At 38.2% G+C, this 62,258-nt stretch overlaps 2 protein-coding genes across 2 annotated transcripts; both read right to left on the minus strand.

Annotated features, from left to right (window-relative positions):
- Positions 1-7,320: 7,320 nt before the first annotated feature.
- Positions 7,321-40,658, minus strand: LOC127421003 (neuronal acetylcholine receptor subunit alpha-7-like). Its single transcript, XM_051663700.1, has 10 exons — positions 40,608-40,658; positions 29,925-30,064; positions 29,790-29,834; positions 29,447-29,556; positions 25,518-25,597; positions 19,217-19,384; positions 17,236-17,430; positions 12,276-12,362; positions 11,300-11,409; positions 7,321-8,414 (listed from the first exon to the last, which is right to left on the minus strand). The coding sequence occupies exons 2-10, from the start codon at positions 30,000-30,002 to the stop codon at positions 7,632-7,634; spliced, it is 1,656 nt and encodes a 551-aa protein (XP_051519660.1). The 5' UTR covers positions 30,003-30,064; positions 40,608-40,658; the 3' UTR covers positions 7,321-7,631.
- A 9,240-nt stretch (positions 40,659-49,898) lies between these two features.
- On the minus strand, positions 49,899-55,342 carry LOC127421023 (40S ribosomal protein S27). Its single transcript, XM_051663738.1, has 4 exons — positions 55,284-55,342; positions 54,589-54,697; positions 53,572-53,682; positions 49,899-50,105 (listed from the first exon to the last, which is right to left on the minus strand). The coding sequence occupies exons 1-4, from the start codon at positions 55,287-55,289 to the stop codon at positions 50,077-50,079; spliced, it is 255 nt and encodes an 84-aa protein (XP_051519698.1). The 5' UTR covers positions 55,290-55,342; the 3' UTR covers positions 49,899-50,076.
- Positions 55,343-62,258: the final 6,916 nt, after the last annotated feature.

Here is a 62,258-nt window from a genome sequence, read left to right on the forward strand (position 1 = left end):
TGGATGTAATGCAAGGAAGTCCTGACATTTTATCAAATATAATAAAGGGTCGGAATCATCTGATGGTCTTCCAAAAGTAGGGAATGTTAACTTGAGGTGATCACTCTTAATACCAGCAGCCTTTTTCCCCAGTTACCCTGTACCTAAGCGGTAAGCTGTCCAATTTCTCTTGCAGGCATTGGAACAGTTCCTGGCAAATCATACTGGGCTACTGAAGTTAATGGGGAAACGTTAGCTGCAGCATCCACTGGAGATGGAGTGCATAATTGCATGTGGTTCTGGTTATGATTCCATACAAGTGCTTGAACAGGAATGCTATCAGTAATGTTTGACAGACTGAAATGTACATTTGTTCTTGTTGTTCTTGGTGGGGGAGGGGGTATAGGGGTAAGTAGGCTGACGAGCTTGTGGAACAGGTGTCCAGACTGGAGTGGCTACATCTGAAACTTCAATATCCACAGTCAAGAGTTGACTGTGACTGTATCATGTCTGCCATGATCTACTGAAGTCAAAAAGAGTAGTGGGTGGAATAAATGGCTGTCAGTTTGTGTAAACAGGGAAAATGCAACAATAAATGTCTTTCAATTACCCCTGGAAACACTTCGTACTTCAACTTAAACTTAAACACAAATATACACACCTTGACCATAAGTTTGATGCACCGGTCAAAGTTAGAGTCACAGTTAATTCTGTAATTGAAGTATTTTTGTATCCACACCTACATGAACTTTAAAGCAAGGATGCAAAAATGACCAACCGGTATATATACACTTCACAGTTAATACACAGATACTTCTGTAATGGTTCAATCACAAGTGTTTCCACGTTTTAATGTTCAAGTCCCTGTTTGGGCGCCATTTCTGTAACAGTGGTGTTTCAAAATGAATATTATGGTTAGTAGATCACCAGATTTTTCCCACATAGCTTTTACCACAGTTACAAAATGTTTTTTTTTTAAATATTGGAACAAGAACATTTTTCACACACCGTATGATCAGAAATAAAGACTTTTACTCAGTTCTTGTTTAATGAGATGAGTTTCACATATGTACATTCATTTTGTGAAAATTTTGTAGGCATACAAAGTAAGAAAATATGAAAACAAAGAATATCTAAACAAATGCAAGTTTTTTCAAAAAGAACCCAACTATATTCTTGGTTTCAATGAGAGAAAGAAAACAAACAAACAAACAAAACAATGCAAGTCCTTTAGTCCTTTAGAAGTGTTACACTATAATCTGTGCAACAACCCCTATTTAGATCCCATGATTTAATAGTCCATAGTAATCAAATCAAATCACTTTTATTGTCACACAACCATATACACAAGTGCAATAGTGTGTGAAATTCTTGGGTGCAGTTCCGAGCAACATAGCAGTCGTGACAGTGATGAGACATATACCAATCTACAATAAACATCAAATTACACAGCACAATTTAAAATCTAATATACACATAATTACACACAACACAATATACAAATAATAACATACAATGTACATTATACAATACACACAATATAGAATACACATTATACAATTAAAAAATAGTATATATAGTATATATAAAATGTACAGTAGGTTGTATTGTACTGTATTGACATTCAGGCTGTCGGTTGATAGTCAGTTGCCAGTGTGTTGTTAAGAGAGAATATAATTTATGACAGTCCAGTGTGAGATAATAAGATTAATAAAGTGCAGTGCTGATGTATATTGATTGTGAGAGATCAAGAGTTCAAAAGTCTGATTGCTTGGGGGAAGAAGCTGTCATGAAGTCGGCTGGTGCGGGTCCTGATGCTGCGATACCGCCTGCCTGATGGTAGCAGTGAGAGCAACCCATGGCTCGGGTGGCTGGAGTATCTGATGATCCTCCGAGCTTTTTTCACACACCACCTGGTGTATATGTCCTGGAGGGAGGGAAGCTCACCTCCGGTGATGTGTCTGGCAGTTCGCACCACCCTTTGCAGGGCTTTGCGGCTGTGGGTGGTGCTATTGCAGTACCAGGCGGAGATGCAGCCAGTCAGGATGCTCTCTACAGTGCTGGTGTAGAACCGTGTGAAGATGTGGCGGTTCATTCCAAATGAGTAGATGTTACTGCCCATTCTAACCACCTGGCGTCTGCTTGACAGGAAGTCCAGGATCCAGCTGCACAGCGAGCTGTTTAAGCCCAGAGCCCGGAGTTTCTCATCAAGCTTGGAGGGCACTATGGTGTTGAATGCTGAGCTGTAGTCTACAAACAGCATTCTCACATAAGTGTTCCTTTTTTCCAGATGGGAGAGAGCAGTGTGTATTGTAGATGCAATGGCATCATCAGTGGAGCGGTTGTTGCGGTAAGCAAACTGCAATGGGTCCAGTGATGGAGGCAGCACAGAGCGCACGTAATCTCTGATTAGTCTCTCAAAGCATTTGCTGATGATGGGGGTCAGAGCAACAGGACGCCAGTCATTTAAGCAAGTGATTTTGGATTACTTCGGTACAGGCACAATGGTGGACGTTTTAAAGCATGTGAGGACTACAGACAAAGGGAGGGAAAAGTTGAAAATGTCCGTAAAAACACCAGCCAGTTGGTTTGCGCACGCTCTGATGATGCCGCCCGGAATGCCGTCTGGACCCGCAGCTTTACGGATATTCACCCGTCGGAAGGATCGGGTTACATCCGCTACAGAGACAGAGAGTGAACTAACCCCTGTAGGTTTGGCTGCGAGAGCTCTCTCTGAGAGGGCTGTGTTATTTCCCTTGAACCGTGCATAAAAAGTATTTAGCTCATACGGGAGAGAGGCAGCGGTGTTCACGGCAGAGTTTTTATTCCCATTAAAGTCCGTGAAAATCCTGCTGGTTTATAATCCCATACAGTTCCTTGAGTGCCCGGTCTGTGTCGGCTTGTGGCGGGATGTACACAGCTGTGATAATGAATTCCCTCGGTAGCCAGAATGGTCGACACAGAAGCATGAGAAATTCCAGATCAGGAGAGCAGAAAGACTTGATAGAATGTACGTTCCTCTGATCACACCAGGATTTGTTGATCATAAAACATACACCACCACCTCTGCTTTTACCTGAGAGGTCTTTCACTCTGTCCGCTCGGTGCACGGAGAACCCCACGGGTTCGATGGCTGAGTCTGGAATCTCCGCAGACATCCAAGTCTCTGTAAGGCAGCTAATGCAGCAGTCCCTCGTCTCTCGTTGGAAAGAGATCTGCGCTTTCAGCTCGCAGAGCTTGTTGTCCAGACACTGAACATTTGCCAGTAGAATACTGGGTAGCGGGGGTCGATTTGTGCGACGTCTTACTCTGATGAGAACGCCGGCTCTGTTTCCCCTTTTCCTTCTGCGTTTTCGCAGCTGGGCTGCCCAGACAAAGGGCTCCGCAGGCGTGTTTGTAAACAGCGGGTCGGCATTGAGGAATTTGAAGTCTGGTTTACGGTGTGTAATTACAGAACCAATGTCCAAAAGTGTTTGTCTGTCGTAGACAATAAGGCAGACAACATCCAAGACAAAAAACATAAGAATTGTAAACAAAACAAACGAAAAACTACAATGTTGTTTCGGAGCTTGCAACGCAGCAGCCATACTCGCCGCCATCTTGAGTCCAAGAATTACAAAATAATTCAAACCTTTCAAATAACCATTATTATCTCACAAACCACACAATTGAAAAGGTTGGACTGTGTAAATGTGTATTTGTGTGTGTGATACGGTTGTGGGCGCTAAATGATTGTCCATGTGGGTTTGTACCACACCACACTAATCCGTTGAGATGGGTTACAGTTCTCCAAGTCAGTATTAGCATGGTTGACTATGAATGAGTTTGTAGAGGCAAAAAGAAATGATATCGGGCTCATACCTGTAGTCAGATGTACACAGTCACAGTCAGTCTCTCTGTGGCCAGCAACAGACGACACTCTCACCTTCGGCGTTTCGTAGCCCCACATCCAGGCTAGGAATTGGTGTCACCCAAGCTTCGTAGCAATGTAGTCAGCCAGCTATGATCCAGGTGAGTTTCTCAACTAAGAATTCATTCCGTTTGCAGCGAGGTGTGACTTTCCACAATATGGCACATAACTTTAGCTCAGTGTCTTTATCTCCCTCCCGCCTTTCTTCTTCTCATCAGTACAACTGGTTTGCAGTAGGACCCGCAGATGTACATTCTCAACGCACTACCTTATCACACCTGTCTTGTTCTCATCATGATCATCTTCATCATATATGTCATACTCCTCCTTTCTCTTTACTCCCTTTTATATGATTTCCCCTCACATATTCCCGCCACTTCCGACTACTCCTAATTACCGCATTGCATTATGGTAATTGTAGTCTTTTTTAAAGTTATCAATACTTTTGCTTTCGCTGCAATATTTTATATATAATTCACATTATAGAGCTATGTCATTTACCATTACAGTTATACAGCCTATGTGCTATGAATGTAACATTTGCCTTCATGCATTTTCAACTTAATTTGATCAGATTATGAATTTATTATATTAGCTCTCCTAATGTCTGCTAAAATGTTTTCTGAACAAATGAGAAAAATTCCAAAAGTGTTACAATTATCCCTCCTTCCCCCTACATGCAGTAAGGACCAAAACTGTTTAAAAGGGGCAAAAATGTGCTGTCACCAAAAATTATTAGCAGGAACACAAAGAAAGCTCCCATCCAAAAACTGTATTTTTTGTAAAAAATAAAAGAAAAAAAAATTAAAAACAAATTCACCTGAAGACTAAGACGCCCTAAAGGCAGATTTGGAACAGTATTTGCAGTCCATTCAGAGCAAAAAGGACAATATACTTCAGTCTGACTTGTCATTAACCTTCACTGTAAATCGTTCATCTTCAAATGTAATTCTTTTTTTCTGTAAATTGTCAGGACCCCAATTCATCAACATAATAACCACTTTTTCTATCAAACTCAACTTCTTTCCACTCAACCTTCAAAGAAACAGTCCAGGTTATTTACAATTTGAGCTTTATTGAGAGCATCTGTGGCATATTGTCGATTACCACAGAAATAATTGAGTTTTTTCCCCAAGTTTGTTAAAACTAAGAAAATCGCATTTACTGTAGAGTACTGAACTCACAAATGAAACCTAGTAGGCAAGTTAGCCAGAGGGTTTCATTGAAGAAATGTGAAGCTTGTATTTTTGTTAGAGCACTTCGAGTTTGGTATATCGCAGAAGTTCCTAGGTGAAATGACGAAAAGATCTAAAAGTGAGTTACATTTTCTCCCAAACAGATGAGGTTTTTAAGGCTATCAAGTTGTAAATCCTACCCTAAAACATAAGCCTAAACCTAACAGATAGTGTCATAAAAAGCAAATGTAACATGAACACCGCAATTAATAAAGCAATCACTTCATTTTGCGATGCTTCTATGACACTTTCGTTGCACCTCTAGTGTTCATTTCACCAGGAAACTGCCACGATATGTACAACAAGTCATTTTGAAAAATGTTGGAACAGTAACGTGATTCTATGAGATCAGGTTGGAGCATACTTCTGTAAAAATGTTTTTACAGAAAAAAGTTAAGTTTCCTAGTCAGTTCTATTGAGGTGGAACTGCTTTTCTAGGTGGACATGCATTACTAATGTAATTGCTGTGAGTGGAACTTGCTCCATGTCAACAGTAAGGAATAATTGACAGACTGTTGAATTATTAAAAAATTAAATCACACCCGAGGTGTAATAGCCAGTCCACTTTACATTGTCGCATTACCTCCTCAGGTGTGAATTAGTGATCGACCGATATGGTTTTTTTTAATGCCTGATGCCAATATCCAGAGTGCAGGATGTCCGATAAAATGACGATATCACACAATTTAATATAGCAAATAACATAAAAAATTAATAAACTCTTATTTAGCATTATATTTACTCAATTTCACACAAAACTTTAACTTTGAAAAAAGAATCAAAAAAAGATATTGTATTTTAAATGGTTGAAAGCAGTTTCTTCTGATTTCTGTTTAGTCATCTAATTTTAGTAATGTATTTACACATGAAGAAATTGTTAATATGTTAGGAACAAGTAACCATGGATAGGCATGTAGTCCAGTAACCATGGATGGCATGTCCACGTTAGCAATCGCATTTACTCAAAAAATACAGAATCCAACGATTTGTACATACAGTACAATAACCCAGTATATTGCTTTAAAAGAAAAAGCTAATTAGTGATGAACTTACCAATTACTAATTTAGATAACTAAAGCTGCTTTAAAAAAGATTGACTGCTAGAGAATCTGTGCACAGGTTTTTGCACTGTTGCTATTTATATATTCTGAAGATCATCTCTCCTTTCTAAAAAAACATCTAACTTTTTCTGACATTTTACAGTGTTGGTGGGCAAGGGAGGGGAAATATTAAATTTTATCCATGTCTTTGCTGACTGTCTTTGTGCCATTTCTCCAGTATTTCTCAGGGGAATTATCTCTATATCTCTTTCTCCCCTCACACTCTCCCACATCCTATCTGAAATGTGTTTATCTTTTCTCTTTGTCTGTTTTGTGACTGCTTTTGTGAGACATGATGCACTATTTCTCTCCAACAGCAAAGCCGTTTCTCCTCTTGCCATTAATGTTGCTGAGTCTCACTTACCCCCAACTGCCTTATCCATATGTCTCTGTCCATCCTGCTGTAATCCCCCTATCACTCCTTAATTTTCTTATCCAGTTGTCTGATCCAGTTCTACAGCCCATCCTTCTTTCATTTTGTGCTGACTGTGTCTCTTTTTCTAATACCCTCCTTCTGCTTCATTTTGTCTTTCAATACACTTGTTTTACTCTTGCCTCTTCTTCCCGTGATGCCCAGATCTCTGCATCGGTCTCTATCTCTGCCCATGTCAGGGGTATTCCATCTTTCAATTCTACTGTGTCTCTTCATGATCTTAACCTCTTAAACCCTGCAGCCAGTACTGGTGTTGTTCTTCTACTCTTCTCTATGTGGTGCCTGTCCCTGCAACAAAACCTTTCAATATATATATATTTTTTTAGATTAGGGGGTTTAATTTGGGTTAATATCAGCCACTGACATCATGTCTGCCATCCTTGTTAATATTTCTTCCTTATCATATGTTCCTCCCCTCCCTCATTGCTCGTCTTTCTTATTAAGTGCCACCTACTCATTGATGAACATACCAAAATATAGTTTGACATCTTAGAGAAGTTGAAAATTGTTGGACTGACAAAGTCACTAAATGTTGAGAACAACGTCTGCCCATTACCCAGAGGTTCATGTCAGGTTATGAAACAGCTGAAAGGTCATTATCATTTTCGCATTTTAATGTTTTGTTTTTCATTTATTTCATATCTGAACTTAAGTCTAGAACATCTTACCATACCGAACCAAACATCCTCTTCATTTATAAACACCTTGTGGTGAAGGTCTTTAGCATTCCACAAACATCATAGTTCATTGAGTTCATTGAGATGTTTAAAAGGGCCTTAAATGTCCAGAGTACAAGGCCATCAGCCAATCAGAAGCTTTTTCTTTCCAGACCTCAAGATCCTACATTATTCCAATCACAGTTTAAAAAAATAAAAATAAAATAAAGATGAGTCATTGTTTTAGGGAGTTGGATATATCCCATTTACGGTCAAACCCATGCTTCCCAAATGCAAGTTCTCTTCAAACAAGTCAAATCAGATGAAATCCTTGGAAACTGCCTCCACAAAGTTAGGTGCGGCCATAAGAATGGAGATGGTGCAGATGATGTTGAAAACACTGAATGCTACCAGACAAAGTCGATCGATTACAGCTGCAGCAAACTTCCATTGTTCAGCCACACTCTCATTCTCATCCTGTCCACGGAATCTATCGGCGACGTAACGCACCTCATCTAAAATCGCCTGAAGCTGTGGGTCTCCTCCACCGCTGGTTCCCGAACAAGAGCAGCCACCTCCACCACCAGACACCGTGCTCGGACATCCCGTGGCCTCCAGAATGGGCGTTGGAGGTGGCGGGGGGCTGCCGAACTGTGAGGGTAGGTGAGGTGGTGGGCTGGAGCCAACCACTGGGGATGACACTACGGCAGGACGTGGACCGCCTGACATGCTGTTTCTTTGCACCGATTCAGTCAGCAAGGACGGTGGTGAGGCCTCGTCCAGACTGGAAAATCCGATGTAGAGTAGATTGCCATTGTTGTTGGCGCTGTTGGTCTGGGTGTGGAGATGGTGGGTGTGTCCAGCTGCGGCTGCAGCTTGAAGGAGGCTTTGGGGATGAAGTGGATGGAGCGTAGAAGACATGTGGTGGTGATGGAGGTCTGCAGAAGCAGAACCGGGTGCATTTGGAAGGCTGCCGCTCTGGGAACCCGAAGAACAACGGCGTAAGTGAGGGGCGCAAGGAGGACGCTCAGGGTCTTCACCCTCACCGGGACGCTTCATGCGCAAAAACCAGGCCACCCACTGGAGCAAGACTAGCTGAACCTAAGAGAAGGTAGATGGAGAGGGAGAAATCTGTATAAGAGAAGGTAAACCTTCAATGAGGGTTTGGAAAATATACAGATTTTCTCAGTAAACAACATTAGCTTTTAATAGTAAAAGTGGAATACCTTTAAACAAAGTGTTAGCTTATGCTTGGTGAACAAGGAAGCATGCATTTTACAGTAGTACCTCAAGCTGTTTTGGACCGCATATTGCTTATGCTCTACACATACTGTCAAAACAAATGGTTAGATTAACTCTAGATCTGGAACTAGATCTGCACAGGAAATAAATGCTAGCAAATATGAGATATTATTTTCCAAGCACTAGCTAGCATCTGCTGAGTCAAGAGAACAGAAGTTTTAGGAAAGGAGTTGTAAAACAGCGTAATATGACAGAAATGACCATGATGCTGTGAGAGATAAAGAGGTGACCAGATGGAATTATTCAGTTGCACTGCCAAGTCCTGGCCAAGGCAACACATAAAGCATGGCAAAATCTACGACTAGTGGGGTTGGCACTGCTATCAACCACAGAAAAACTTGGTCCATCTTTACACTTAATTTTGGTGTATTACAGTTCAGTCTATCACAATGACAAATTGATGTATGCATGCAGCATAAACAAAATGTGTGTCCTCTTTGTACACTTATACAGGGACAGTCCCCCAGGAACAATATGAGGTTAAGTGCCTTACTTAAAATCAAACTATAGTAGCTCATGGCTTGCTTCTTATAGGGCTCGAACTTCCAGGGCTCAAACTTTTAGACAGTATCCCCTTTGTTATGTTTTTGGATACCTATTATCTATAAGAGATTTCTTCTCTCAACTTGTTATTGAACTGCACCTCTTTTAGTTCTTTTTTTATACTGCTGTTAGATAAGCTTTGCACTTTCAAGTTGTTCAGTGGAAAAGAGTTTCATTTTGAGTTCCTTTGAGTCCTGGTTCTGGTGTACATACAGGTATATTGGGTGTAAATGTTCCTAAAAGCAGGTTGATCCATGGATATAAGTTGTGTTAGTGTTGCTTGCAAAGACTAGCATCACAATTGCTCATACTTTAGGTTGGAATTTGAACAACCCATAAACTCTAAGGCCAGAAACATACATTACGCAAGTACGAGTACACAGATGCGAGCGCTTGGCCAACGCACAGTCCGGTTAACATACATAAATGTGCATTCTTGCGTTACCGTGGCCGTAACAAACCTCATTATTCAAGGGGGCGATATAGTTACCTTCAAAATGATGTGCCATTAAACTGTATTTGCTATCATTCTGGTAAGTAGCTATAAATATATTGACTTTACATTACTTGCTCAGCAAAATTCTTTTCTGTAGCTAAATCAATATGCTTCACCATGACAGTAATTGACCAGGGGCAGGTTTACAATTTCTGATGCCCCAAGTAACCGACCAACCTGGGGCCCCATTTCGAAATTATTTGCTTAAAAATGACATAAAATTTATTTTAAATAATGATTTAAAATTCATTCATCAGCCACTGTAGCCAAGTACATTCAAAATATTTAATGAAATAAAAATCTAGTTAAAGATAATTAATACATGTTTTCCAGTTTTTCCACAATACAGTGATAAAAAAAAGCAATATTTACCTACATATATTTTTACAAAACATTTTTTTATTTTTTAATGAACAGGGTGTGCAAAACCTACTACTTCACTCACTAACATTTTGGAAATTGGTTATTTATTATTATTATAACCCAACAATTATTTATTGTTGTCCAGTTTGTCATTATAATATGATACAGTATTATTATTATTACTTTGAAGATTTGTTATATACAATAGTAATATATTTCTGTCTTATTTACTTCACTTTCACCTGGAGGCTGCAGTGTATTTTTCAGCATGTTGCAAAAGGCAGTATTTTTTCTTCGAGCACTGACAACAGCGTATATTTGCCCGTGTACCCAGAACAACATGTCACCCTTTTTTTTGCGGAGCTTTCCTACTGGGGCACCAGATGAGGATTATTGATAAGGAATAAAAAAATGAGGGGGGGGGATATCGGCAACTATCGGCACAGAATTTTTGCCAATAACCGATAGTGCCAAAAGCAACAGTTGGCACCAATGAACCGATATATCGGTCTACCTCTTCTAACAACTACACAGAACACTTGAATGGAGGTGGGCTCCAATGACTTGGACCCTTGTTCCCCAGACAAATCTTGGCACTATAAGGACATAGACACATTAGAAATATTGGTAAAATTGTCAGGCCAAATGCAACTCCAATTTTCTGCAAAAACAAAAACAAAAATAAAAATCTAGATGTGCTGTGTCGTGAAATTGATATAGTCTTCCAGAGAAAATATACCTGTCAGTGTCCTCTCGTTCTTGGGATTGGGAATGAATGGGATTCGATCAGCAGGACTGGGGCACATCAGCTGAGCTGCTAACTGGCTTACAGAATGCTGAAATACGGTCATTCATCAGCATGGACAGATTGCAGATCTATATCCATCTACATCCCATTTACTCATTTAGTTCCCTTCTGTATTATCACCGAAACAGTAAATTACTGCTTTCAGTGCTACCGACAAAATGGGTAAATGATAAAAATGTGCTTTAGGACAGATGAAGGCATTTGTACATTTAGGCACACCATGGGACATTTAGGCTTTGTTCACACTGCAAACAAATACGATTTGGCTTTCAAATCCATTCTTAAGGGCTGACTGTCTACATTATCATTTATCAAATGATGAAATCTGATCCATTTGTTCAGACAGAGTAGTCAGTATCAGGTGTATTAGTTGTAATAGTAATGTAAGTACAGCCTAAAAACACCAAATGGATTTAAGTCAAAACAAAACCTAAGTCTGAGTATGTGTGTGTGTATGTGTGTGTGTAGACATACCCATTTGGGCATGGTCCCTCCGTTGGGATCATGATGATGGTACTGCAGCACAACCACCGTTGCAATAACTGACATTCCAACAATGATCATTATACTGGCAAAGTACTGCCCTGAGACACACAGAGAGGAATAGAAAGAGAATATGGTATGTATAAACCTTCAAATTATTACTCAGTAGAATAGCTCCTTTTTATGACCCAGCCACGTCGGTACAAACCAGGGTAAAATGTAACAAAGGCGCATTGATTATAAAAGAGTGATGCAAGAAAGGAACGAAGGAAGAAAGGGAGAATGAGGAACAGAAGAGTGAACCAAAAACCTCATCATAAAGTAGAGAGAGAAACAGACAGCAGAGACAAAGCGCTCTGGATGAACACTTCCTACAAACGCATTTCTGCAGATTACATCTTTGTAGTATCTGTGGGCCTATAAACCAGACTGTGGACTGCAAAAGATAATGTGGGATGGCTTTTATTTCTCCAGAGGATTGTCTCTCATGTATCTGGTCAGTTCATTTTTATTTTTCTCCAGCTTCGTCTGTCCTACCCTGCCCATTATTTCCAGTTAACATGCTTTTACGATTCATGCTGCAAATTACTATGAGAGGCTGAGATTGCGGTTGCCAAGACCAGCACTTTTGGCCATGATACAAAACGGTGGACAATTTATTCTGTAGTACACTGTTTGTGGATCAGGGCACATTCAAAGCTACATCCACACTCGCCACATTTTACAACTCAAAAAAACAAAAAAAAAACAAAAACAAAATCAAAGTCTTAAATACAAACTATTATATTAAAAGAGCCATGTGCCATTATGTATGCCATTATGTATGTCTGGACTTTGCAAATTAACTGTGTGAGGCTGAATCATGCTCCTTTAATTACTTAAAGATATTGTATAATACACACAGAAAAGCATATACATGCATATAAATGTGTTTCAAATGGCACAAGCATGGCAAAGTATGCTTTACCTATTAGCGGGATGGAGTCTGAGGTTGCTGGCATGATCTCTGCCACCAATAACATGAAGACTGTTAACGAGAGTAGCACAGTAATACCTGTGAATGGGTATAAAACAAAAGAAATGCATGAGACTGCATGATGTAAACATGAAACTGTGGATAAATTATGACAAATTAGTGACTAAACCAATAAATTAGCCCAGTGTTTCCCAACCAATTATCAGAAAATTATCAAATTCCACAAAATAAATCAGGGCTCTGGACTGATACTAATTTTTCAACCATTTTTCCTAACAGTGCAATTAAACTTTGCAAGAGGTCGCATTGGTGCGCCTACAAATTTGGCTGACTCTCTGATTGTGCTCTGTCGTTTTTTTGTTCCGTATGAGAAATATCAAACGGCAAACGTTCCAAACGCGAAAGGAAACATCTTTACCCGGATCAGTCAGCGCTGCTCAATGGACAGATCAGCGCAGAGACGGGCATTTACACGTGTACCGGTCTCGAGCGCTCAGGAGCGCAGATCATCATAAACAGAGCTCCGAGAAGCACAGGCTGGGTCACGAATTCGGCATTGATTATTTGTTTAAAACCTCTATGAAAGCCCATAATGCGTCGATGATTAAACCAGTTTAAAATTGTATTAAACGGCCCCAACATTCTAAATAGCACTGAAAAGGTATAAAGGAGAAATCTGCACAATGAACAGACAGAAATTGTAAGGTTTCAATCCACACATCACAGATATTAAAAAAAATATTTACCATGAACTTATATCAATATAGTAGTGAGAAAATACAATTTAATTTCTGGATGTGTTTTTCTTTCGAAAAATGCCATAATTTGTTTTATGGTTGCTGCTAATCATGGTTTTACTTATACTTTTGGTTACTATGATCTTATTGCAAATGCCACAGTTAAAACTATGGATACAATGGAACTTGCCTTCTGTGTAAAATCTTTTCTAGTGCCCTCTGATTGTAGAAAAAGGCTTTGTTTGTCTTCAGATGACTGTATTTTAATCATCAAGATCCTGAAAATACAAGAAAAAGAAACCGTGAAAGAAAACGTATTTTCTTTCAGTTGGACCGGTGCGACCAACACAAATGCTGGTGCGACCATTTGTAGAATTTAACACCGGTGCTACCACTCTTAAATGTTAGTCTGGAGCCATATAAATAAATAGATAAATAAAAAAATTATTTGCTGTGGCATTGCAAGAATTAATTTGCAAGAACAAATCTAAAAATAAGAAAAGATGCAAATTTGTTGCTTTATTCATTACCCAATTAGCACTCTTGCCACCTGTGATTTCATTATACACCGTACCTACATGACTTGCGTTTTTTGTATAGCCGAATTTCAAACATTACGAGTAAACACGCAACTAAAGTGGACAGAAAACATGGAAGTTCTTGAAAAGGAAAACTATCAACGATGGTTATGTGGAACAGTGGGATAGAGGTGTGCCATGGGATTTATTTAATTGTAAAAAGTGTGCTGTGGCAGAAAAAAGGTTAGGAAACACTGAATTAGCCAGGCAAATCAATTACCTGATATTTGGCTTATCCACAATGACCAATAACATGCCCACACTTCCAATTAACAAAATGATTAGTTCAAAAATCTTCTGATAGCTTTGCAAATGGATAATGTACATTTTCTGAATATTTAAAGTGAACAAAATGAATAAAGGAAAGAAAATAGCAATTAAAAATAGCCATTCTATTTTGTTATTATCATATTGTAATGTATACAGCATATTGACCATCAAACCCCATGTCGGTCAATCACTAAAATAAATGCACAGTATAATACAGCATTGCTATTTACATAAGGCATTGGCACTGTCTATGTACAGCCAGCATAAGATACCCAAACACAGCTTCTGATTGGATGTAACTCATCTTGACAGAATTTGATTGGATCTAATTGGACAGCAGTGCTGGGCTTGATAAAGCGATACATAAAGTGAATTACATCAGGCCATTTCTCTTCCTCAATTGCTCTTTGGTTCAGTTCAAGTCATCTCCCTCCCTCTCCTGCTGCTATTCATCTATACACCAACCCCCCCCCCCCCCCCCCCCACACACACACACAAACACAAACACACAAAATCCATCCATCTCTATCTGCTGTTTAAATCTGCTTCCACTCACTCTACCTCCTTCCTCTTTCATATATTTTGCTCAGATTTATAAGTGCTATCTTTGCATAATAGATACTAAAATTATTGTCACAAATAGAGAGCCAATTGATCTTGACTGAATTCATCATTTGGATACATTCTAAAAACACTCTTGGCTGTAAATAAATGTGTTTATTTTTTAAGCACCAACAATGGCACCTCCCATCAATGTGCAATAGGTAACATCTCTTTTCTTAGGCCACATCCACACTAATATTTATTTATTTATTTATTTTTACAGTTTTCAGTGTCCTTATTTCATTGTTTCCAAAGTATGCAGTAATAGAGAGTGTTTTCTAAATGTGTGAAAAACTTAACTCAAGATAAGCTCAATCAACTGCATTTGCTGCATAATGTTGATTACCAAAAAAAAAAAAAAAAAAATAATAAAAGTAAAAATGTAGGTTACAGTGAGGCAATGGTACTACAATGGTAGTGAAGGAGGGTTTAAAGCAGAGGTGGGGAATGTCCGGCCTCAGGACCGTATAAGGCCCTCGAGACCATTTTACCCGGTCTGTGAGGCCATTTGTGAAATAATTTGAATAGCAAAAACATTGCCTTGATTCTATTTACTGCAACCACAAATATGATAAATAACAGCGTAAAAATTTGTATAATAGAAAGACCTTTTTAACTTTCTTTCTTGGTGCGTAAGCACGTAATGGAATGCTTATGTTAATTTCAACCCACAATCAGAAATTGCAAGCAATTGTATGCCCCGCAAATAATTTTGTAAATACTCAAATGGCCCTTAATAGGAAAAAGGTTCCCCACCCTAGTTTAAAGGCAGAAATGTAAAGCTTATAATTTTATAAAAGCACTTGCATTAAATCTTCTGATAAAACTTGTGTATTATTTTAGCTGTAAAGTTGTTTAAATCATCATGTACTAGGGTAACAGGGCAGTTCTCATGGCAACAACGTTGTAAAATTTGATATAACTTTACAAAGAAAAGGTTTGTAAGTGATTTTATTGCACTAAAATCATGTTTACATGCATGATGTTTACGTGGCAGATAGGGAGAAAACAGTAATTATCTTTTGGTGATGCTAGTAGTGCAAAAATTAAACACTTCTCCTTAAACGTCTTAACATCTTTTTTTTTTTTTTTTTTTTTGCTTTAACTATTCAATAATAAGGCCCTAATATTTTGTCCGTCAATAACGTTTCAATATTGCAGCTCTGGTTCCTGGAAAGTGCAATGCATTATCTCTCGCTCTTACACACATTGACTCATCCCTGCTTAAATGACATCAATAGATTAATTGCCCATATGAGTGTACAGCAAAACACTTCCCTTCACCATGGTTACAGTGATATGCACCCCTGAACAGAGGAAATTTACTTTTTCTTTCTCTTTAGTTGTTCTAAGACATTCTGGGTTTTTTTCTCCTCTCAAAAAAACACTGAGTTCACTTCATCCCCATTGATATTGTCATTTCCGTTTGCATTTCCCTGCACTTTGTTTTAGTGTCTAGACCTTGAAAAGTAGAGCTGCAGAATTCTATTTTCACTTCTAAAATAGCACTGAACGTGAAAGATGCAGGAAACACAATGAAACGTGAAGTTATTCCTTTCAAATCTAGTCTAGATGACATTTATGTATTTGGCAGATGCTTTTACCCAAAGTGACTTACCAACATAGTCTCGTGACAATCTGTAATAATTTCGTACGATATGACTAAACCATAAAATATCGTACGACTTGACTCACACGAAAAGGTGCGAAAATTATTCCCATAGAGACCAGCGAATCAACAAACAGAATTTTAAATTGATGTATTACAGGCATACATTTTTGGCTAGCCTACTATCTAACACTTTATTTTAAGAAAATAAACGTGATGGAAGAATGATTTCTTTCTTTCGTAGTACAAAATCATTACTTTCCTTTTACTATCATGGTAACATTTAGGTTAGGCGTTAAACTTCGGAAAAATTGTGAGAACGCTCATTCAAAAACCCTGATCCATGGTACACAACTGTCATTTTCCTATTAAAATCATGGTTAGGATTAAGGTTTGGGTTAAGGGTTAAACTTAGGAAAAATCTTAATAACATTGTTCATTGGTTCATTTATTTTTTCTATGGAAGTCATGCTTTTTTGGATGCTTTTTATGATTTTGCCATTTTGTACTATTATTTTGACTTCACATGAGACCAGATCGAAATGGCTCTTTATTGAGTAAAATCTCTAATGATTTTTCTTTTAATCTCTATAAAAATTACCATAAATGACCAACTCCAACCAGCCAGAAACCATGAAGAACCAGCTACCATGAGAAGTTTTAGCTGGATTTTCCAGCAGGTTTGTAATGTTCAAAATTATTTATTAACTTTAATATATGATTAATTTGTCATTAATAGCATTTCTATTAAAAAAAAATTGGGGGGAAATTTCCATAGTGAATAAAAAGTGTTCTATTTATGCTCAGCTCTAAAACATTATAGTGGCTAGAAATCTCTCTTTGCAATTTAAATTTCCTAAAATTATTTAAAAAAATCCTTTTCCAGTAATCATAAACAACTGGAGATCATGGAAAATCATTGGTCAAAAGGTGTGGGAACCCTGCCTGGGAATCAAATCCATAACCTTGATTTTGCAAGCTACAAAAACTTTGTTAAAACTACTGTTCTCTTCACTTTTGACACATAACATAACCTAAATCCAAAGACTGACGAAATCTTAGTACCAGTTCTACTTTTTCTTCTCTCGAAAAAGTTGTCAATCCATTCCTGAAAAAATGTCCTTTTCACTTTCTCTATTTTTCTTTTGGAATACCTAGTGAGATCTTCTCTCCAGAGTCAGCAGGCAGCAGGAAGATAAGCAGGGTCATGGATGAGAGGAGAACGCAAGGAATGAGTAGATTCAAGGCATAGTAGAGTGTCCGTCTGCGGATGGTCACCACAAATGTTACATCTGGATACGGCTCCTTACAACAGTCATAGTACAGCTCATTTCTCATCCCTGGAACACCTGATTAGGAACAGCACGAGAAGAAAATAATGAGGTATGATGATACATCTATACTTGTTTCTGTGGAGTGGTGGTCTCATAGAAGAGATGCTCTTGTCCACAAGAGCAGCCAGTGTTGCTCTTCCATCTTTGATCTACTTCCAAAAAAAAAAAAAAATAATTAAAATAAATAAAAGTTAAACATTTTTTTCCTAATCAGCAATTGCAAGTCAGAGGCAAGCTCTTCCCCAGCATCATGCTTTTGTCTGAAAATCATTAGAGATATTTCCCAAAGTCTTTTTTTTCTCTCTTTCCTCAACATCTTCTAAATAACTTTTTTTGTTTGTTTTAATTAGAGAAATAATATTTAGTCATATCAGCCCTTTATTGTAAAGTAAACCAGTTCAAGCTGTGTCTTGGATCATGGTTAACCAGCTCAACTAGGTCCCCAAAGGTGGTCTACCAGCACTAACTAGCTCTGGCCTTTGTAAACCAGCTTGAACAAACACCTAATCAAACTTGGACCTGAAAATGACCATAAATTACCAACTACACTGCACACAAAAAAAACAAAAAAAAAACATGTATTTATTTATTAATTAAAAACGTACTTATTACAAATATATAAACATCCTTAAAAGAATATACAAGATACTTTTTTAATTATCCCATTTTATCCCAATTTGGAATGCCCAATTCCCAATACTTAGTAGGTCCTCGTGGTGGCACGGTTACTCACCTCAGTCCGGGTGGCGGAGGACAAGTCTCAGTTGCCTCCGCTTCTGTGACAGTCAATCCGCACATCCTATCACGTGGCTCGCTGTGCATGACACCGCGGAGACTCACAGCATGTGGAGGCTCATGCTACTCTCCATGATCCACGCACAACTTACCACCCGCCCCATTGAGAGTTAGAACGCCTAATCACGACCACAAGGAGGTTACCCCATGTGACTCTACCCTCCCTAGCAACCGGGCCAATTTGGTTGCTTAGGAGACCTGGCTGGAGTCACTCAGTACGCCCTGGATTCGAACTCATGACTCCAGGGGTGGTAGTCAGTGTCAATACTCGCTGATCTACCCAGGCCACCCTAAATGTAGGATATCTTAAAGATGTTTAGATATTTTTAGTGTAAAGCAAGACAAAAATACTAACTAAGAAAATGATTTTTTTTGCAGTGAGGAAACCAGTTTTAGCTGGATGCTTTAGTAGTATTGTAATTTTCAAACAAAAAATAAATGCAATCTTTTAAATTGCAAGTGAGCAGGTTTAACAATTTAAAAAATGTTTAAGAAAAGAGTGTGACTGGCATGATATTGCAGACGTGCACAACAAGACAGGAATAAACCGGAGGATTATGCAAAAGGAAGTAGATCAGAAAAGGGTCAGAAATGTGCAGCACAAGACGTTTTTCCAGTCCACTTCCACTTATCCATTCAATTTAATTAAATGTAATTTGAATACTAACAGGCTCATCGGATGGAGTATGAATGAATATGAATGGACATGACCCTAACAAGATAGGCTGGATATTCTCCTTTCCCTTTCCTGTTGCACTCTATGTAGTAGGTAAAAGTGATTCGCAGGACTTTGATGCAGATAAAAAGTGCTTTTTAAACTATGCTGTGTACATTCTTTAGCTATTTAAAATTTACTTTTGCCAAGCTGACCTCTCATGGAGTAACTTAGTAACTAATCATTGCCAGCTACTGCAGCAACACAAAGCACATATCATATTCTGCCTGTGGCCGATATGGTTGATGAATCATTATAAGCTTACAGGAGGTGTTGTCTGCACTCACTCACCCACAAGGTCCCACTCTCCATTGGGCATGTAGCCAGATATATCAGCCTCATTCATCTGGAGATCCAGCAACCATCCGTCAAACGTCCATGAGCCGAATTTAAGCTCGCACTTCTGGATGTCAAACGGAAACCAGCGAACATCCACATTACAGGTACTCATGAAGATACCTGGATACAGAGAGGAAGAGGGGAACAAATGAGAGTCACCATTCTCTTAAATATGGTGTCTATGTCATAATTGTTGCATATATTCATAAAAATGTGTATGATCACAATATCACATTTCCACAAGCATGTATGCGCGTTCTTTTCATTGAGGAAAAATCCTATTCAGAGTCAACTTTAAAACTGCCTGTTTTCAAGCTCCCTGACAAATGTACTGCCTCAAAATGCCACACTGCTTCTTCATCAGTGCCGTATTGCTGCAGTCAACTCCAAATTGAATCCAATTGACCTTTTCACTGGAGCGAAACCAGACAGTCAAAAGATTCACATTCAGAGCCCTAGGAAACACCATTACATAAAGATCTTAATGCACTGTACGTGGATACACTGACTAATGCTCAGTTACAATTACACACACATAAACACCTGCTAACTTACTCAAATCTGTGACTAAATGGACTCCATGAAGAAAAATGCTGCAAAATAAACAGATATAGTTTTTTTTTTTCAAACGGCTTGCAAATAGGCACTTTTGAACCCTGAAAATGAGAATTATGATTGAGAATGATAATAATGTAATTTGCAGTTTAGTTTTATACAGCACATCAGTCAAACCACAACCTCAAAAACCTTCCTTATCTTTGACTTACATATTTATTGGAAATTTACACTTGAAATGGAATAGAAAAGTATGAAATGCAACTTGATGGGGCTTGTGTTGCAACTGAACACTGATTCAACAATCCAACAACTTTCCTCATAAAACCATGTCAAGAGCCTTTCACAGTCTGTTCTGTAGAACTGTCAGTTGAATCTCAAGCAGCACACATAAGAACCCAATCACCACATAAGTCAAGCAGTATTTCTGCCTAAATGGGATTGTTGAAGAAAAACCAACAACCTGCTGGCTGTGGCACTTACACTTTTCAATTATAACTTCTATATTAATATTTGACATGGAAGAAGTAGACAATAGTATATATATGTTTATGTGTTTGACTGTCACATTTAGAGTAAATCACATTTGATCAAATGTATCTGCTATAATGGTAAGAAACTACAAGAGATTATTACATTTTAAAAAATGTGAGTGGTGCTTGCCTGTGAAAAGCTCTTTGTCATAATGCTACTGTACTCTGGGTGGTTGCTAGGGTTGTTTAGGTGTTCTGAGTGGTTGCAAGTTAGGTATTATGTGGTTGCTTTTTTTTTTTTTTTTTTGTGGTTGCTAGAGTGTTCTGGGTGATTTCTAGAGCATAGGCCCAGATTAAATCTTTTCACATTTCCTGTGCTGGTTTTGTGGTAAAATCTGTAGAATTCTATAGAATTCTAATAATTCTAATAGAATGATATAAACAAAGTAAAATGTGTTAAATGAAGCAGATAGTACTATAATCATATTGGTAGCTGAAAGCATACCCAAATTAGCCAAAATATTTAATAAACAAACATTCAACGGGTGATGAATGAGTAGAACATTTGTAAATTACAGAGGCTGCAACTATGCTGAGCTTTCTGTAGCATTCTAAAGATGATGCGTTTGAAAGGTTATGTTTCAGCTCCAAAAAATGTAGGACTGTTGTAGGATTCCACACCAAAAAGAACAGTGATCTCGAAGGAGAATAATTTTCAGGTTATAAGTGATGATCTCCTGTACTGACCCTTTCTACAAATCTCTTCAAACTGTTCTAGACTGCTTCAGAAGATTTCTAAATAATTCACCTCTGTACTGGGCTTCTGATACCTCCACTGCTATGAGGCACTAGTTCCCCTTTAATCTCAAACCAAAAAAGTCTTCTGAACCCTGGTTCCAGGACCTCCAATCCCAGTTTGGGAGGGAAAAAATGAAACACTTTGAAGATACTTGGCCGATCAAGACCAGATGGTGAGATCATAACACCCAACCTTCTTCAAATACATATGTTGGTGTTTGCTTGCATATTTTCCCTGTAAAATACATAACTACGTTTCTTATTGGCACCACAATCCTAGGTTGCTGTGTAAAGTTGGGGGCATTGCTCTGCAATTGACAAAACAAAGTGTTTTAAAAAAAAATGTTGTGCATTGCTATGCAGTTGCTAGGATGGTCTCGGTGGTTGCGAGGGTGTTCACTGGTTGGTTGCTTACTGGCCCAAGCCAAAAGAGCCAAACTCCAAGTTTCTATGATATTCTGTTCCCTAGATTTGGCTTGGGTTCCTCCTTGAATGTAAATTTATAAGATTTTTTTCACCCATTTTATCATCCATCAAGTGTAAATTATAAATCTGATTGCTTAGAAAAGTAATAGCCCACCCCTCTTCAACAAGCTCCATAATTTCAGATATCATTCATGTTGGTAGCACAAACGATGCAGGATAAACTATATGCCTAATTTTAATACTTAGAGTCAGAGATTTGTTCAAATCCCTAATCGTAAATACAGTATGAGTAATAGTGATAATGCCTTAGCAAGCATCACTAAATACATTTAGACTGACTTATGGAACTGGGGGTCTGCCTTGTGGTCAAGATCCAATGGAAGTCTTAATGCATTTGCAAGAAGATTATTTTTCTTTCAGAAAAATGGTGTCGTAGGCACAAACTAAAAGATTATGTCTGTTTGCTGACAGTGAAACTGCTGCTAGTAAGCAGCTAATGCATGACTCACATATAAAAATCAGCCAGTAGTGCAGTTCCAAAGGTTTCCCAACCACAATCTGCTTGTGTCTTTGTTGGATGAAATGAAGGCATGAATGACCTTCTCAAAATCATTAAAACAAAACAAAACCAAAAAAAAGACTTGACTTTGGCCAAAAGTCTTAAATGGAAAAAGCTAGATTTGACAGAGTTTATTTGCTTATCAAATTTAAGAGCACTGTCAAATAATACACCCAGATTCTTCATGACTGCTTTACTATGGGGAGCCAAGGTTAGAATTAAGAGAGGTAAGATTGTCATTTGGCCTGAAAATAATGATCTCGTATTGCCTACATAGGTAGGGTCCCTTCATGGGGGGTGCCATGTTAGAATCACATGACCAGTCGAACTCTATACTCGCTTAATCTCAGTAACCATCCTGTTATTTGAATCTTTCACTCTTGAATAAATTAACCACGGCTAACTGTGAATAGAGAAATTTCTACAATGGCATTGGTTTCTGAGAACTGATGTGATTGAATGATGCTGCATCTACGCCCCTAGTTGTACTCCAAGATGACATAAACACAAAAATTACTGTGTGCACCTTTAATGGTCTTTCATTTTCTTAATGCAAAACCTTATTTTCTTGTTTTTCTTTTGATTTTGGGGTGAAATGTGACCTGGGCATGTTTTTTAAATTATTGTTGATCTAAATGGTTGCATAGGTTATAGGTGTCAAAAGTACCTGTCATTCGGTACCAAGTCGATACTAAAAAAAGATATATCGATACTAGTGTTTCTGCCTTAGCGGTAGTACTGTGCACTGACTTAATTCAGTCCTTACGAGTTGTCTGACTGACAGACAGCTACTTTTAAATGCTCACACGCTTATGTGTGCGTGCCGCTCCTTCTTTTACATTGAAATTGACAATTAATCAAATTAAAATAGTGATATGTCCTTGTGTGATTATTTAACCATGTGATAATTAAACCGGCGATTAAATAAAACAGTCTGCATGTGCTGCGCGCTTCAGCACAGATGTGAATGTGTGAAGCCATCACGTGCTGTGCTTGTTGCAGTAGATGACAGAAGAGAGCACACATTTACCATGAAGCACGCAGCACATGCAGGCTAAATACATAATTAAATCACATAATTTTGTGCTTAACCGTCTTAAAGGTTCACTCATTCATTTTTTTTTTTTTCCTCATTTAAAAAGTTTTACTTCTAAAGAAGTGAATAGTAATATTGAAATATATGTAGGAAATCATGACCTCTCAAGTGAGATGAAGAGTTCAGTCATACCAGTAACCTTATAAAAGCTCTTTTGTTCTACATGGGGTGGGGGAACCCTCATGAGGGCAGCCATGTTAGCTGAATACTACTCGCTTAATCTCAATAACTGCTCTGTTTTTGGACACTTTCATTCATGGAATTAATCCTGGCTTACTGTGCATAGTGAATTTCTTCAATGGCATTGGTAACTAAAAACTACTGTGTTTGAATGATGCAGCATCCAGGCCACTAGGTGTCAGTTTAAGTCAATGTAAGTAACTTCAACATACTTTACTTACTGAGTGCTCCTTTAACCGGAGATGTGTCAAAAATATGACCAGTTTTGCATTTTGGATTATGCTGTGAGGATCTTTACTGAATAGTATGTTAAAGTAGTTGTTCTATTTTCATTTGATTAATGTATTATTAATTCATTTGATTACACACTATTTTGATGATGAAATTGACTAAACTTTAAAATGGCAAACAAAATTTGAGGGAAAAGGAAATTTAGAAAAAACAAATAAAACTGATTTCATAGGGTCCTATTTAAAGAAAAAACTTTAAGCGATGTTCACTTAACTGAGAAACTCTTTAAGGAAACATGCAATTGTTTTAATTCATTTTTTACATTGATATATTTAACTTTGTTAAATAGGCAAAATGAGTGTGTTCAAAACCATAGTACCTTTTTTTCTTTCAAAACTGGTATCAAGAATCATTCAATTTTACTGGTATTGGTACCGACTACTGACATTTTGGTGTCATGACAACACTAGATATGGATAATTAAATGCACAGGCAAATATGAAAGCTTTACCGATTCAGATGTTGGACCAGACAACTGCAGTAAATAGTAAATAAAATAAAGCTTTATTTTTGGATCAGACTGTGTGTGTCCTTGGCATCTGCCGAGACCACTGGATTACTAAAATCTGTTTACACCCCACGGTCCACTAATGAATAAACATAATTTCTGAAAACAAGATATGAGGATTTCTCTCTCTCTTCTCTCTCTCTCTCTCTATCTCTCTCTCACTTGCTTTCTCTTTGTGTGTGTGTGTCTGTTTGCACCCTCCCTCATTCTCTTCTCTCCTCTCTGCTTGACTTCAAAAAGGCATTTGATTGCTGTTTGGTACTGAGGGATCTGGTACTGGGGGATGACTTTAATATGAGGGAGAGAGAAGCAGCGTTAAAATGCGATGAAATCAGCATGAGCTCTAAATATGAGCCATCGGGGCGAGATCTGTTCACGACAGTGATTGTGTTTGTTTGCATCTGCTGTGACTCTAGAGGGTTATTTAAAGACTAATTGTTTCAGTGATGAGCAAGTTGTTGTGTATATAAAAAATGTGTGAAAGAGAGAGAATTTATTTTAAGATGTTTTCCTTTATAGACCCGAGCTGAAGGATCAATGAGGATTGCGACTGGAGAAACCATGTGATTGCTCCAACAAATCCTTTTCTTGATTATTTCCCAAGAAATAATTGTGATATGCATTTACTGGAGAAACCATGTAATTGCCTCAACAAATTTAGAACATGTATGGCTGCATTTTAATATGCAAAGAATACGTATTCATCTAATGGAAGATGATCGAATATTTTTTCTCTATTTTGTACAGAAACAACAGTGATATGCATTCATTGGAGAAAGCACTAACTAAAGTAGAACATGCATGGCTGTATTAACACATGCAAAGAATACATACACATCAAATGGGACATGCTTGAATTCCATATTCTATATTTTCCCCAATAATAAATGTTATATGCTTTTGCAGTGCATCTGTTTTAAAGCACTATTGCCCCTAAAACAACTGAAACATTATTCATGAACTCCCTATTTCCCTGTTTCGATGGTGTAAATCTATAAAATGATGACTGTGGAACATGTTGGATGTGTCTCTGCTTTCCACACTCTTTAATTCTGTAATATTTAAATAGAGCACTTTAATACTTAAAAAAAAAAAAAAAAAATCTGCATGATTGCTCTTTTATTGACAATTTTCATATTGCACTCCCCCCTAAACCAGAGTTGACTTTTTCATAGTTCCTTTCTTTGTTTTAGCTCTGTGTAAAATCTATCTTCATTTTAAAGCTTAAGGTTTTAGCTTTAAACTCCACTAGTATTTTTGTGTTATGAACCACAGTGTTCAGTTAACCTACTGTTGCTTTTATCACTCTATGTACCATATCTTATTTCAGCGCACCGTTAACCTTAAGCATAAGCATTTACACTAACCTGGAGGCAGGTAGTTGCAGTAGCCACTGGAGTTCACCACCACATTTGACTTATAGGTGGAGTCAAACTCATCATCTGCACTACAATGGAGAGAGAGAGAATATATTAGTAGGGCTGGGTACTGACACAGATTCTGATTCATAAGCTCTTATATTGCGTACATAATATTTTGTTACATGTTTATTTAAACTGATTTGTTGAACGTGGTAAAAAAACTGTAAGGTTATCAAAAGAGACAATTCAATGACAAATGGATTGCGTGGATCTCATCTTTGGACACACACAAAACGAGTCAAACCACTCTCAACATGTGCTGAACTTCTTCCCCACTATACAACACAATAACTGGTAATTGCAATCTTAAAATTTCAGACTGATCTCACAGTGAGATTGGAAAGAGTAGGTCGACTATTCTTTAGCTGGAGTAAAAATGTAATGTTAGAGGTGAAAATGCAATTTCCGAATCGTCACTGATTCTGCAATCGCAAGTACTCCGTGGTCTCGATGGGATCCGAACCCTAGTCTCCCCCACTGCTGACGTGACGTGCTTCCAGAACTTGAGCCGATGCAAACATATCTGATAAGAGATGACGGTGGTCCGTGAGTAGACATAATGTCGCCAATCCTAGCGTACCGGAACTATTGGAAACAACATGCCGGCCTCCCGTGTGATCATGTTGAACATTTACAAGCCAGTGGTTAATCACAGACATTTTAGTCGCATAGTGCAACATTTTCTTCAAATGCGAGTGATTTCCTCTCATTGTAGTAAGTAGAGGGTTGTGCATAAAATTTAAGAATTGATATCGAGATTGTTCAAATGAAGATCACGATGCATCGGAATATCTATATTTTTACCCAGTCCAATATATTAGTCTTTTTCTGCTTTTATTTATCCAGATAGGTACTAGAGAGAAAACAGGAAATAATGGGGGAGGGGGCTTGGGAAATGTTGCAAGCTAGATTCAAACTCACATGCTTGCTTGCATGAACATCACTAGCTCATTGTTAACATTCAATAACCACTAAGCCACAGCAAGAACATTTTTAAAGCAAAATACATAACAGCTAGAAACCAAGGTTAATATGTTTAATTTAGTTTTATGTCTATTTTATTTTCAAGTTGTCCTTGAAATTTAGTTTCATTAGTTTTCACTCTATGATTGTTAGTTTTGGTTTAGTTTTATATACTTTATATACTTTTAATTTGATATACTTTCACTTCTAAAATAGCTCTAAAATAGATCAGTATATTTGAAGTTAATGGGTAAACTGATGTTTAAATATGTGCAAGTTGCTCTCAGTCATGTCAAAATGTTTTGTGTACAAAGTTCATAATATATGATAGAATTTTGTTAAAGATAATTAATTTTAATACATCATTTGAAAAGTTATTTAAACAAAGTTAAAGAATATATACACACAATATATATAATTTATAAATATAAACTTGGCCCCCAAGCAATGTCGCTTGGTCCAATCAGGCCCGCGACCCAAAATGAGTTGGTAAAACTTTACAATAAGTTTCCATTTGTTAACATTAGTTATCAACATTAGTTAACATGAACTAACAATTAACAATACTTATTAAGCATTTATTAATCTTAGTTAATGTTAATTAAAACATATACATTTTTAACATTAAAAGTGGTATTAGTTAACATTTGTTATGCACTATGAACTAACATTGAACAACTGTATTTTTATTAACTAACATTAACTAATATTAACAAATGCAGCAAAAAAATATATTGTTAATTGTTTGTTCATGATACCTAATGTATTAACTAATGTTAATGAATGGAACCTTATTGTAAAGTGTTACCAATGAGTTTGACACCCCTGCTTTACAATAAGGTTCTATATGACAACATTAGTTAATGCATTAGGTAACTTGAACTAAGAATGAACAATGAATTTTCACAGCATTTAGTAATCTTGGTTAATGTTCATTTAAAAAAAAATACAATTGTTCATTGTTTGTTCATGTTAGTACATATTGCATTAATGTTAATGTATACAACTTTTAATGAAAAATATGGATTAGTATTTGAAAAATCAACTGTACCTACAGTATGATTAATAAATGCTGTAAAAGTATTGCTCAGTGTTAACAATACAACCTTATTGTAAAGTGTTACCATTTTCATTTTAGATAATAACACTGCTAGCACTGCTAGCTGGTGTATGATAAATAACAGTTGCCTGTCAAGGACAAAATTACGATGAAACTTGGACTTCAAAAGGTTTTGTGCATTTTAACAACCCAACTGTGGGTCAGATTTAGGGCTTTGATTAACTTTATGTAGATGAAGTGAAAGCTAAATATGGCATATGAGCTTCTTTCGGCTCATAAGGTTATAATTTAATGTAAATGAATAATTTCCCTTTCAAAAATTAGCTCAAAGCCATAATTAAATTTAATGTATAACTAAGCAGTAAGCTCCCATGGGCATCAGCTCCAAACAAAATGTTTAAAATGTATGGTGTAGGCTGTTAATAGGCTGTTTGGACACCGGCTCATCGACTAAACGATCTGCTTTTGCCCAAGGACCACATTTTTAGTTCATTGATCTGTAGTTGCTCCACTGTTTAGCCCCACAGTTTGAATTATGGCTTTGATACGGCAATTCTGAATCACATGCAGGCAAACGAAGGTCTGCTGATTCCCAAGAATTCTTTACTGCCTCACCCGAGCACACATGGGTGGACCATTTTTGTTATGTTGCAGTTAAAAGTATATATTCTAGCTGGAGGATTTTCTGAAGTATTTGCCTGTGATCACTGTAATTATAGGGTTTCAGATCAGTCATTAATGTCCTGTTAAGGGATGTAGATTTACATGTTTACATTCAGCAAATGCTTTTATCCAAAGCAATGAGGAATGCTACATTTCAGATGTTCCTTGAAGATATACTGCAGATGATGGAAATATATCACAGTATGTTGGTAGATTTTGTGGGGGAGAAAAAGAAAAGCAAAGCCTGACAGAACCACCTTGTTGGGGACTTCCTGAAAAAATGTATATGCAACATAGTCTCATGACAACTCGTAATAATTTGTACAAGGTGGCAAAAACATCTGATATCGCATGACTGGGCTTGTATGAAAAGGTGCAACTTTTATTCCCATAGAGACCAATCAATAAACAAACAGAATTTCAAATCGATACAATGAAGAATCAAATTTTAGCTAGCCTCCTATCCAACACTTTATTTTGAGAAAGGAAACGTCTGTGAACAAATTTGGTTACTCAGTCCATATTTATTTATGCAACACGATTGACTGATGTATGTCAATAAACTGTAATATACGTCCCATGCATTTTACCAAACCTGATGTTATCTTTCTTTCATGGTACACAAAAGTTGTTTTCTTATTAAAATTATGGTTAGGTTTAGGATTTGGGTAAGGGGTTAAACCTAGGAAAAATAATCATAATATTGTTCAATGGCTCGTTTATTTTTCCTCTATGAAAGTAAAAGTCTTCATTACAATTCCGCCATCTCGTACTATTATTTAGACTTGTCATGGAATGGATGTGTACAGGTATACTGGCTTGAATGCTCTTTCGATAAAAGCTTCTGCCAAGTGAATAAGGGTAACAGTATATTAAGAACAGTACATGTGTGTGATGAAGAGGAGGGCAGGGCCGGGCCGTGACTATGCACGCCCGGCCCCAATCGGGCTAATCAGCTGAGGAGGGGGATAAGTGCAGCGGAATGCGGCAGTTCGAGAGAGAGAGAGCCACATGCAGCTGCACTTATCCCTCTCCTCGGCTGATTAGCCCGATTGGGGGCCGGACGAGCGTAGTCACGGCCTGACCCGGCCCCGCCCTCCTCCTCGTCACAATGTGAAAGCAAAAAGTCTCCAAAATGATTGCAAGAATACAAAAGTGTGAGTGAATAGGGGAGATTTAGATAACCTACCTATTGTAGAGCAGAATATCTGGGGTCCATATTTGGTCTGTGGTGAAACGAAGGTTTTTGACACCTGGATACTCAGACTGGTTCCATTGCAGATAATGATCATACCAGCGCTGAGGAACATACACGGAAAGAGCTGTTTAGTTTCAATGCACTTACAAGTAGGCTGTTAAACTAACATGCTTTATAATACCAGATTTAATTGCAATGTAACTATTTACATAAAATGGGCATCAGCATATACACTTGGAGAAATATTTGTATATGCCTAACATTTAATTTATGTCATTTTTGAATCATTATCTAGTTACACAGGGGAAAAAAAGTTTACTTATATTTGGCTTACCATGTTAACCCAGATATTGGAGGTCAGTACTTGATTTTTCTCATCCTGTACATGCAAGAAAGAAGGAGATTTTTTTAAATCAATTGTGACAATTCTGAGCTCATTATTGCAGACCAATACAAAGAACACACTTACCACATCCATGATCTGCACCAAGCTCAATGAGAGAATGACAGTGATGGGTAAAGAGTCATTGGCAACAGGCCTCTCCATGGGGTTATAGTCCTTCAAAAGGTTCTTCAACAGGGTCCTCTGGTACGGGCCTTGCACCGACACTGACAGAAACACATGAATGTACTGAACTGCTCAGAATATTCAGATCAAGACTTCAGTACACTAAGCCAAGATAAGGCTGAAATAATACATACAGAGAGACATTTAGGAGGACATAGAAACAAATGAATGGACAGAAGATCACCTGCTGAAAAGACAAGCATAGCTGGCCACCAGCATATTACTGTATATGTTTCTTCTTACTAGCTTAACCAGCAAGACTTTCAGCCATCTAGCTAAGCTTTCCTGGTGAACAGCAAGTTTATAATGGTCCACCAGTTTTACCAGCATCAGACCACCATGGAAATTCATGCTGATCTAATGCCGCTTTCAAGTTTTAAAGCTTGGATGCCGTAATAATGATACGATGTGCCTTCGTATTATTTTGGTGGGGAAAAAATTAGACACATTGGGTGATACATTTCATACTTTTTCTCTCTTTTTTTTCACTTACTGAGGATGCATTTTTAGCGACAAGCTTGTGCAACAAAACTACATTTCCCATCATTCTCTTGCTGCCATAGTAAAACGTAACTGGTGCAGCTGGCTAATGACCATTATGGTCTTTCATTGTTTTTGCTGGTAAAGCTAGTTAAAAAGCTTGATCGGCACACCAGCATCACTTGATGGTGACCCAATGTTGGGTACGTTTCTCAAAAAAGTAATCTACTACAAATAACTAATTACTTCTTTAAAACTTGCATTCAGATTACAATTACTTCCTTACTGATTACTTAATTGCTAACTGCTAATTACTTTTAAGTTACTCTCTAAAACACATTTCACAGGAAAATAAAAAATTGTTGTCTTCTCAATGAATTCAAAATAATGTTTCGATACAACAGCAAGGATAATTGTGGTCGGTGTAACGTTCATTAATGCTGGACAAAGCCAAACTACAATCGCATTGTCTAGGTCTGTTAGTCTGACTTCGCAAAAATCTGAATTTAAAATGTAATGTGTTACACTACTTTTTGTACTAAAGGTAATAAGACTACAACCAACACTGCTGTGACCAGCACCCAAAACAACATATGGTGGTCACAAGCTATGTTTTTTTAAGCAGGCAATGCACTTTTAAGAGACTTAATATAAAATAATCTGTAATAGAGGAAATAATGGACTAAACGGTAAAAGAAAGTACTTTCAGGACCAATCATAGAGGTGTGAGGGGGTGATAAAATGATGGGCCTCACACACAGTCTTAGCCTATTGTTAAATGGTGTAAGAAGCTTTTAGCTTGAGTTTTGCTGTTGTAAATTCTCAAGTAATACATCAAATTTTTGAAGGATAAAAAAAAGAATTCCTACTAAAAGTCCCAGAAAAGAAGTTTAAAAGCAGCATGAAGTGCATGCTATGCACAGACAAGGTATGACTAAATGGAAGAAAATTAATTCAGCATGCACTGAGCTGACATTTAAAAGCAAGATTCGGCCCACTATTGAATTTATTACTGTGACGAGGAGGAAGGCGTGGTGCCGGAGACGCCAGTTCGAGAGAGACACGCGGCTCTGTCTGTCTGTCTGTCTCTCTGTCTGTCTGTCTGTCTGTCTGTGTGAGAAACCTGTGTCAGCCTCAAGACATACAGCATGTTTAACATTGTTCTTTTTCATTCAGGTTACCAAACACCAGGCAGTTCTGAAGTTGTTTTCACAACATCTAGGTACGAATGGCCAGCAAATTCCCTCTGGCATTCTGACCTGACTAGGAAAATATACAGACCTTACATCATTACTGAGCTCATACAAACACTTCAGGGCAATTCTGATTTGTGCAAGTAAAATATCAAGCACTGTTTTTCAGGCAACATGCTATCCCCTAAAGCAGGGGTGTCAAACTCGGTTCCTGGAGGGCCACAGTCCAGCAGAGTTTAGCTCCAACCCTAATTAAACACACCTGAAGCAGCTAATCAAGGTCTTCAGGAGTGCTTGAAGATTACAAGGAGGCATTTTGGAGCAGAGCTGGAACTAAACTCTGCAGGGATGCGGCCCTCCAGGAACTGAGTTTGACACCCCTGCCCTAAAGTATCAGCAAGCCAAGATTAATGCAACTTTATAGGTCTCTCATTTGCACAGACTTCAATAATATCTAAACTTTAGGTGAAGGATCAGACCTGAAACTTAACCATGTTTGGTTCTATTGAAACATCTGTTTCACGAGTCACATATTCTGATTCACATCTGAAGGTGAGATTGGGATCCTAGCTGAAAAAATAAATAAATACGAAGACCAGCCTAAGCTTGTTTGCTGGTTTAAGATGGTCTAGCTGGCCTCCAGCTCAACAGACCAGCCTAAGATGTTATGCTGGTCTAGGGCCAGTCCTTACATTTTGGGGGCCCTAAGCAGATTTTCAATATGGGACCACCCATCGACTGGTACAGCTAACCCAACACACCCAGCATCAATAATTAAGCAAGCTTAAAATGTGGAAATAAACAAGTAAATTTTTTCAAAGGTATAAAGCTTAAAAACTCATCAACTATAGTTTATTAGCACAGGCATAACTGCTTTAGAAGTGCAAAATTTAAATAATGTGATTTTTCAACTAATCAAACAAAGAAATCACATTAATAATTAAACACAAATTAATAATTACATTTCATTAAATTCCAAGACTGTGTAAACAAATAAGAAATAATTAAATGACTAAATCAGTATAGAAGATGCTACTTACACTTATTGTAAATAGTGGCAAATGCTAGTTGCAGCCTTGTGTAAACTGTGGCAGATACGATTTGCACAGCAGTATAATACAGTATTTTCTAAAACAGTATATCATTAAAAGCATTCAGTGTGTGTAGTATAAGTATTGTGTGTGAACTTAAATACACTGCTGATAGCGGGAGGAAATGCACCTGATTTGTCATGTAATGGTGCCTCGTCACTGCTGCCTTTAAATGCAGAGCAGCTCTAAAGACTATATGTCTATACGTCTTCTTTAATAATATTATATGTTTCCTAGTTTTGACAGGTTCCATCGTACTACTGGCATGCATATTGCTGGGCTGTGTGGTCAGTTCTATTTACACTAAGAACAAATAATTATTTGTCTATACTGAACCCATGATAGGGGTCCTCTGGTGGTCGTGGGGGCCAGACGCAGCCACTTATGTCGTTTAATAGGCAGGGCCAACACTGTGCTGGTCTTAGCTGGTTTAATATGGTTTAGCTGGCCTCCAGCTAGCCAGAGCACCTCACCTCGCCTTTCTCGCCTATATGGCACCAGAATCACCACACGATTTTAAGGTTCCCCCACCTCCAAAATTTTAATTTTACCCCTGGTTATAGCTGGTTTAAACTAGCTCAAGCTGGGCTTCAACTGGTTTAGTTGGTCATCCACCTGGTCTCCCAGACTAACCAGCTGCCAAGTGCCCAAAACCCTTTTAACCAGACCAGCCTGACAAGGGAGACTAGCAAAGACCAGCAAACAAGTTTAGTCTAGTTTAAGATGTTTGTTTTTCAGCAGGAAAGCAGGTATTTGGTTTACTGTTTAAGAATTTTTGCTGGCAACGAAGGTCATGTCTTTACCAATAGTTAGGGACTTGATCAAGTATATTTATATTCATGGATAATAAATGTAATTAAATGTTAAAATGCTCCCTCACCAATGTTCAAAGCAAAACGATGTCCTTGCTTATGGGCAACCCCTGTTTCTGGGAAGGGGGACATCGATGACCAGAACAATCAGCCATGGACTCTTTTTTTTTTTTTTTTTTTTTTTCAATTCCTCATCCCAGCACTACTTTTAAATGTAATTAACTGTCAATTCCAGAATGTGTTAATTGCTTTCGATGTTTTGGGGTTTTGGGGTTTATAACAACTCTGTCTCTTGAACTTAACAATCAGATTATCAGGTTGTGCTTACAAGCACAGAGTCATCTTACAAAGTGCATTGATTTCTTGTTGAAGGATGTACATTCCTCAGAGTAAGGAATGAGAAAGAGAAAGAATGAAAGTCAAAATGTCTTTTAATGAATGAAAGTTTTCGTTTTAACTCAGAAGCAGAGCTGAATTCAGACAATAAACAGCATTCTTTGCTCTCTCTTGGGAGCATTCTTAAAAGAGTGAGTTTTTTTTTTTTTTTTTTTTTTTGTATTGGATCAGCCAAGAATTATAGGAACATACAGAAAACATTTCACATATTCAGAGAGGTTAATCATTAATTCTACCACCAAATGTGATGTTTTGGCCCTAGCTATGGCACATTTTATTTTGTCAATACTGACTCCTTGTAGCCACTCTAAGAATTCTACCAAATTTATCAGTGTAGTAGCCATTTTGTCTCATTGTGGAAGAGCTCAGATGTGTATTCACGTCCATCCTGCTTGTTTTTGCCCTTGAGAAAGCATAATCTGTAAATTTAAATGCTTTAATCATACGATTATCTGAGATTATGTGAATTTTGACAAGTTTTGTTTTAAGAACTGTTTCCAAGTTACATGTTGAACATTCAATTTGAGGAATATAATATTGATGCTAGATTATCAAAGCTTAATGTGTCTTAACATAGCCATATTCTAAATTGTGTAAAGGTAATTTAAATACATTGTTTTAAGTGCATCTTACGCTTAACTGCATCTTACACTGTTTTCTTTTTTTAGCTTTGTGTTGTGTGCACTAATTCTATAACTCTGTAAGAGACAAGATCTTTACAATATCTTTATTAATTTAAATTAAAGTTTCACAAAATGGTCTTCAGTAAAGACAGTTTGAACCTGAATCTTGCCTATGACCTTTACTGGAGCCTTGTTTAGCTCTCTGCCAAAGCATTGTACAAAAACACAGGCTGAGGGCAGAAGAGTGAAAAGATTGACTTTGTGTCAAGAGCATTATTGTGGACTACATACACTCTTTGAGGAGCTTCTAGATATCATGCTCTTCACAACACAGCCAAGCTTCCAGCCTAGAGGCCAGGACAGAGGTTAGATCTTCGTCATCCAAGTCATCATCCTTACACCGCTCCACTAAGTCCAATGCAAGCCAAGCTGCAGCCCAGGCATGTGCAAAGGCAGATCCGCATGGAGATTGAAAAGGCCAAAATTGAGGCAACACTGAATGCTCTTAAAGAGGAAGGTGTGGTTGAAGTAACTCTAGCAGCTGGAACCAGCTGAACTTGGTTCAAATGATGAGACTGAAGTGGCCAGCTCCATCGCCACAGCAGAACGCACTGGCGAATACATAATGCACTTCTCGCATAACCAAAACATGAAAAAAGAAGAGGAAGACCTAGCAAGCACTGAGTTTGAAGACATTCCTAACATTAGACTGATCACCCCCCAAACTGTAAATACGTTGAGCAGACATGACCAGACATGGTATCAAAACACAAGGCAAACAAATTGCTCTTACACACACATGAACAGCAGATCTGACAACGCCTGCTCACAAAGAATACCAACACCTGGATTTACTGGTGTCTGACATTGCTGTGTTTCTTGCACATCATGACCTAACAGCTGGTTTCAAAGTGTTTGACAATAAGCCAGAGAATTACATACCCTGGAAAACAACATTCCTAAATGCCATTTATGGACTGAACCGTAAAGTCAACGAAGAGCTCGACTTACTTACCAATTGGTTTGAAGGTGAGACTCTCCAGCATGCTCTTAGGATAAGAGCAGCCCATGCTCATAACCCAGAAGCAGGACTTAGACATTTATGGCAATGCCTTGACAAGAAATATGGTTCCCAGAGGTCACTGAAGCATCTTTATTCAAGCATTTAGAGAGCTTCCCAAAGATTTCTCACAAAGTCTTTAACCAATTACAAGAGCTTGCGAATCTGCTTCTTGAATTACAAGCAGCAAAGGAGGAAGATTATCTACCTGCCCTTGGATTTCTTGACACTTCCAAGGGAATAAACTCAATTGTGGACAACACGCTTGAAGCGTGGATCGTTAAGGGAACAAAATACAAAAGAGAATATTTCTTTCACTATCCCCTCTTTTCATACTTTGTTGAGTTTGTCAATGATCATGCCAAAATGAGAACAGATCCCAGCTTCTCTTTTTAATGTTCTGGCACATTGCCTTTTAAAGCTGAAAAGATACCAATGAAGCAGTCAAAATTCAGAGCTTCTATTTCTGCCAGTAAAAAAGTTGAGTCAAATGTGTCTGTTAGTTCCAATACCACTTTAATTGACCCAGAAAGACAGTGTCCCTTCCATAAGAAGAGCCACTCATTAGCAAAATGCAGAGGTTTCTGAATGAAGTCCTTGGCTGAGAGAAAGACATTTCTCAAAGAGAACTCTATCTGCTAAATTGCTGCATTTCCACAGATCACAGGGCCAAAGACTGCAAAGCAAGATGAACCAGCTTCCACAGTGACAACATCGATCTGTACAGAGATATGTGAAAAAGAGCTGCAAGGAAAATCATGCTCAAACATCTGCCTAGTCAACGTGTATCCCAACGGTCGTCCTGAAGAGAAGAAGCAAGTGTACATCATGTTGGATGATCAGAGAAACCTCTCTCTAGCAAGGTCAGCTTTTTTTCTTATGTTCAGTATTCAAGGTGAAGTCTTCTCTTACACAATGAGAACATGCTCAGGCACAACTGATACTAGTGGAAGGAGAACCAAAGACTTTGCTGTCGAGGCCTTAGATGGCAAAGTATCCATGGTGCTTCCGACACTTATAGACTGAAATTCAATCCCTGACAACAGAATGGAGATTCCCACTCCTGAAGTGGCTGCATACCATCCCCATCTCCAAGCCATTGCATCCAAGATACCTCCACTGGACCCAGTAGCTGATATTCTCACTGCGAAACTTGTGTGCACAGGTGATCTTACCTGTGCACACAAGGTTTGCAGTCAGTGCAATGGGATGTCTTTGGTCCATGGCCAGTCATAGTCAGAAAAACACGAGTCTGTCAAGCAGAGGCTAAGAGAAGTGCAGTCATATTTGTTTGTATGTCCACACATGCAATCCACCTGGAATTTCTTGACTCAATGAGTGCTTCCTGTTTCATTAATACTTTGTGATATTTTGTTTTGTTTTTTGCCATCAGAGGCCCTCCCAAGCTCCTGAGGTCTGATTGTGGGACCAACTTTGTGAGAGCCTGCAAAGAGCTACAAATAGACAAGAAGGATGTCACAACACAGAGATTGGCACTTACCTTTCAGATAATGAATGTTGCTGGCAGTTCAATCCTCCACACGCTTCACATATGGCAGGGTCCTGGGAGCATATGATTGGAGTTGCCCGAAGTATCCTCAATGCCATGCTTCTGCACATAGCCCTATGAGGCTCACATGTGAAGTTTTGGTAACATTCATGGCTGAAATGAGTGCAATTGTGAACTCTAGGCCTTTAACAGCAATCTCCACTGATCCAGAACAACATGTGTTACTCACCCCAGTTATGTTGCTCACTCAAATGATTGGAACACCACTAGTTCCACCTGGGAAATTTGAAGACCATGACCTCTGCAGAACACAGTGGCACCGTGTTCAGGATTTAGCCAATGTTTTTTAGGTATCTGCTAAAAGTGCTGCATTCCCACAAATCACAGGGCCACAGACTGCAGAGCAACAATCCAGTGCTCAGAATGTAATAGCCATAGCCATATCTTTGCTCTCCATGATGGTCCAGCTCTATGGGCTGAGAAAGGGCCCACCATACCTACAGAGGGCCAAGGCGGGGAGCAAGATGAACCAGCTTCCACAGTGACAACATCAATCTGCACAGAGATATGTGGAAAAGAGCTGCAAGGAAAATCATGCTCAAAATTCTGCCTAGTCAACATGTATCCCAACGGTCATCCTGAAGAGAAGAAGCGAGTGTACATCATGTTGGATCATCAGAGTAACCTCTCTCTAGCAAGGTCAGCCTTCTTTCTTATGTTCAATATTCAAGGTGAAGTCTTCTCTTACACAATGAGAACATGCTCAGGCACAACTGATACCAGTGGAAGAAGAGCCAAAGACTTTGCTGTTGAGAGCTGGCAAAGTATCCATTGTGCTTCCGACACTCATAGACTGCAATTCAATCACTGACAACAGAATGGAGATTCCCACTCCTGTAGTAGCTGCATACCATCCCAATCTCGAAGCCACTGCATCCAAGATACCTCCACTGGACCCAGCAGCTGATATTCTCATTCTCATAGGAAGATATCTTACCTGTGCACACAAGGTTCACAGTCAGTGCAATGGGATATCTTTGGTCCATGGCCAGTCACAGTCAGAAAAACACGAGTCTGTCAAGCAGAGGCTAAGAGATGTGTGGTCATATTTCTTTGTATGTCCACACGTGCAATCCACCTGGAACTTCTTGACTCAATGAGTGCTTCCTGTTTCATTAATGCTCTGTGGCGTTTTTCTTTTTTTTATTATTATTTTTATTTGCATCCATCAGAGGCCCTGCCAAGCTCCTGAGGTCTGACTGTGGGAACAACTTTGTGAGAGCCTGCAAAGAGCTACAAATAGACAAGAAAGGATGTCACAACTTACCTTTCAGATAATGAATGTTGCTGGCAGTTCAATCCTCCACATGCTTCACATATGGCAGGGTCCTGGGAGCATATTATTGGAGTTGCCCGATGTATCCTCAATGTCATGCTTCTGCAACATAGCCCTATGAGGCTCACACGTGAAGTTTTGGTAACATTCAATGGCTGAAATAAGTGCAATTGTGAACTCGAGGCCTTTAACAGCAGTCTCCACTGATCCAAAACAACCTGTGATACTCACCCCTGCCATGTTGCTCACTCAAAAGATTGGAACATCACCAGTTACATCTGGGCAATTTGAAGACCATGACATCTGCAGAACAGAGTGGTGCCGCGTTCAGGATTTAGCCAATGTTTTCTGGGGGAGATGGAAGTGAAAATATTTGAGTGGACTTCAAGGACGTTGCAAGTGGCACACAGTTAAGCCCAACCTGAAGAATGGAAATGTTGTGCTTCTGAAGGATGGCCAAGAGAAAAGAAATGGCTGGCCAGTTGGGCTTGTAACTAATGCCTACCCAAGTGATGACATCAAAGTTAGAAAGGTTGAAGTAATGATCATAAAGAAAGGTGAACGGAAGTTCTTCCTAAGACCATTCACAGAGGTTGTCCTTCTGGGTCCTAAGGATACAAATTAAGGTGGTAACCTGACAAGTTTAACTCTCCCACATCTGTTATTGCTGTCCGTTAGGTTTGGTGTGACATCGCTTTATGTCAGGAGGGGAGAGTTCTGGCCCTAGCTATGGCACAATTTATTTTGTCAATACTGACTTCTAGTGGCCACTCTAAGAATTCTACCACATTTATCAGTGTAGTAGCCATTTTGTCTGTCAGAGCAAATTGTGGAAGAGCTCAGATGTGTATTCAGGTCCATCCTGCTTGTTTTTGCCCATAAAAAGCATAATCTGTAAATTGAAATGCTTTATTCATACGATTATCTGAGATTATATGAATTTTGACAAGTTATGTTTTTGTTTTAAGAACTGTTTCCAAGTTACATTTTGAACATACAATTTGAGGAATGTAATCTTGATGCTAGATTATCAAAGCTTAATGTATCGTAACATAGCCATATTCTAAATTGTGTAAAGGTAATTCAAATACATTGTTTTAAGTGCATCTTACACTGTTTTTTGAGCTTTGTTTTGTATGCACTAATTCTATAACTCTGTAAGAGACAAGATCTTTACGTTATCATTATTAATTTATGTTAAAGTTTCACAAAATGGTCTTCAGTAAAGAGAGTTTGAACCTGAATCTTGCCTACGACCTTTACTAGAGCCTTGTTTAGCTCTCTGCAAAAGCACTGTATGAAAACGCAGGCTGAGGGCGGAAGACGTGACCTCTGCAACCATAAAAACATGAAGACTAGGAATATTTTGTGAAATTCCATAAAGTGACACAAATAGCAGCATGATAAAGATAATTGGTTATTAGTTATCATGAGAATGTACATGAAACAAACCCAGATGGCATGAAACTGACAACCAAGATAAAAGTTCTCTACTGCATGACAGACAGGTGAAGAGAGAGATTTAAAGAAAAAAAAATGAAAGAGAGGCAGGCTTTCCATGGCAACACACTTCCTCTTTCCCTTTCTACTCAACTGCAGCAATATTCCATAACAGCACCGGAGAACTGGATCTACAAATGCATTCTGTACCTCCATCACCCCCATACAGTCTGTTTACTCATGGATTCTAAGGAATGAACAGAGGAGACAGACCGAGGAGAGATGGGAGGGGGAGAGAGGGTGCAATTTATGATTGCAGCTTCTAATTCTTTATGGCAAAGCAATTTGTTCCCTTTTCCTATGTCTTTTTCTCTGATTCAGTCTGCTTTTTCCTCAGATTTCCTTTCTGTATCTCTCTTGACTGCAGTAGCCATAAAAAAATAAAAAATAAAAACATCTGAAGACCCAAGGTAGCCCACAGGCAAACAGGTTTGCTGATCGCACACAAGAAAGAGACAAAAACAAAAAACAACAAAAATAATTTTTTTTGTTGCTCCTTCTCAAATGTTCACCTGCATTCAATATCATTCCACTTAAATAATCTGGAATATTCACACACATGTAAACATACTGAGGAACCTACCATGGATCAAAGTGGAGATCCCACACAGAGTGAAAGCCAGAGAGTGCCACATTCCAGGAGATATAAGGATAAGCAGGGGAGAAAAAGCAGAATGTGCTCGGAAATAAAGAGTGCTGGAGTAAAAATCCTGGTGGAGAGAAGGAGAGGAGAGGAAAGCTGCCTGGATGCAAGCAGTGGACGGAATAAATGTGGATGGGAGAGATAGAGAAAGTGAGAGACCCGGTGCTGTTGGCAAATCACAGTGAGAGAAGGGGAAAAAAAGACCTGATTGATTTGAGACACACGAGTCAGCTCTCTCTCTCTCTCTCTCTCTCTCTCTCTAGTAAAATCTCAGAGATTTCCAAAGAAGTACGGATAAATGGGTAGGTGGAGTGGGAATACAAAAGGGAAGGGATCAAGGACATAAAAATAAGGGGAAAATGGGAAAACGGCTGCCTGTCTACCTAAAATAATCGGTTAATCTTCCCCTGGTCTGCTCTCTCTCTCTCTCTGTCCTACTTTTTTCATCTGTCAGTCTTGTTGTTATAGACATGTTCACTTCAAGAATTCAGTTCAGGAATTGTTGAAGCGAGACTATTATATTTGTCTCTGTGAAATTCAGAGAGGCTCTGAAGAGGCGTCAGTGCGAGCAGCATCCACAGGAGCATGTGCTTAAAGTTAAGTGTAAATATATAAGTTGTTTTGTTGTAGATTATGGTGTTTATCCAGTGTGTGTGAAGTGCACAAAGGGAGAAACTGCGCTCTAAAATTGATTCATAAAGAAATTGTTGAGAAAAGTAACAAAAAACAGTATGAATGTATTGCAATTTTTTTATTTCTCCCCAAATTGTCCCAAATATTGTCTTCAGTAATAACAACACAGTCTCAAGACAATTCACACTAATTCGTACAAGATGTTGAATTCATACAATATTGTATGACTTCGGTTTTATGAAAACATCTGATTTTTAGTCAGACCAATCACATGCTTCCCTCATCTCCTTCTAAACCCTGGCATTTCCTGTCTTCCGTTGTACACAAAATATATTTTCTAATTAAAATCATGGTAAGGGATTCCACTTTATGGTTAGGTTTAGGTATGGGGTTTGGTTTAGGGGTTATAATTACACAAAATCTTACGAACGCTCCGTCAAAATCTCTGTTTCTCTGTCTTCCGTGGAACACAACAGAGATTTTTAGATTACTGTGAAGGGTATGCTTTGGGTCTGGGTAAGGTGATGGAGAGTCTGCAAATTGGTCTCCATCATGGGATTTTAAAGTGTTCAATGGCAGTGGCGGTTCTAGCTTGTATGGCCCCCTTCAGCAAATCCGCCACTGCTTAATGGACATGAATTGTTTGTTAATTTTTTTCAGTATTTATTGGGGTTAATGGTCCAAATGTTTTTATCCATCCTATTTATCGTATTTTAATGGTGTTTTGTTTTTAACTCTCATTTTAACTCATTCTCATTTACAGTACTGCCGCTCTTGATGGCAGTTGCAGAACAAAGATGATCGCCTTGTAGCTCGCACCACGTCATATTACATAGCTCGATACCATAGAAGAACCATGTTCGGTTCCCTAAAGAACTTTTTAGTGAAAGGTTCTTAAAATAAGCATTTTAAAGAACTCTGTTCCAGTCTGAAGGACCTTTTCCCACTACAAAGTGTCTTGACAAAGCCAACATACTGTTATTCTACAAAAATTAGGGTTAGGGTTTTTCCCGTAGCAGATTATCAAAAATCCCAAAATCCATAGACATCTATCTATCTATCTATCTATCTATCTATCTGTCTGTATGTCTGTCTGTTGGTTTATTTAGCTAGCTGGTAGTTTGTCTTACTGTAGTGTCTGTACAAACTTTAAACTTTTCATACTGGTTTATACTTTCAGACAAGGCTTTTTCAAGCCAATAAAGTTTGTCTACAAATTTTACCAATCTAGTAATTTTGCAATTCCATTTGGTGATGCTAGTGGGGCAGAAATTACACACTTCAGCTTTGAGAAACACAAACCTTCAACAATGGTGACAATTAACAAACATCATTACCTAAAAAGTTTAACTCTGAGCATCATTTCCTAACACATAAATAACAGTGACAACAAAAATAGTAAAACAATAATCCAATAAAAGTAACAACATATTGTTGGTCTAACATGTTTTATGTAGATTCACCATTATTCAAACATTTCTTAGCATCTGTGACTTAAAAAGCCTAGTATAGTGGATAAAATGTAAATGCTTTTTACAGTCTGACTGACTAGGAGGCATACAAAGCCAGGCATGTAAAGGCATGCTTGTGTGTGTGTGTGTGTGTTAATAGAATAGTGGGGATTATGGTGGAGGAGTTTTAATTGAGGAAGTGCTGGGATATGCAAGTGGCACACAGCAATGTGCTTAGTTAAACTTCTCTCATTCAGCCTGACGAAGTGCTGAGACAGGGGCCGGGGAATGGGAAAAGAGAGAGCCCTATAATAGATTACCCTATTACTTCAGATGCCCTTCAGTAGCATCTTCACACAGGGTGGGAGCCGAGGTGTGTAGAACTCACAGTTAGGCATCTGAAGAGATTTTCACACCCTGCTGCTCTCTGTAAGAAAGCTCAATAGTGGTATAACACTGAGATTTGTAACAGAAAACAACCATTGCACATTTCACCTGAAGACAGTGGCATTAAAAATGCAGTTTCATACCCTCTGAATTACCTGCGAAATTTCACCAACAAGCTTTGCTTGCTTGGTGCTATGTGCACTATACTTTCTCCCCACAAGGATATACTGTGGAATAACTTGAATTTTAATCAGAAACAAAGCTTTTTTTTTATTGATAAATGGTTTAATACAGGTTGTGAAGAATTTGTGACATTGTATAATTTTCCTGTGCCGCAAGGACTTTCAATTCTGTTGTTAAAGCACTGTTACCAAGTTATGTGCACTTATTTAAAACAAGAAAACAAAACAAAAATATGCCCAAACTTTCATTAGATGGAATTAATATTATAATGTCATAAACATGAAAGACAATTGCTGCATAACATGCCCTGTACATCCCCTAAATGCAAATTGTATTGCCTGCGAGTTCATTTTCCTCATTTGATTATTTCTCTTATTTTTCAAGTAACAATGCTGTTGAACATGTTATGTTTATATATATATATATATATATATATATATATATATATATATATATATATATATATAAACATAAGTATTATGGCCAGTTTTTGTTATTTATTTTCATTTAATTTTTTATACTCATACTTATTTTTAACATATTATAAATTGTATTTATTTTTTATTTTTCTCTTTTACTGTTTTTTCCCAATGCAGTGCTATCTGTACTTTATGTAACATACAATAATATATATATACACTACAGGTCAAAAGTTTTGAAACACTTACTCATTCTTTATTATATATATATATATAAAGGAAAGCAAAACAAGTCGCCTTTTAAAGCTGAAGTGTTTAATTTCTGCGCCACTGACGTCACCAAATGGAAGCGCAAAAATAAAAATTGTTTCAAACAGGTTTTCTCTAGAAAACCCCTGTCTTCCATTGGTCATCCAAACAAATAGTTCCACCCCAAACTCATGCCATTAAATCCACTTTTTTCCTAAATGTGGAAGTGTTCCATGATTTGACTGTTTTCATAGTGTCCAGTCTTCAGTGTTTTCACTCGCACTGGCGCATATTATTAGCGGGTAATATAATGTTTAAGGTATTACATTTGTAAAAAAAAAACAACAAAAAAAAACAAACAAACAAAAAACAAACAAACATGTGGCTGTACAGTGCCGATACTTCACAGAGTTGAGATGACTGTTTTTTGACAATGCCTCAGCTGAGTGTGTAGATGAAATGAAGCGATGGCCCAAGGATAGTTACGTTTATATACTGTAGCCTATTATTAACTACCGAGTTGTGATAGCTAACAACAGGACAAGTTGAGCCTAAAATTAATTTTACTCTAAAAAGACTTAAAAGGTTGCTGTTCTCCATCTGGATCGCTCGTTTCTGTCATTTGTACATTGCGTCTCGAGACCAGAAACAGAAAACAGTAATTTAGAATCATCATGGTGCCACCCAATGGGTGCTCAGGAAAACTGTGGATAAGTCAATATTGCTCTGTTGGACTGATGGGAATGCTCAAACAAACGAGAGCATTTTGAAAGCACCATAGAGCCACAGTTGAAGGAAATTAAGTCTCAGTCTCTGGATATTAAGAAAAGATATTTGTTTTTAAATTTTATTGCATACTTTTTTATTAATATACAGTTTAAGAAAACATTTACATATTTTACATTTACTGTAGAAAATGTGAGTGGTGCTTGCCAGTGTGAAACTCACCACAATGATGGGTATTGTGGATGGTTGCCAGGGCATAGCTACAGGAGTTTCTAGGTCATTCTGGATGGTTGATATGACGGATATGGCTCTCTACTTTAAAAGTTTATTGGAGTCCATTCAAGTTGCTTAGAAAATTAATTGCACTCCTTAACAAGCTATATGATTTAAAATATCATTCATGTGCGTAGCACAAAGGGTGTGGGACGATTTATGTGACAATTCATATGGTGTAAATAAACAGGCTTGCTCTAAGGTTTCAGAGTCTCTGACACGATGTGGTCATTTCAGGAACTGCATTTTGCAGGATGGTAGAAGCTTGTCTCTTGCTCTGGTAGAGAGTGATGGAGAGAAAGTGTGACATTTAGACAAACGTTCTCCATAACGGGAAAATTTTCATCCATAGAAGTGCTGCATTTTTCCATAGACGGTTCATAGGACAACACCACGTGGTAAATACACATCCTGATGATGACATATGGTAAAACTAAATAAATTAGCACATAAAAAATGGTGCATAGTTAATATTTAAAATGTTTGGGATTTTTCAAAAGGCTTATAATTGATATATAATATAAAATTATAATTTATTATAATTTAAAATATAAAACATAATTATAGCCCAAGTAGTTTTTAGTGTTATATGCAGATGAGTGTTTTCCCTATGGTCAGATACTTTCCAACAAATTGAATTCACTGTGTGTGTGTGTGTGTGTGTGTGTGTATATATATATATATATATATATATATATATACACTATATTGCCAAAAGTATTCGCTCACCCATCCAAATAATTGAATTCAGGTGTTCCAATCACTTCCATGGCCACAGGTGTATAAAATGAAGCACTTAGACATGCAGACTGCTTCTACAAACATTTGTGAAAGAATGGGCCGCTCTCAGGAGCTCAGTGAATTCCAGCCTGGTACTGTGATAGGATGCCACCTGTGCAACAAGTCCAGTCGTGAAATTTCCTCACTACTAAATATTCCACAGTCAACTGTCAGTGGTATTATAACAAAGTGGAAGCGATTGGGAATGACAGCAACTCAGCCACGAAGTGGTAGGCCACGTAAAATGACAGAGCGGGGTCAGCGGATGCTGAGGCGCATAGTGCGCAGAGGTCGCCAACTTTCTGCAGAGTCAATTGCTACAGACCTCCAAAGTTCATGTGGCCTCCAGATTAGCTCAAGAACAGTGTGTAGAGAGCTTCATGGAATGGGTTTCCATGGCCGAGCAGCTGCATCCAAGCCATACATCACCAAGTGCAATGCAAAGCGTCGGATGCAGTGGTGTAAAGCATGCCGCCACTGGACTCTAGAGCAGTGGAGACACGTTCTCTGGAGTGACGAAACACGCTTCTCCATGTGGCAATCTGATGGACGAGTCTGGGTTTGGTGGTTGCCAGGAGAACGGTACTTGTCTGACTGCATTGTGCCAACTGTGAAGTTTGGTGGAGGGGGGATTATGGTGTGGGGTTGTTTTTCAGGAGCTGGGCTCGGCCCCTTAGTTCCAGTGAAAGGAACTCTGAATGCTTCAGCATACCAAGAGATTTTGGACAATTCCATGCTCCCAACTTTGTGGGAACAGTTTGGGGATGGCCCCTTCCTGTTCCAACATGACTGCGCACCAGTGCACAAAGCAAGGTCCATTAAGACATGGATGAGTGAGTTTGGTGTGGAAGAACTTGACTGGCCTGCACAGAGTCCTGACCTCAACCCGACAGAGCACCTTTGGGATGAATTAGAGCGAAGACTGCGAGCCAGGCCTTCTCGTCCAACATCAGTGTCTGACCTCACAAATGCGCTTCTGGAAGAATGGTCAAAAATTCCCATAAGCACACTCCTAAACCTTGTGGAAAGCCTTCCCAGAAGAGTTGAAGCTGTTATAGCTGCAAAGGGTGGGCCAACGTCATATTAAACCCTATGGATTAAGAATGGGATGTCACTTAAGTTCATATGCGTCTAAAGGCAGATGAGCAAATACTTTTGGCAATATAGTGTATATATACATACATACATACATACACACACCGATCAGCCACAACATTAAAACCACCTGCCTAATATTGTGTATGTCCCCCTCATGCAGCCAAAACAGCGCCAACCCGCATCAGAGAATAGCACTCTGAGATGCTGTTCTTCTCACCACAATTGTACAGAGCGGTTGTCTGAGTTACCGTAGACTTTGTCAGTTCGAAGCAGTCTGGCCATTCTCTGTTGACCTCTCTCATCAACAAGGCATTTCCATCTGCAGAACTGCCACTCATTGGAATGTTTATTGTTTTTGGCACCATTCTGAGTAAATTCTAGAGACTGTTGTGCCTAAAATCCCAGGAGATCAGCAGTTACAGAAATACACAAACCAGCCCATCTGGCACCAACAATCAAGTCACGGTCAAAATCACTGAGATCAAATTTTTTTCCCCCATTCTGATGGTTGATGTGAACATTAACTGAAGCTTCTGACCCGTATCTGCATGATTTTATGCACTGCAGCCACACAATTGCTTGATTTGATAATCGCAAGGATGGTTGTTGATGCCATATGGGCTGATTTTAGTATTTCTGTAATTGCTGATCTCCGGGGATTTTCGTGCACTCTAGAATTTACTCAGAATGGTGCCAAGAATAAAAAACATCCAGTGAGCGGTGACAAAGTCTACAGTAACTCAGATAACCGCTCTGTACAATGCTATTCTGATACGGGGGGACCTACACAATATTAGGCAGGTGGTTTTAATGTTGTGGCTGACCGATATATACAGTTGTGCTCAAAAGTTTGCATACCCTGGCAGAAATTGTGAAATTTTGGCATTGATTTTGAAAATATGACTGATTAGTCTTTTATTCCCTTGAATGTTTGGCCTTGTTACAGACACACAAGGTGACACACATAGGTTTAAATGGCAATTAAAGGTTAATTTCCCACACCTGCGGCTTTTTAAATTGCAATTAGTGTTTGTGTATAAATAGTCAATGAGTTTGTTAGCTCTCATGTGGATGCACTGAGCAGGCTAGATACTGAGCCATGGGGAGCAGAAAAGAACTGTCAAAAGACCTGCGTAACAAGGTAATGGAACTTTATAAAGATGGAAAAGGAAATAAAAAGATATCCAAAGACTTGAATATATAAGTACTGTTCAATCCCTTATTAAGAAGTGGAAAATTCGGGGATCTCTTGATACCTAACTACGGTCAGGTAGACCAAGAAAGATTTCAGCCACAACTGCCAGAAGAATTGTTCGGGATACAAAGAAAAACCCACAGGTAACCTCAGGAGAAATACAGGCTGCTCTGGAAAAAGACAGTGTGGTTGTTTCAAGGAGCACAATATGACGATACTTGAACAAAAATGAGCTGCATGCTCGAGTTGCCAGAAAGAAGCCTTTACTGCGCCATTGTCTCAAAAAAGCCCGGTTACAATATGCCCGACAACACCTTGACATGCCTCACAGCTTCTGGCACACTGTAATTTGGAGTGACGAGACCAAAATAGAGCTTTATGGTCACAACCATAAGCGCTATATTTGGAGAGGGGTCAGCAAGGCCTATAGTGAAAAGAATACCATCCCCACTGTGAAGCATGGTGGTGGCTCACTGATGTTTTGGGGGTGTGTGAGCTCTAAAGGCACGGGGAATCTTGCGAAAACTGATGGCAAGATGAATGCAGCATGTTATCAGAAAATACTGGAAGACAATTTGCATTCTTCTGCACAAAAGACTGCACGCTGTCATTGATGCTAAAGGGGGCAATACACGGTATTAAGAACTAAGGGTATGCAGACTTTTGAACAGGGGTCATTTCATTTTTTTCTTTGTTGCCATGTTTTGTTTTATGATTGTGCCATTCTGTTATGACCTACAGTTGAATATGAATCACATAAGAAATAAAAGAAATGTGTTTTGCCTGCTCACTCATCTTTTTTTAAAAAAATGTTTAATATATTACCAATTCTCAAAGAGTATGCAAACTTTTGAGAACAACTGTATATATGTAAAAATCTTAAAATTAATCATGAAATCAACCCATGGCCTTGTAGTTTCATCCCCATATGACATTAAGTGGATTAGATCAGTCGATTTGTTTAAAGGTGGACACAGATAATTTAGCCCATTGGTCTACTCTTTCCTGGAATGTTGAAACTAAATTGAATTGATTTCTGCATATTATACAAGAATCACTAAAAATAGCAATTCAGCATTAAGTAATCAACTAATGATCTCACACTACACTTAAAAGTAAATGACACTTCACCAGTGCTTCCTGTATACAAAAACTGCTGTTATACAACGTGCTGCGCCGTGAGATTTTAAATGTTGAACATTTGATGAGCTTGAGAATTCTAGTATGCTGACACATTCCTGTCTAATAGGGAATTATTTACAGCTGCTCTCATGTGAAGCCAACAGCTCTCTCAGATCTTTTCCAAGATGCTGGTTATTTAATCTGGAGTGTGCATCTTTAGTGTACCTGTTTTCTTGCAGTTCTTCCCATGGGTATTGCTTAATACTACTGCCATACACTTGTGCTATTTGAACACTTTCCATTCAACACACCATGGGTTATGAGGTTCAACAGAAAGCCACTCATCTGTACCTTCAGTTCCTTGGCCTTGATAATGAATGCCTTTTGTTTGTGTATTCTGATTGAAACGGTTTGAAAAGCCATTTAAACTTAGCCTGATAAATACTACAGAACCATAGTATTGGTTTTAAAACACTCCATTTTCACGACAAAATACTTCAGAAAAATATTCTTTATGAAAAACGTAGGTTATTTTAGTACAAGAACAATTAACATTTAAATGTGTAGCCTCATACCATATCAATCTTTTGAGTTTGCTTCATCATACTTTATTACAGTTTGGTGGCCCAGAAATTTTGCACATCACCCTTAAACCATCAACCATAACATGAATGAAACATGACACAGTTTGAACAAATGACTCGTTGCAACATAGTTTTAGCCCAAACATTTTATTGAGACTGAAACAGAGAGAAAAAGAGACACGGGGGTTGGAGGGTGTTCCATGGGGGTGTTTGGTTCAATTCCCTTATCCCTTCTGTGAAAATATTTTCAGTCACTCAGCCCAATCCATTTCCCTCTTTCTCTCTCTGCAGAAGCTTCCAGAAGAGATCTTAATGCTGCTTCCTTCTGAAGGAACACCCTGGAGAGAAGAGAACAAAAACGGAGGCCATTTTCAAAAACCATAGCTAAACTCATTAACACCACAAGTATGAATGACACACCATATTAAATGGCCTCAAAAATTTGGAAAGAGGCTCTTGTTCAAATCGTTTCTATAAGGTACTTTTTGGGACAATTCATATTCAATGCAATTCTTTGCTTTATGCAATTGAATCGCAGAACTTCTTCTGGCACATGACCACACAAGGACCATGAGGACCAATTTGGACTTGGGATGGGCACAAGTACTCGGACGTGGCAGCGATGATCGATCATGAAAACGATGATCGATGGTGATCAAGCATGATGTGTCTTTTCACTTAATTCGAAATCCAGTGACAATTACCTGACAACTAAACACAAACGTGTCAAAGAGGGAGCTTATTTTCAATTTTGAGATTGATTACTTTGTGATTTTTAGGGGTACATTGATTGTCAGAGACGTCTCATAGCAACCAAACTGATATATGATGCTGAAATGCCATCTTAACGATAAACAAAAAGTGTAATTAACCGTGATTTTAATACCTGTCTCTGCAAAACATTTACTAAACACGTTTTATTATCATTTAATATAAGAACTTTGACTTGTTAATGGATATTTAATAAAAGTGAATGTTTGTTACTGACTGTAAACCTCACACCTGCATCTCGTCAAAATGAAGATTTCCGCACAAGTTTCCAAGTTAGATGTCCGATATAATGTGTCATTTCGTTGCACTTTCCCCAGTTGAAAGGTGGAAATTCATACTCTCTGATTTGAATGGAATGCTTCATGAATCACAGCAGCAACAATACGGTGCTTCGCGGCTTTCCTCACAAGAGCGAACATATTTGGGGACACACACACACGGCGCTTGTGGCACTGGACTCAACACGCTGAAGCAGCACATATACAGCAGACGAGTGTTTCAAACAGCTTGACATAGCGCAGCTAAATGGAACACAATGCAGCGTCTCCAAAACTGAACTTCAACTTAACACGCATATTAAAAATGCAATGGTTTTGCTGTCTCCTGTTAAGCCAACCGCAATTTGAAAATAGAGGGTTCAGACAGCCACTAAAAAAACTGGTGATGCGCTTACAAGGATTACTACAGTAACCTGAAGGAAGAAAGCACGTTGTGCACATTCTTTCATTGAGTTGGGCAGCGATTCTTCACATAATGACAAAATATGATGCATTATATTTTGATTATGCAATCTTTTGAACATTTTGTAACATTATTTTATAACAGCCTATAATAATGAATAGACGATACACTGGAACAACAAGACACAATGCAGCAGCCAAAGATGTTTGTCAGACATGTTATTATATATACAGTTATGTACATATCATTGCCCCTCAAGTATTCGACAAGTAATCAAGTAGATAAAATGACCAAAATGCCCATCCCTAATTTGGACTAGATAAAATAAAACTCTTTGATGTTCTACTTTGCAACACTATCATGAACACAGTCATCCAATTTGAAATGAATGTAGCTGAAAATCAATTAACACTGGACAAAACTTTCCAAAATAAGCAGCATATCCAGAAGGCCTTGCAGAGTGCTCTTAAAGAGAATACCAAATCGCTGACCCATGGCAATGATTAAATATGAAAGAAAAAAAAAATGTGCTAAAGTACTATGTGCCACAAAATCCATGAACTACAGCAATCTCGCAAATCATGGACTGCATCTACTCAAGCAGAGTACAGCATCAGCATCACTTTTAGTTTTTTGAAAATATACAGTCATTTCAAATCACATGATTGAAACATGCTCCAAAAAAGACAGGGGCAATTTAGGACTAATAACAACCAGACAAGTTGAAATAACAAGGTGATGTTAAACAGGAGAGGCAATCGTGTTATAATATATAAGGAGGAGCCTCCAAAAAAGCCTAGTTCTTCAAGAGCAAGGATGGGTCGAGGTTCGCCAATTTGTCAACAGATATGTCAGCAAATAATGCAGTGCTTTGAGGACAATGTTCCCCAAAAATAAATTGGAAGGATTTTGGGCATTTCACTTTCAACATTGCACAATACAGTTAAAAGATTCAAGGAAACTGGTCAAATCTCAGTGCATAAAGGGTAAGACCGAAAACCACAATGCGCGTGATCTCCAGTCCCTCAGACGTCACGGTCTTAAAAACCATCATACATCTGTAATGGATATCATGACATGGGCTTGGGATTACTTTAGTAAACCTTTGTTAGTCAACACCACTCGCCGCTGCACCCACAGATGCATGTAAAGGCTTCACTATGCAAAGCAGAAGCCATACATCAACACTGTCCAGAAGCGCCACTGACTTCTCTGGGCTCGGTCTCATCTGAGATGGAAAGTAGAACAGTGGAATAGTGTTTTGTGGTTCAACAAGTCCACATTTCAAATATTAAAAAATAAATAAAAAATAAAAAACAGCAGTCTTGGGCCAATGAGGAAAAGCAACATCCAAGCAGTCTCAGTGTCAGGTCCAAAAGCCAGTGTCTGTCATGGTATGGGGGTGTGCCAGTGCCCATGGCATGGGTAACATACAGATCTGTGAGGGCACCATTAATGCAGACAGATATGTACAAATTTAAGAGCAACATATGCTGCCACCAGACTCCGTCTTTTCCAGGGACATCCCTGCATGTTCCAGCAGGACAATGCCAAACTACACACTGCCCAGATTACAAGTGCATGGCTGTGTAAGCAGAGTGTGCAGGTGCTAGACTGACCTGCCTATAGTCCTGACCTGTCTCTAATTGAGAATGTGTGTCACATTAAAGCGCAAAATACGGCAAAAAATGTCCTGTACGATTGCACAGCTGAAGACCTGCATAATGGATGGTGAAAAATTCTGCTTGCTAAACTTAAACTTGTGTCTTCAGTGCCTAAGTGGTTATTAGTGTGATTAGAAGAAATGGTGATGATACACAGAGGTAAATGCTCGACTTTCCCACCTTTTCGTGGTACGTGTTACAATCATCTGATTTGAAATTAATGTATATTTTCAAAAAAACAATTAAAAAACATCAAATAATGTGTTGTAGTGCTTTAAATATTACCCAGGGTGAAATGCATTTACAAACCGCTCCTTTGTTTTTATTAGCAATCTCCATACTGTCCCAACTTTTGCAGAATTGGAGTTGTATTCATATATTCACAATTAAACAAATATGCATTTAAAATGGATAACCTTGCTTTTTTACTGTTATTACTTGCAACCAAATAAGATTTTTATAAAAAGAACAATGCTGAAACAAGATTTTTATCTTTTGTAATAACCTATTAGCAATGTAATGATAATCCAAAAATCCAATCACTACATCCCTTGATCAGTTGTGCCTTGAAAACAGATGATCCACCAACCAACCTTCTTAACTATCATCATTCTTTACAAAGACAATTCCTTTGTTGTTGTTTTTTTGCTCCTAAACTTTTCTGTTTTTAGTAAACACACAAACTGACCTTCTGTAAGTCGAGCTTTGCCTCCAGTTGGCTGACAGAGCACAGTTGAGCAACCGACACAAAGCACTACTGTCTGAGCGTGGCTGAACACAGTTGTGATCTTATAACATCCTGAAACACAAAGGAGAGACAATGAGACAGAGTTATACTATTACATTTCTGTTATTACGAATACAATCAAGACAAGGATGTAACCAAATATTCACACTTTTACAAGTATCAAAATCTGACATCATTGAAAACCCCATACTTATCTACTATCAGAATCACCTTTATTGCCAAGTATGCTTATACAAGGAATTTGTCTTGGTGACAGAACCTTCCAGTGCACAAACAATACAGCAACAAGACAGAGATAATACAAATAAAAAAATAGAATAAAAGTAAAAAGAGAATAGAAAATAAAGTATATACAGAAATACATAAAAAGACAATTATATATACATATATATACGCCTGTACAATATACAAGTACAAATCTGTTAAAGACAGAAGCAAGGGAATGAAATGGCAGAAGAGGTATGGTACATTGGATAAATATAAATAGACTAAGCTGTGTATTGCACATTAATTATTGCTCAATGGGGCAGTTTTAACTGTTCATGAGATGGATAGCCTGAGGGAAAAAACTGTTCCTGTGCCTGACGGTTCTGGTGCTCAGTGCTCTGTAGCGCCTGCCAGAAGGCAACAGGAAGTACAACCTCTGCTGGGCCTTTTTCACAATGGAGTCAATGTGGGTCTCCCACTTCAGGTCCTGTTAGATGGTAGTGCCCAGGAACCTGAATGACTCCACTGCTGCCACAGTGCTGTTCAGAATGGTGAGCGGGATCAATGTTGGGGTGTTCCTCCTAAAGTCCACAATCATCTCCACCGTTTTGAGCGTGTTCAGCTCCAGGTACTATTCTCAATATTGAGGAAAATTTGTCCCCCTCAACGTCTATGGTCACAGTCCAGAATCAATACATTTACAAGTGCAACTTTCCATCCAGAATATGTGAGGATGACAAAGACACTCACCTGGACATTTGACATCCATGAAGTAAGAATTAGGACACTGTACGAGACGCTTCTTCTTGTGCCTTCTCCTCTCCTCTTCGGGGGTCGGGTGCAACAAGTCTTTTGCGAGCTGTTTACATCATGACACATAACATAATTGCTTACAATTAAATGTGCACCATTGCATATGGCTACGTTTCAAAACCTAGTGGGATAACTACGTAGACCGCATTTGTGGACATCACAGGAGCTTAAACTTCTATGATGCCCAACATCCTGTCAAGATATGCGGTTTCATAGACATAGGAATTCAAGTTTTTTAATCTTTATAATTTCCAGCTCAATTCTGAAAACTCCACAACTTTATGGAAACTTTAACAGCCATTGATCCACAAGCAACCAAGTCTGGCTGTTTTCAAAGTGATCTTTTAATAATGTCAGTCTCTAGAAACACGCTGATCCTTAACATGCGTCATTTCATAGTCAAACCTCCATGTTTTTTTTCTATGCGCGCCGCCATCTTGCCACGGGGCGCGAATGCACGTTGCCGACCAATTCAAGAATACAAGCGCTTTTTTAACATTTTTGACTCCTAAATGTCATTACGCACATATGACGGTGAATTATATGGATACGTTCGTGAACGCGATTTGATATTTTGGTAGTAATGTCTTGTAAACGGTGTATATTGATGTGTTTTGCTCTCTCGTACTCACTGGCATGTTGGCGAAGATTAAGCCGCTGCCAGAAAGGAAGTTTCAGGCGGAAGCAGACGAATATCATTAACGGAGAGCAGACATGGGGAGGAAGTGCGTCATCGGACGTAGAGCACAGACATTTTAGTAGAGTCAACTGAGGTCAAACGTGAGAGTTTTGTAAAGGAATAGTTCATTATAAAATGAATATTCTCTCATAATTTACTCACCCTCACGCTATCCCAAATGGGTATGACTTTCTTCTGTTGAACACAAACGAAGATTTCACAATGCAAGTGAATGGGTAACAACATTTTGAAGCTCCAAAAGCACATAAAGACAGCATTAAAGTAATCCATACAACTCCAGTTAAATCCATGTCTTCTGAAGCGATATGGTAGGTGTAGGTGAGAAACAGATATATTTTTAAGTCCTTTTTTACTATAAATCTCCACATTCACTTTCACATTCTTCTTTTGTTTTTGGCGATTCATATTCTTCATGCATATCGCCACCTACTGGGCAGGGAGGAGAAGTTATTGGGAACAAAGGACTTAAATAGTGATCTGTTTCTCACCCACACCTATCCACCTTTTTCCTTTACCCGGATGTGTTCCCCGATTCGACTGTTTTCAGTTTCCAGTCTCCAGTGTTTTCACTCGTATCGGTGTAAATTCTTAGGGGTAAATGTAATGTTTAAGGTATTATATTTATAAAAATTGTCAATAAAACTATTATTTAATAGACAGTGCCTCTCCTGAGTATGTAGATGTCATGAAGCAATGGTTCGAGGTTAGTTACATTGATATCATTAATTATTCTGAGTTGTTATGACAGCCAACAACTGCACAAGTTGAGCCTGAAATTCATTTGTACTCCAAGTAACACTTAAATGGTTGTTGTTCTCCTCTGGATCACTAGTTTTGGCAGTTTTCACCTGGTGTCTCGAGACCAGAAATAGAAAACAGGCGATTAGAATCATCATGTTGCCACCCAGTGGTTGCTCAGGAAAACTGTGGATAATATCGCTTCTGAAAACATGGATTTAACCACTGGAGTCAGATGGATTACTTTTATACTGTCTTTATGTGCAGTTTGGAGCTTCAAAATGTTGGTACCCATTTATTTGCATTGTGAGGATCTACAGAGCTTAAATATTGTTCTAAAAAATCATCATTTGTGTTCTGCTGATGAAAGTCATATACTGTACATCTGGAATGCATGAAGGTGAGTAAATGATGAGAGACTTTTCATTTTTGGGCGAACTATCCCTTTAAGTTTTCATTTTGACTCTGTGATTTAGAAATAATACAGAGGATATAGGAAGGTCAAAACTAAGCCCATGCCATAAAAATAGAATAAGCAAGTCAAATTACAAAGACATATTTGATTGAAACTTCTTTTCACAAGAATATCAAAACACGTCCGAACTAACAATGACATGGTCAAAGATTGTTTCCCCTCATTTCTCCTTTTAAATGAATTACTACTAAAAAGTGTAAACAAAAATGTAACAAAAAGTACCATGGTACTATACCTATGGTATTTTAAGACATGATGGTTATGCCATGGTGTTTTGGACATGAACCATGACAATGGTAATACCATTGTTTTCTTTGAAGTGCCTTGGAGTATCAAAAAAAACAAAACAATGGTACATAAATATGGTAATAATTAAGTGCCAAGGTATAGACGCCTATGTCAACGTATTGTTCAATAGTATTATCATTGTATACATCACTGTAGCATAATACTGCCACAGTACTTTTTGTAAGGGTTGTGTATATCTTGTGGTGTATTATATATTTCAGCCATGAAAAACACTGGTTATAGTTTTTAAAGGTTAAGGTTTTTTGTTGTTGTTGTTGTTGTTGTTGTTGTTGTTAATCTGGTATGATATGAATTGAAAACAGAAGTATCAGTAATACATATTATCCACCTTCTGCTTTGAGCTATTATCTTTAAAATGAATGGACTAGTATTCAAATAACTATTTTCATTCCATGTAATGACATTTCAAGTTATGGCATTAACCCTTTTATGCATACCTCGGGTCTTTAGTGATCTGGGACCTCATTCCACCCGCTGTACCACATCTACTTTTTGGAGTTATGCCCTTCTGAATAACAACAATAACAAAAAGGCAAAATTGCAAAAATTTTTTTTTTTTTTTATAACTGCTTAATTACCAAAGTGTATATGGACATTAAAGACCCAAGATATGTAATAGTGTCCATTTTTTGTGCTTCCATAAATCATATGTTTATGATAATTTCATATCAATATAAGTTTACTATCACAGGATATATTTATTTGTTTATTACAAGACAAATAAGTACTATATTCATACAAATGACTGCTATCTCATGTTGATTTTACGTGTGACAAGATTAAATTATCCGTATTCCATATGCATCTACAAATACATATTACACATGTTATTTGTACTCAAGGTTTCTCTGATGTTTCAGTAATTTACTTGATTTACATTTGACAATGCTACTGATGAAGAAACAACATGGAAGTAAACTATAGCAGGTGTAACACATGAGCAGTATGATATTGTCATTTGTGTATATTACTGAAGTTATGTACTGTAAGTTGTGCATGTATTTACACTCAAAAAGTGCCTGAGAAAATACTTACATGTAGATTATGTGTTATGTGTAGCTCAATGTGTGTTTGACAGACAGTTGCACCTCATGACATTTCTGTGAAGAGGTAATAAATCCTGTTCTATATTTGTTGCATCATCTCTTTGAAGTATGAAAAATAAAACATCAAAACATATCAGAATATATTCTATTCTATTATTCTCGAATTGTCTTGAAAATGTTTGGCCATTTTGTAGATCCAGATCAGCATTCCTCTACAGGCAGTTTATTTATAGGGGATCAAGGGCAATTTCCCTACAATAGAATGATGAGAGTTTGCTGATAGTAGCCTGTTGGCTGCATGCCCAGGGTTTACAAGGTGTAAAAGAGGACACTCAGGAGAAAACTTTGGCTGGTTTAAAAAGTCTGCCATGAACATCTAATAATTGGATCAGGTGTGCTTCTTTTGATAATAGTATTGCATTGTGCTGGAGCAAATCTTTGGCTGGAGTCAAGTGGCTTTTATGCAATAAAAACTTGGAAGGTTGATAATGTGTACTATTGATTATTTAATTAAAAAAATCACAAATTGTCTATATATTGTTTAGTTTAAAATAAATAACCATAAGAATTTCCTTCCCATTTCTTATTTGAGCACAAAAACATAATACAACGTCATGTCAACCAGAGGAATATTCAGAAAGAAATGTCCTGCTTTACTATTTTTATTTGTTTATTTATTTATTGTTATTATTATTATTATTACAAAATACAAATTTAGACATGTGCATGTGGGTTATGATGTCTAGAAAAGAGTTTGTTAGGGGGGCCTGGTTAGCTCAGCAAGTAAAGACGCTGACTACCACACCTGGAGTTACAAGTTCAAATCCAGCGTGTTGAGTGACTCCAGTCAGGCTTCCTAAACAACCAACTGGCCCAGTTGCTAAGGTGGGTAGAGTCATGTTGGGTTAACCTCCTTGTGGTCACTATAATGTGGTTCACACTCTCCGTGGGGTGAGTGGTGAGTTGTGCGTGGATGCTACGGAGAATAGCGTGAAGCCTCCACACCCACTAGGTCTCCACAGTAACACGCTCAACAAGCCACGTGATAAGATGTGCAGACTGATGGTCTCAGACGCGGAGGCAACTGAGATTCGTCCTCCGCCACCCGGATTGAGGCAAATCACTACGCCACCATGAGGACCTAGAGTGCATTTGGAATTGGGCATTCCAAATTGCGGAGAAAAGGGGAGAAAATCCCCCCCCCCCAAAGTGTTTGTTATACGTTTAGAATAAGTTTCACAGTTTTAATTTGAATACAGCTTGATTTAAGGTCTAATGTTTCCTTTCAGATTCAGATTTCTCCATTATCAATGATCTGAATTGTAATCACAGACACATTTCTATCATATATCAAAAGGATCGCCTCATGAAAAAAAACTGTATTCGTATTAACAGTTTCTAAGATAATGTGGACAACATTTTAACAATATATTAGGTTTAGCAATACAACAGCCAATAAAATGCAGCAAATTGCCGTTTCAATTACTGTTCTGAAATAAAACATAATTGAACTGACGTAACAGAAGAGAACATTGTTTAAGCGCACGTGCGCAATTTGAGCGTGTTTTGGCTCGTTGGTCTAAGGGCAGGGGTTCTCAACGGTGGCGCTACCGCCCCCCAGTAGGCGTTCAAAGGATGCCAGGGGCGCTGAGAGCAAATGGTCACAAATGAGGGGTGTTTATCAGTCATATTAATCTAATCTATCATCATGCTCCTTGCTGCATAAACACATTAATTTAGAATTGGAATATACAAGTTCTCCATTATACGGGTTGGTACGCATTTGTACCGCAGTCATCTGAAGTATCTGGTTTAATGGCGTCAAATAGACAGGTGGAGTTACAACCTCCGCTAATGCACCTGAATGTCTCTGTAGATGGTTTCATGGACAGAGCAGCACGAGTCCAGAGAGGGTGCATTTTTATTCGCAGACCGGTCTCGATATCAATATTGTTTTCATGAGGCGATACAGGTTTTTATTGATTCATCTCTTGGAATGCCTGAAGGCAAACAAAACCAGTTCTAATCAGAACTGGTTTTGTTTGCCTTCAGGCATTCCAAGAGATGAATCAATAAAAAACCTGATGAAAGGAGAGGTACAACTGTCAGAATAATTTAGCCACATCAATTATGTGTTAATGTTTTATAGATGTCATAGATAACTTTACTGTTGTTAATATCAGTAAATTTATATCTGCATCCAACACAAAAGCAATGCTGTACTGTAGAATGAGCATTTCAGTGAGACAAAGTATGCAATATTATTGGTCATTTCATTTGTTTTACTAGGAGGTCCCACTGGTTCCTTATGGTTAATTTAATATAGCCAGTCGCTCAATGTATCGACTTGTTAGCTTACAGTAACATAATTTGTGGTCTGCATTTTTAGTCCCTTTGATAAGAAAGTTTCTGCTGAGAACCGAAATGTAAAGAAGTATGCCAGAACCAAAAAATAATAGCCTACTGCAGGACACAGAGTGTTTGCAGAGGTATTGCATCAAACTTTGCATTAAATCTTAAATTGCCTTCTATTTCCAGCTTGTTCAAACATTTGGCAACAGTATAATGCTCCTTTTTTATTTTATTTTTTTGCATTTCATTGCACATCTTTATTTCATTTCTGGCATCAGTCCTCATTTCATATTAAAAAATATTTCAGTAATGTCCCGATTTCCACTACTGACTAAAATAGGCTTACCCGTGGGCTGTTCGTAAAGCATACTATACTTATCTTACCATTGCTGCAGTATATAGTATGTACAATATACTGTGCATGTGAATTTTCTACATGAATATCCAGATTACCACCTACATTTGCCAAAATGTGAAGTACACTGTGTGTATTCCACAATGTTTGACTTCACCTTCCATTTCCAGTTTGATTCATTAGAATTCTATTAGAACTGTAAAAACTTAAAGGGATAGTTCATCCAAAAATTCATCATTTACTCACCCTCATGCCATCCCAGATGTGCATGACTTTCTTCTGCTGAACCCAAATGAAGATTTTTAGAAGAATATCTCAGCTCTGGAGATTCATACAATGCAAGTGAATGGGTGGCAAAATTTTGAAGCTCCAAAAGCACATAAAGGCAGCATAAAAGTAATCCATACGACTCCAGTGGTTAAATCCACGTCGTCAGAAGCAATATAATAAGTGTGAGTGAGAAACAGATCAATATTTTCTGATTAACACTTTTTATTGATTCATATAGACGACAAAGTAAAACAAAACATATGTACACTGAATCAACATTTTACCCCTCCCCAATCACCAACCCCATCCCGACCCCCAAGGAACATACCCGTGGTCACACATAAGTACACACACACACACACAAATATATATATATATATATATATATATATATATATATATATATATATATATATATATACATAATCCTACACATCTACAACTACGCCTCTCTCTCCACAGCCCCTCCCCGAGAGTCCCCCAAAAATGCCAAATAACTGCCCCATTTCCCATCAAATGAATCCCAGTTCCCCATGCAGCCTTCTACATGACACCTCCTTGAAAGCTGCCACCCTCCCCATCTCCGTGCACCACTCCCAAAATGAGGGCGCTCCAGTCGACTTCCATCCCCTTTAACAATCTGTCTGCCTGTCATAACATTGGTCAGGACCCAATTTTTTATGTGTTTATCCCCTATATTGATGACCACCCCATCGCCTGGGGCAAAACAAAACCCAAGTGCACAACATGTCACACACAAAACTCTGAACCTTCAACCAAAATTCTTGGATCTTAACACACCCCCAAAAAACATGGGTTGTGTCTCCATCTTCTGATTGGCATCGCCAGCAGGTGGGTGTGTCTTTAAGACCAAGCCTATACAATCTAGAGGGGGTCCAATAAAACCTATGTAAAATCTTGAATCGCATAAGGCGCATGCTTGCATCTCTAGATACAGACTTGATGTTCTTCAGAATCCTAGCCCACACTCCTTCCTCCAATACCAAGTCTAAATCTTTCTCCCATAATCTCTTGAGAGAAGTTAAAGCTCCGTCCCCCAGACTCTGAATTAGCAGGGAGTAATACACTGATGCTTCATGACCTTTTCCAAAAGCAGTAATCACCACTTCCAGAGTAAAAACAGATCAATATTTTTTATCATCAATCTCCACTTTCAGATTTTTCACACTTGTTTTTAGTGATTCACTTTCTCTGTGCATAGCACTAATAGGGCAGGGAGTAGAACTTATAGTGAAAAAGGACTTAAATATTGATCTGTTTCTCACCCAGACTTATTCTTCTGGAGACATTGATTTAACCACTGGAGTCGTATGGATTACATTTATGCCACCTTTATGTGCT

This window comes from Myxocyprinus asiaticus, chromosome 30 (genome assembly GCF_019703515.2).
Source record: "Myxocyprinus asiaticus isolate MX2 ecotype Aquarium Trade chromosome 30, UBuf_Myxa_2, whole genome shotgun sequence".
In the NCBI taxonomy this organism is placed as follows: Eukaryota; Metazoa; Chordata; class Actinopteri; order Cypriniformes; family Catostomidae; genus Myxocyprinus; species Myxocyprinus asiaticus.

What these genes read in the sequence shown, in the direction of transcription:
- LOC127421003 (XM_051663700.1), bottom strand. Translation starts at nt 30,002, where the DNA reads ATGGAGAGGCCTGTTGCCAATGACTCTTTACCCATCACTGTCATTCTC. An exon ending in GATATTCTGCTCTACAATAG is followed by an intron (nt 25,598 to 29,446) that starts GTAGGTTATCTA and finishes TCTCCATTGTAG; the next exon opens with TGCAGATGATGAGTTTGACT. An exon ending in CTGCAACTACCTGCCTCCAG is followed by an intron (nt 19,385 to 25,517) that starts GTTAGTGTAAAT and finishes CTCTGTATCCAG; the next exon opens with GTATCTTCATGAGTACCTGT.
- LOC127421023 (XM_051663738.1), bottom strand. An exon ending in CATGGATGTCAAATGTCCAG is followed by an intron (nt 53,683 to 54,588) that starts GTGAGTGTCTTT and finishes TTTGTGTTTCAG; the next exon opens with GATGTTATAAGATCACAACT. An exon ending in CAAAGCTCGACTTACAGAAG is followed by an intron (nt 50,106 to 53,571) that starts GTCAGTTTGTGT and finishes TCTTCTCTCCAG; the next exon opens with GGTGTTCCTTCAGAAGGAAG.